We start from the raw sequence: 72089 nt of genomic DNA, 5'->3' as shown, positions 1-72089 counted from the left end.
TTATATTGGTTCTTTTGTGACAAGTATTGCCGTAATACATTTCTATTTCAGGACTATAGTCACCCAAAAGCAATATGCTTTTGTAGTCCCTTTTGTAGCATTAATGGTACCGGAATGTAATGGTATTATATACCATAGCAGCACATTAAAAGTTTTTCAATTGGATCCATTCGGCATTATTTCTCTCCCCCCCCCCCCCTCCCCCATGTCCTTGATGTCCTTGACATTAATGCTGCCACGTTTGGACTCATACGGTAAATAGTTTACGTGTTATAACGTGTTGAATAGGGAAAGTTTAATTATAACCACTCGTTAGATCGCTAAAGTAATCATTTAAAGCCGGTTCTTGAAACTTTGTTGATAGACTTTCTCGGGATAGTTTACATCTGTCTTCAAGAGTCTTCCAGTTCATTTCCTTCAGAATCTCTGTGACACTCTCCCATGGATTAAACAAACCTGTGACCATTCGTGCTGTCCTTCTCTGTATACGTTCAGTAACCCCTGTTTAGTTCTGTCTGGTACTATTCAGCATATGTTCAACACAGTTCGGGATACGGCGCTGTTTAATTCATTTCTTGTTAAAATGTATTCTAGCTTTTGTAATCAGTATTGTCTTCGTTAAATTTCAAAATTTGTAATACGCCCTCTTTGCTGTGCATGACATTTTATCAAAAACTATTTTACATTCGGGGCAACCGCGGCAGTTGAAATGCATGATATTAGGAAGAACTCCGTTTGCAGCTAGTAAAATTGTTGTTTATTAAAACACGACCAGTTTCGTGGCTTTAAGCCCCATCATCAGGTGAACCTACGCGGTAAAAAGCAAAGTACAGTGTCACCGCATTTTTCGGATATTAAAATTAGTACAGAAGTGTCTAAAGTATACGCACAACGTTAAAAGATCATAGGCGCACCCATGGCTCCTAGTCAAAATCTACTATTCAGAGAATATCGACAATTCTATGACGAACGAAAGGTAAAGTGCCCCATTCTTTAAAATTTACCTGCATCGTAAAAAGAAAAGAAAATATTTTTCAGTGAGTGTACAGTGAAATTCTTTTTTAAAAAGGAGAGGCCGGATTGGCGATAAAGAATTGTGACTTCTAACATGATTAGTCGCGGCACACGCAAATTACTATGTGGAAAGACTCAGGTGGCAGTGTGTTACCAGTATGACAGCAGGGCAGCTCAGTGCAGCTCAGGGCAAAAGCTACCCGCACGAACCACAAAGACAGAGTACTTGGATGTCGGAACAGAAACTATCCATGTGGACAGTGTGACGTCATATACTTACGACCGAGGCCCACGAGAAAGACAGGCCGCGGCGCGTACGTTACGTAGGTAGGTCTGAGCTCGCTCCCTGCCTTAAATCAGCTGGAAAAATGCGTTTCTGACCCTGTTAACTCGCAACTGGGTGTTTACGTACTAACGAGAATTGCATCTTCTACTGGAATCTGCTATTAAGAAGTCCTACTGATTTTTAGTGGTACAAAAAAAATCAAAATCAATTCTCGACGTAAATGGCATAACTGTTTGTTTATAGCATTTAGTCTCTTCTGCGTAACAGTCCCCATTTCATTGAAGGTGTGGTGCCTTATGCAACTGATAATCAGTTTGGCATGATTTTAATTGTATTGTACCCCAGTACAGCCGTAACAAATCATTAGTAGGCCTATAGACTTCCTATCGTTGTAAGACTAATACGTGGGCTATTCGGAAAGTAAGGAACGATAGGTCGCGAAATGGAAACCACAGTGAAAATCAGAACTGTTTTGTTTGCAACGCTTAGCTACACCTTCCAGCTACTTCTCTGCACAGTCGCCGCTCAGACTTAGACATCTGTCGTAGCATTGTACCAACTTTTCAGTTCCCTTATTATAGAAGACAGCCGCCAATGCTTTTCGACATTTTCTACTCTGGACTGCAGCTTATTGTCTGTGTCAAAATTTTGTCTTCATGGCCAGTGCTTCATTTGAGCAGAGATGAACCTCAGGGGTAGCCAGTTACGGCTTGTATTGTCGGTGATCAAACACTTCCCATCGAAAACGCTGCAGGAGCATCTTCATTGCCCCTGCAGAGTGCGGCCAAGAACTGTCATGTAGAACGCACCCTATGACAGTTATGTTATGTGGGTTGCATAAATTCAGGTGAAATATTTCTGCAGGCTCTCATACTTGGCGGGAGAAGCTAATTTCTAGCCATCTTTACTTTCTCACTGTGAACTCAGAACTGAAAAGAGCGACATGATACGATCGATTGACGTAATAGACACAGTGCCCAACGCATCTGCGCAAAGCTTCATCAGACTGTCAGTCTATTTTCCATTTCGCGACCGATCGTTCCTTACTTTCCGAATAACCCTCGTAACAGTAAGATCCATAATAGTGGATTCCAGTAGAATCTATTTACTAGTTAACAGATGTAGAAATGCAGTTTGCCTGCTAAGTTGAACGAGTGAGCGAGCTCAGGTCTACGTTCGTGATGTGCGTGCCCCTGGCCTGTCTTTCTCATAGGCCTCGCTTATGATTAGAAGTCCTGAGTCGCTATCTTTACAAGCGAAAACAGCACATAATTTTATTTCATACAATCACCTAATCATACAAACTATCAAAATTAGCCAGAATGCTATTGTGCTTTAATTCCAACCGATTATTCAACGTGAACTGTGCGTTTACTTTTTTACGTCTAAAAATTTCCATTTCCTCTAATATATTCAAAATACAACTTTTTTCTTTTCCGTGAAGTATTTTTAAATTTTCTGAAGGACTTGTGATGCTGCACCCCATTTCCTGTAAGTGCGCTGTTAATGCAGAGCGGGGATTGTTTAAGATAAGGTGTTACTGAAATCTTATTCGAAATGACCTATTGGTTTGTTCTATAAATTTCTTAGAGCAACCATTGCATGTAATGCAGTATACTCCCACTTCGTTATATTTATTCACCACAGCTTTCTCCTTGTGACTGAGTTTTCTACCTAGATCTGAAAATGTAAAATATGCAGGAATAATGGTTTTGGATCTCATACATCTGCCAACTTCTTTGGATTCTTGGCATATACTTACATGCTCACGGTTAACTGTTCGACGCTAAGAAGAGATTCGTAGAGCATCTAACTTGAAGAGCAACGGTTATAAAATTTTCGTCAGCAACACTGCCACAGCATCTGAATACTTCGGCTACCTCCAGGCAAAGTAATTTTTTTATTGTTGAATAGTAGTGCGATGCCACTACCCATACTTTGAACAGAAAGGTATAATGGTTTTGGATCTCATACATCTGCCAACTTCTTTGGATTCTTGGCATATACTTACATGCTCACGGTTAACTGTTCGACGCTAAGAAGAGATTCGTAGAGCATCTAACTTGAAGAGCAACGGTTATAAAATTTTCGTCAGCAACACTGCCACAGCATCTGAATACTTCGGCTACCTCCAGGCAAAGTAATTTTTTTATTGTTGAATAATAGTGCGATGCCACTACCCATACTTTGGACAGAAAGGTATAAGTCTTTAGCAGAAGTCAGGAGAAGTAGCATGGAAGTCACCGTGGAGCATTACATTAACAGCTGCGGGTCGCTGGCAGCCAGTGTGGTGGCATGTGAGTCACAGTAATCTGCACGACAGTACACTCCAAAGCAACGATAATCGAGCACAGCAGTAAATGGCATAACACAATAGTAATCGTGTAGCAAGGGGGGTGATGTCATCACGCTAGGGTGGGTCTCTCGTTATGACGACGTGACTAGATGGCGGGCTATAGCGCAACAATGGGCACCAGAGGCATATAAATGTCTGAATGACAAGGCAGACAACACTACCCCTCGCCAGAAACCAGCAGCACCACCACAACGCCAGACCTACACCAGACAGCGAGGCGACCGGACTCCGCCAACTGCAGTTATCAGTTACAGACTGGTCTGTGCCTCCCACCAGCACTAAGTCCTTCATGAGACTTGGTGCCAGAGCCCCACCGACTTGTTATCCAAACCTGCAGCAACCTAATGGAATGTGTGCAACAGTGCCAACCGTCATCCGACTCCGGTCTGAGGGCAGCGGGTTCAGCCCTGTGCCCATCAGACTCCACATACTACCACTACTGGCGCGTGCAGAGCAGGGGGCCCGTTTCCCAAGTGGAATGCCATCGCACCACAACACCTAGCTCTGCTGATGTCAGTGGCCATGTCCTGTCATCAGCAACCTAGGGCACTGTCTCAGCAGCTATGGGCAGAAGCCACCATCTAGTCATCAGTCCCAGACATGGACAAGGAAGAGAGGCTTGCCTACCTCACTACAGCATGAATTGATGAATAAAAATCATTTGTGACTGTCAACAGTGTTTCGCCTGGACCCAACAGTCTGTCACCACCGCTGACTCATCTCCAGCATGCCCACAGTATCTTCGTTTAGGGTGAGTGAGACCATTTTATGCTTGTGTGGTGACTTTCATGGGGTCGCAGTTTAGGTGGCCTAATTATATGACAGTTATCGTTGTGAAACGTACCAGTCGATTTTTCGTAGTGTAGGTATAATACCAGGGATGGGGACTGGAGCCTGAGCGTTGTACCCAGTGTAATTTACATAGGCTTTCTGTCCGTTATGCTGAATCTATTGGGGTAAATTGTTTTACTTGTAGCTGTTTGTGGCACACAGCTAGGCAATGTCGAAAGTCCAGATGTCTCATTAATAGGCAGTGGAAGTATGGTGGTAATAAGAGTAGCTACATAGTGTTCTACCAGTAGTAATTTTTGTTGCTTCCCCTTGTTTCCGGAGGCAGTAAAGAAGAGGCAATGGCAAAATCTGAGGCACAATTTGTCACCAGGGATGAGGTTATAGAATTACTGAGTGCAAACGAGGTAACTTTATGTAAGAGTTTGGCCGAAAAATGTGATGAAGTAGAGACACTGAAATCGCATAATTTAGGAGTGGATCCAGCTGTTGCTAACCTTCTTTCCCCTTCTCTGGTAGGACGTCTGAGGATGAGTTAGTGTTTGTACAGCATCTCCAGACATTGGCTGACGTAGATGATTGGTAGATAAACAATTATTCCAGATTGCAAATGGCATTTAGTTGGAGAGACGAAGTTGTTCGTGAGGTAAACAAAAGCATTATACAATGTGGAAATTTTTGATCAACTGGAATAGGGGTTGGAGCAGGAGCAGCACCATGGACGGTTTTTCTGGAGCAGTTGGGTATGTTGTCGAGAAGGCATTATCAGGCAGTGGAAGACATAGAGAATATAATTAAAAAGATGAATGTGCACACTATGAACTATCGCACAATGAGGAGGTGAACAACGTGGTACTCCAAGAGGCTGAGAAGTGGGCACTAGGTGCTTTTCTGAGTGGCTTAGCAACGGAAATGTCAAGGAGGGTGGGCAAGGTGGGACTAAAGATCTTCATATAGGGCTGAAATTACCCCTGGAGTACGACGAAATTGATAGGTCGATGGGAATGAGGGATTAAAGAGATGTGTTTGCATCAAATGTAAAGTTTTTTTGACTGTGGCCGAGCAGAGCAAGTATAAAGGCAGTGCTACCAGCCATGAATAAGTAATGGGGATATCAGAGGTTACCATAACTTTAAGGGGAATGGTAGTAGGGGAGGAGAGGTCATCGACAGCATTGGTATAGGTGGTCTGGAGTGTAGCAAGAGTCGATTAAACTTAAGGTGGGTAGAACGTCAAACGGGCCGACCTGTAGCAGGAGAGGTACCACAGGACATTGTAATTTCCATTATCTATACTTTTACAAATAAATTCATAAAACTTTGTCAGCAGGTCCAGGAAGGATTCAGGATTCACACTGATAACGGTGGAAGTTCAAAAACATAACAAAATAAATTTTTTTACATGTGAAATTTCATCATTTTTTTTCACTTACTATTGGCTGCATTTGTTGCTAAAGGTACACTTTTCTTCGTAAGTAAGCGATATTCTTTGATGAATTTTGTACAGCTTGCAAACCACACTTACATGTGTATGAAACTCTAGAATTTATTTAATTTATGAGAAAATGAATGCGCTATTACATTTTACACTTCATGTTTAGAAAAAACTCATATTTTATGGTTAATTATCTCAATTTTTACCACAGATTTTAATAGATTTGTAAAACTCTAGAGTGTTGCATTAAGTAGTTTGTGCTTAATTAGCAGTGCAAAATTCATAGAAGATTCTCTCTTGCGTATGAAGAAAAGTATACCTATAGCGCCGCCCGGGGTAGCCGAGCGGTTCTAGGTGCTTCAGTCTGGAACCGCGCGACCGCTACGGTCGCAGGTTCGAATCCTGCCTCGGGCATGGATGTGTGTGTTGTCCTTAGGTTAGTTAGGTTTAAGTAGTTCTAAGTTCTAGGGGACTATGACCTCAGATGTTAGGTCCCATAGTGCTCAGAGCCATTTGAACCATTTTTTGTGCCTATAGCTACAAATGCAGCTAACAGTAAGTGAAAAAATCATGAAATTTCACATGTAAAAAAATTTTTGTTATATTTTTGAACTTTCACTGCTATGAGTGTGACTCCTGAATCCTTCCTGGTCATGCTGACAATGTTTTATGAATTTATTTGTAAGAGTACAGACAACAGAAATTAAAATGTCCTATGGTGCCTCTCCTGCTCCAAGTCGGCCCGTTTAACGTCCTACCCCACCTTAAGTGCGAACCCCAGGGCTACTGATGGGAGGACCCGATAAAAATCAATTCAGTAAAAATTAATGCAGCGATAAATTGTGGAGTAATGGGTATAATAAATGGCAGAGAATATATAAAGTTTTGTTGAGCAGGGAAGCTGGTTCGTTGGTTTGTTAGTTGATTTATGGAAGGGGACCAAACAGTGAGGTCATTGGTGCCGTCGGATAGGAAAGAACGGGGAAGGAAGTCGGCTGTCCCCTTTCAAAGGAAGTATCCCGGCATTTGCCTGAAGAAATTTAGGAAAATCAAGGAAAATCTAAATCAGGATGCCGAACGCGGGTTTGAATCGTCGTCCTTCCGAATGTGAGTCCATTGTACTAACCACTACGCCACCTCGCCCACTGAGAGGCTGCACAAGTGTCAGTGACCTCGAGGATAATAGTACATAGGAGGTGATGCAACCACCAAAGTGCAAGTTACTTAGAGTGGTGGATAGTGGCGTAAGACCACTGGCGTCAGCAGTGATGAATTTTTCGTTTGAAACTACCCAGTTTAGGCAGTGTGTGAAGATGGTGTCTCATGTGAAGGAGTGTTAGAGCATGATCCTAGCGTTAGATTTTCTTTAACAAAAACATGCAATAATTGACCTTCGATGACATATTTTGGAACTCAGTGACAATGTATTCTGGTTAGGGGAACCTGAGGTCAGTGTTGATAGACTGTGATCTGGTACACGAGACAATCCATTTAAACAATGAGCAATGACATTAAGGCTTGACTGCATGATTGTTTGTCAGGAGGCACCGGAAAGTCGCTAAGGGTGAATGCAGAGCCTGACTTATCAGTTTAAGTGTTACGTAGAGTGGAACCCATGAAGGATAATGAAATATTGGATACAGTATGTTGTTAGTACAGGGAAGTATTCTATGCATACAGAAGAGGGATGGAGGCAAGGCAGTACCCGTCAATATTGATAATTTTGGTACCGAGGAAGTGAAGTAATGGAAAGAGACTTAGTAGGCCACATTGGAGAATCCGGATTAGGAAGATTGTCATACAGAGATGTAGGCCATTGAAGGGCACAGGATGCTGCTAGAACTGCATTACGTGAAAAATTGAAGCATTTGAATAGGATAGAGAATACAAGGAAGACCTACTGCTAGAGTTTAATGTCTGTTTTATCCACAAGTAGCGTTGCCTGCTACACTGTCACACACCGCAGGATTCCAACGGGAAATGAAGCACCGGTTTACTGAAGATCATGTAGAGTACCACGGTTACTGCAACCAGTGTTAGAGGAATTCGTGAATCAACAGTTGTCCTATGGGGTAATAGGGAAAAGATAATATACCCTAGATTTGGGATATCTGTGATAACATCAGCAGATGGAACTGCTGTCCTCATTTAAAGTGAGAAAAAATTGCTATTCCTGTTATGGAATTAACAGATTAACGAACAGAGAATATGGACTGAAAGTAAGTCCAAGAACTACGAATGCATAGAGGAAACCCAAATTGAGATTATCAATAAATTTAACTGTAAAATAGGGAACCACACAGCAGGCGAATTGAAGAAATTCTGCTACTTTGCAAGGAAAGTAAACCACGGTGGATGAAGCAACGATCAAATGAACAGATTAGCACAAGCTAAGAGGGAATAACTCGCTAAAAAAAGAGTCTTCTGGTATCTAACATAATCTTTGATTAGAAGGTGACATTTCTGAGAAAGTACGTCTGCAGCATAACATTATCGGGGAATGAATCGAGTACTGCGAACACCTGAAATGAAGGGAATCGACGTGGCTGAGAAGGAAGCTGGAAAACAAGTACACTGACAAGAAATCCAGTATATGGGGCACCTGCAAGAAAGAAATATGTGCAAACGCCGACTCTAGGAAAGGACAAGATGACAAGGCATGTGTCAAGACTTCGAGAAATAGCTTCTGCGACACTAGGGAGAACCGTAGAAAGCAAAAACTGTGAACTGTGGGCAACATATCCAAGGTACATTGGATGTAAGTGGTAGCTAGAAATGGTTTCCACAGCAGAGGTTGTGATGAAAGGGTAGGGAAGGGGGAACAAGGAGTAGGTAGGTAACCTTCCCCCCCCTCCCCCCTCCCCCCTCCCCCCTCCCCCCTCCCCCCTCCCCCCCCCCACCATCGTCTTGCAAGGCACAGCGTCAAATGGTTTAACGTAGCCTCGAAGCGTGGCAGTAGTCATCTCGGTGGTAAACAGGAAATGAAATTTTGCTGAGTTCAGTCTAACGAAGTTGTTTAGTATACTGTTTTTGCTTCATGTGTTTATAGAGGATGAACCTGAGTCGTACAGGTTGCTTAGAAATACTTTCTCACTATTTTGGTACAAGAGACACCTTCCAGGGTAGCCAAGAGAGCTAATGCGCTATTTACTGGATTCTGGTAGGCTCGTAGGCCCCAGATTGCATCCGCCCAGCGGATTAACTACGATATATATGGTTATTAGGCGGTTTTCCACATCCCACTAGATGAATACTAGGCCGGTCCCCACATTCCGCCATTTACACGACTCAAAGACATATGCAGACGTTCGCACTATTTCATGGCTTACACGATACGCAGACAGATGGGGTACACTACTTACATCCCAGGGGCTTCGGGGTGGCGGCAGGAAGGGCATCCAGCCACCCTCTGCAACTAACACTGCCAAATCCGTAATAACACGACCGACCCCGCGTTGCAAAGCGGGACCAAGGACCCAAGAAAGAAAGAAATTTTGGTACAAGAGTTCTGTGTTATCCAGGTTCTCCTTAGAGTTTAACTGAACGAGTATTTTGTTTGATTTCTTATCTTAATTTTCTTTGTATATTTATTGCACTCAAAATATGTGCATAACAATGCAAAAGCCGACTGTTTGCGCTTTGTGTTTTCTTTGGCATTAAACTCTTTTCATTCATTAGTGGTACAACTGTAATACCAGCCTCCTCGTGGCAGTACAGTTGAAGATGATTGGACATCTCTAAACAGGGCAATCACAAAAGTTGGAAAGAAAAACATAGGGACGAAGAGGGTAACTGCGAAGAAAACACGGGTAATAGAAGAAATACTTCAGTTGATTGATGAAAGAAGGAAGTACAAATATGTTCAGGGAAATTCGGGGATACAGATATACAAGCCGTTGAGGAATGAAATAATAGGAAGTGCAGGAAAGCTAAGAGGACATGGCTGCATGAAAAGTGTGAAAAAATCTAAAAACAACTGATTGTCGGAAGGACTGATTCAGCATATAAGAAAGTCAAAATAACCTTCGGTGATATTAAGAGCAAGGATGGTAACATTAAGAGTGCAAGTCCACTCTTAAATGCAGGTGAGGAGTGGATAGGGGAAAAGAGTACATTGAAGGCCCCTATGCAGAGGAAGATTTGTCTGATGTGATAGATGTAGGAACAAGAGTCGATTTAGAAGAGATTATGGATCCAGTATAAGAATCAGAATTTAAAAGAGCTTAGGAAGACTTAAGATCAAATAAAGCAGACGAGATATATAACTTTCCAACATAATTACTAAAATCATTGGGGGAGTGGCGACAAAAGACTATTTACGTTGGTGTGTAGAATGTATGAGTCTGGCGATGTATCATCTGACTTTGGAAAAAGTATCACCCACATAATTCCGAAGATGTCAAGAGCTGACAAGTGCGAGAGAGAATTATCGGACAATCAGCGTAACAGCTCATGCTTCCAAGTTTCCTGCAACAATAATACACAGAAGAATGTAAAAGAAAATTGAGGATGTGTCAGATGACGATCATTTCGGCTTTAGGAAAGGTAACGGCCAGAGAGGCGATTAATAATAGAAGAAAGACTAAAAAAAATCAAGACACGTTCATAGGACTTGTCGACCTGGAAAAAACGTTCGATAACGTTAAATGGTGCAAGGTGTGCGGAATTCTGAGAAAAACAGTGGTAAGCTATCGGGAGAGGTGGATAATATACAACATGTAGAAGAACCGAGAGGGAATAATAAGAGTGGAAGACGAAGAACAAAGTACTCGAATTGAAAAGGGTGTACGACAGGGATGTAGTCTTTCGCCTCTACTGTTCAATATAAACATCGAAGAAGCAATGACGGAAATAAAAAAAAGCCTCAAAAGTGGAATTAAAATTCTAAGTGAAAGGATATCAATGATAAGATTCACTGATTGATGACACAGCTATCCCCAGTGAAAGTGAAGAACAATTACATGGGGGGATGAAGGTTGTAATGAGAACCGAATATGGATTGAGAGTAAATCGAAGAAATACGAAAGTAATGAGAAGTAGCAGAAATGACATCAGCGAGAGATTAGCAACAGGATTGAAGGTCACGAAGAAGATGAAGTTGAGGATTTCTACTTCCTAGGCAGCAAAATAACACATGACGGACAGAACAAGGAGATCGTTAAAAGCTGACTAGCACTGGCCAAAAGAGCATTATTGATTAAGAGAGGTCTATTAGTATCAAACATAGGCCTTAATTTGAGGAAGAAACTTCAGAATTTACGTCTGGAGCACAGCACTGTATGGCAGTGAACATAGGCTGAGGAAAACGGGCAGCAGAAGAGAATCTAAGCGCTTGAGATGTGGTGCTACAGACGATTGTTGAAAATATGGTTGAGTGATAAAGTAAGGAATGTGGAGGTTCTGCACAGAATCGGAGAGAAAAGGAATATGTGGTAAACACCGACAATAAGAAGGGTCAGGACGATAGGACATCTGTTAAGACATCAGGGAATAACTTCCACGGTACTAGGTGGAATACATCCAACAAATAATTGAGGAAGTAGGTGGCATGTGCTACTCTGAGATGAAGAGGTTGTCCCAGGAGAGGAATTCGTGGTGGACCGCATCAAACCAATCAGAAGACAGATAACTCAAATGACAAAAAAAAAAAAAAAAAAAAAAAACACCTACTTGGTTCACTCTCCAGTCTATTATTCTAACAGTGTTGGTTTCACGTTAGCAGTGATGGATAGATTTGCTAGTGAAGAGGTGGCCAATATGTGCTTCGTGAATGGTTTCAGAGAATGAAATAGAAGAACGGCGCAACTATGCTTTGCTGAGATATCCCCATAGCATTGATCTTTTGTATTTGACGGTTGTTGCATTCCTCCCTTTCGAGGTTAATGTTTTGGTGATTGCATATTACGGCTTCCTTTACTGCTACGAAGGTAACTGGGGTAACGAATCGAATAAACTATAATTAAATTCTTATTTTGTAACGCAACACCGGAGACCAAAAAATTAAAAGAAGTAAAACCGGAACATCATCCGAAATTATATCGGTCGGGGTTGATTTCACCTTGTACACTTGTTGTATGGAATAATACTTTAAAATATTCTGTTAATTTCGGGGTGTGTCTCGGCGGTTGTCTTTTAAACTATATATCCATCAAAAATTATTGTGTAAACATATGTTTTATTCACTTATTTATTTCATTGGTGCCGCGTAAATGAATACTTCTTTTACATTTTAGTATCGTACTCGTTATTTTTCGAGTATGACTGCAATGAGTCTCATTAGTAAGGCATCATGGAAAGTGCATGGACTGATGATGATGTGTTGTTCAGTCCTAAGACTAGTTCCATTTAGCTCTCCATGCTACTGTACCCTATGCGAGTCTCTTCATCTCTGCATAGCTACCTCTGCAACACACATTTGTCTGAAACTGCTCACTGTATTCTGGCTTTGGCTTCCCTCTACAATCCCCCTTCCACCACCTCCCCCCCCCCCACTCCTCCCCTCCTCCCCCCCCCCCCCCGACACACACAAACACATGCATTTATCAAATTGACGACTCGTTGCTTCCTCAGCATGTGTCCTAGTAGCTGACCTCTTCTTTTAGTCAGATTATGCAATAAATTTCTTTTTTCCAGTCCCTTCGAAAGTTCTTCTTAGGCACTCGAACCATCCACGTAATCCTCAGCATTCCTCTCCAGCATCACTGATTCAAAATGTTTTCTCTCTTCTTCCGTCCAAGTTGCACTGCAGACAAGTATATCCAGGAAAACACTCGTAACCTTTACTGTTAATAAATTTCTTTTCTTTTTTAAGAAATTGTTTTCTTGCTATCGCCACTCTGCATTTTTTATCCTCCCTATTTCGGTCATTATCCGCCAGTTTGCTAGCGGAGTAGCAAAACTATCTAATACTTTCGTCACTCATTTCCTTTTCTAATGCCCTCAGTATGACAGATACTTCGACTACATTCTATTACCGCTGTTTTACGTGTGTTGATATGTATCTTACAATCTCTTCCGAAGACGCTGTCCATTCCGTTTAATTGTACTTACAAGTTCTTGGCAGTTTCAGACGGAATCGCAGCGCCATCAGCAAACGGCGAAGCTTTTACTTCTCCTCTCTAAACTAAAATCCCTTTTCAAAACTTCTTGTTGATTTCCTTTACTGTTTGCTCGCGTACAGATGGTTTAACATTGGGGATATGAAACTTCCTGGCAGATTAAAACTGTGAACCGAACCGAGACTCGAACTCAGGACCTTTTCCCTTCGCTGGCAAGTGCTGTACCATCTGAGCTATCCAATCACGACTCACGCCCCGTCCTCACAGCTTTACTTCTGCTAGTACATCGTCTCCTCCTTTCCAAATTTTCCAGAAGTACTCCTACGAACCTTGCAGAACTAGCACTCCTGAAAGAAAGGATACTGCTGTGACATGGCTTAGCCACAGCCTGGGGTATGTTTCCAGAATGAGATTTTCACTCTGCAGCGGAGTGTGCGCTGATATGAAACTTCTGGCAGATTAAAACTGAGTGCCGGACCGAGACTCGAACTCGGGACCTTTGCCTTTCACGGGTAAGTGCAAGTGGTAGAGCACTTACCAGTGAAAGGCAAAGGTCCCTAGTTCGAGTCTCGGTCCGGCACTCAGTTTTAAATTGCCAGGAATTTTCGTATCAGTGTACACTCCGCTGCAGAGTGAAAATCTCGTTCTGGATCGAGGTTACGCTACAACACCGTCTCTCTCCCTTCTCTACAGCAACTTTCTTTTCTTGTCCTTTGAGATTACAGTCTTGTTTCTGTACAAGTTGTAGAAAACAGTTCGATACCTATATTTTATCCACACTACCTTCATTATTTCAAAGAATGTAGTCCAATTAACATTCTCACAAATTTTCTCTAAGACTACAAAAGCTATGAACTTAAGGGTTGTTTGACCTCAACCAGTATTCTAAGATACTGGTGTCACCAGTGTTACATTTCTCCAGAACCCAAACACATGACCTCCAAGGTCAGTTTCTATTAGATTTTCCACTGTTGTGTTACTATAAAGCTGATAGTTCGGTAATATTTACACCTATCAGCTCCTGCCTTTTTCGTTTGAATTATAGATATTACATTCTCCTTCAAGACTGAGGTTATTTCACTTGTTTAATACATCTTCCACAATAGATGAATTAGTTTTGTCATGGCTGGTTCGCCGAAGGATCTCAATAATTCTTAGCGAATGTCGTGTAGTACAGGGGTAATGTTTCGGCATACTTTCTACCAGGCTCACTTGTAGTCGCTTGTACTTTCTTTCGCCTGCTTCATTTTCTGAAGTTTTGTATACTCTTTTTCCTTTAGTTAAATCCAATATATCGTGTGTTATCCCAGGAGCTGTATTGGGCTTTGTCTTTTTTCTTGTTTGATCGTCTGATGTCTTCAGCATTTCATCTCTCAAAGCCACCGCATTTGTCTTCTGTTCCATGTCTTATCCCTCTTTGCGTCACTCGTTGGCTAATGCTCCCTATGAAACTTTCAGTTTAACTAAATCCCATCGCCTTAAGTTCTTACCTTTTTGAAATTAGTTCAGCTTTAATCTGCCGTTCATAATCAATAAATTTTGGGCAGAGCCCACATCGAACCGTGGAAAAGTCTTATAGTTTAAAATATGGTTTCATAAATTGTTGTCTTACCATAATCTGTCAGAAATATTACGGTTGTGAAGGTCTTTTCCAGGTGTATAGGCCTAATCTTCTTTCTTGATTCTAAAAAGAAATGCTTGCAATGATTCAATTATGACCTGTGCGAACTTCTATCAGGAGGTTTTCACTTTCACTTCGTTCCCTCAATCCATGTTCTCCAATATTTTCCCTTCTCTTGATATGCTACCTCAAATTAGTTCTTTATTTGGAGATATTAACCAATATCCATCATGTTCAGAATATCGTGGTTACAATGTACTTATCATTTTGGGCCTGAAAATTTAAAATACTACATGTAGATTAATTAAGCATTACGAGTATTCGTTTTTCTACAGATCAAAAGAACCTAACAATAAATTTCATCAGTTTCACATAAAGGAGTAGAAAATAGCTTACTGAAAATTAAGATACTTAAGCAGTAACAATGAGGCACTATGCCTATAAACACAGACTTCAACGTTTATTTGCGACAAAGAGACTAGTTGAAAGCAGATCAAATACACGTAGGCATCATTATGGTTATGGGATGCCCATGTCCGAGTGATGGAGAACGGATGTTAATCTGCAAGTTCTAGAACTAACACAACTTTTATCAATAATCACGAATCATCAACACATCACTTCTGGAAAAGAATCAGTGACTTCTTGGATTCGCACGGAAACTCTGGAGAAAACTGAAGTGTTTTTCTTTTTCTGGAAGATGATATGAGATTACGTAATGGACTGGGCAAAAACTTTCACTCTTAAATGTACGTGGGTACACTTCAATAAACAACATTTAAAAAACTGTACCAAAACTTTTACCATTGTAAGGAATCCATCCCGAGGGCAACCATCGACCGGCACAAGTGGAGGTCTTGGTCTAATGCAGCTTCATTCTAGCACCTCCTACACGGCCGTTCGCGACTTGTAGCCGCAGCACGGACAACACTATAACCAGTGACCATATGACCTAGACCTAAAAATCGATTACTTTGTCTCTTTATCATTAAACTACTTTCACACCTTGCGGTATTCCTCAAGAAAGATAATTCACGATCGGATTCTAGTTTTGCAAAGACAATACGTCAGTTCCAAGCATTTCTCGCGACGTCAAGGAATATTATTCTCAGTCTCATTTCATGCTGCGGCTCATCTTTTCCTCCTGTACGAGTATTTAGCTAGTGAGATACGGATATAACGCTAGAAACAATGATATTTCAGGTGGCTTTAGAACATTTGAATGTCTTTTCAATTGTCGTGTATTTCTGATATTCTGAGGAGAGAGGTCGAGAATGAGAAGAAGTCCATGTTTATAAGAAATCACCGAAAACTGAGGCAGTTACATGCACCCCACGTCATGAATGTGAACAGGTCACATGTTGTGAATAAACGTAAGTTCGCTGGTGGGGTAGTAAAGCTAACTCATCAACTTAGTGGCGCAATTAAAATGTAGTAGCATGAAAAAAAAAATTTTTTTTTGGACAGTTACTTCTACAATACCGAAAAATGAATGTTATGAAGTTTTTGTAAGCGTTTTATTAAAACACGAACTAATGATAAATTTGGTACTGCTTAAATGGTTCAAATGGCTCTGAGCACTATGGGACTTAACATCTGTGGTCATCAGTCCCCTAGAACTTAGAACTACTTAAACCTAACTAACCTAAGGACATCACACACATCCATGCCCGAGGCAGGATTCGAACCTGCGACCGTAGCAGTCGCGCGGTTCCGGACTGAGCGCCTAGAACCGCGAGACCATCGCGGCCGGCTGGTACTGCTTATTTCAAACAACTTGTTTTTTTTCATGCGTGTGTAGGTATGAAGCCATTCTCAGTGCACCGCGATTGCTGTCTACAACTCCTTTGTAAAGAATGGTAGGTTTGAGGACAGACGCTCGTTACAAAACATGCTTCCTCTGCACCACTCCTTTCCCTGGCCACGTTCACTTCACCCATACCTTAAATCCCAAGTTAAAATCAACCACGTTAAAATTTACACTATAATCACCGTTCGTGAATCACCTGATTGCTGGGCTCATTACTTTAAACTGGTAGAAGTTGGAAGAACACAGGATGTTTACGCCTGCCACTATCGATAATTATAACAACAATAATAATAATAATACTATCAAGACCCTACAGCAACATAGCAGTCATTACCCAGTTCTACTGTCAACAGCTTCATTTATCTGTTGCAAAGTGAAGAATGAAGCCATATCTGATCCATTGCAGAAACCACCTACAACTCGCAAAAAACATTTTCATGAGATATTGAAGCCTATGTGATATACAGGGTGGTCAGAAATAGTCTGGAAAACTTGTGAAAGTGTCGTAGGGTAAACAGTGATGAGAAATTATTGTTAAGAAAAAAATACAAAACGTTGTAGCGTCTTTGAGTTCATTAGCATTGAAGTTAATTATCATTGAAGATAAGCACGCAAATTCAAGCAGCCGGACGGATACGACTAACGTCAGTTGTTCTCATACCGTAGGTTAATAGGACACTAGACTTCTCTGTCTTTGGCTTAGGTTCGATAATTACTGCCGTCCAATCTCGAATGTTTGTACCGGTCTCTTGTTCGTTTCAGGAAACCAAACGAAGAACGCGTTTAGCGGCACAGTCTTTGGCAGGCCGCTTGAATTTGTGCGCGTAACGGCGCCTGATTGACTAACTTCAATGCTAATTAACACGGAACCGGCGCAACGTATCGAATTTTTTTCTTAACAATTGTTTCTCAGCACAACCTACCCGGCAACACACTTACAAGCTTTTCGGACTGTTTCTGACCACCACGTATATGTCTGTGACATGCGAAGTATGTGTGTGGTGGGTGGACTATGTGAATAAGATATTTATCATATTTTCCTCTCACAAGCTGTAACCTTGACAACACAGTGTGACGCATTAATGTTCGTATTTAAAAAAAAAATTGTTAGTAGCTTATGTAACCAATATTTGGAAACTGTAACAACAGTAGTGATCGTTCAAAAATTATTTAATTTCCTGAGCTAAACACAGTCGAGCCGTTTTGTTTTTACGCCAAAAAATTTTATTTTACCCCTCCAGGGCAGTTACTTATATGATGGGAACCACTGGTCTACAGTTTAGTGTAGCTGCATATGTAAGTCTGCATTCAGTTACGAACATCATAGCCGAAGCAAAAAGTACTTGTGAGTGTTCAAAAGTACCTAGATTAAACAGGCTGAGGTAGTCATTGTAACAAACAAGGCGCTTCATAGTGGCCAACGGGAAAGGCAAATGTGTCCTTATAGCAGCAAAACTGTTAAAGATCTTAATATTAACATCGAAATGAATAAAGTTATCGTCACAAAGGCGGAAAAGCGCAGTATGGTCGTTGTTATTAATGACGGAGTTTACATTTGCAAAGTGGAAAAGTTCATTCCAGATAATGATATTTGAGAGGTCAGGAAAAAGTCCTTTGCAGAATTTCAATGACAATTAAAAGCAAGCCGGCCGAAGTGGCCGTGCGGTTAAAGGCGCTGCAGTCTGGAACCGCAAGACCGCTACAGTCGCAGGTTCGAATCCTGCCTCGGGCATGGATGTTTGTGATGTCCTAACTAGTTCTGAGTTCTAGGGGACTAATGACCTCAGCAGTTGAGTCTCATAGTGCTCAGAGCCATTTGAACCATTTGAACCAATTAAAAGCATAAAATCGCTCACGGCAATTTTATTTTTAAAGATGACAAAAATAAGAGAGGAATCACGTCATGAACGTACAATTACGTTAGCTTCGTGCGCAAAGGAAGCTATGTAAGCATGACAGGTCAATGAGACCGACAGTTAACAATCGCCTTAGCCCAAACTATAACCTGCACCAAATGTGTAACACTGTAATCCATTTGTAATAAGTTCATACGGGAGTTATGTTGATTTACACTTCCAAAAAACTGCTACATTGTTAATTTAATTTCTTGTTATAACATTTACAATTGTATATCATCATTGTCTATTATATCAAATACAATGGTTATCATAACGTTGCCGTAGTAAGTACTGCCATAACATTTATCCCTGCATGGCTGCCTCTTAATAATAAATTTTGTCTTCCTTTACCTTGATAAGTACGCCACAAAAAATATATTTGCGCTATATTTTTATAATGAAAAGTTTTTCTTTATTTATATGTTTTATTTATAATTATTTCTCATACAGTGTGTATTACTTATAATGAAATATTAATGCATTGCGAAGTATCTGCCGTAACCTTCTTTCACACTACTTTGTCTTCGTGAGTCGCCATTTTGAGTAAAACATCCGCGTGCCTGAAATATTTTGGTATATGTGTGGTACTCTACACTGTCTACATTTCCAAAGTTAAAATAGTGTCGAAAATTCGTTATAATTTCGCAGTAAGATAATCTTTTTCAGTACTAGCCAGTAGTGTTATAAAATGACGCCGGGCTTTCGATGTATGGAACACAACTCATTTCTTATCTTAGAAAGTTGTTTATGTAGCTTCAGTTTCTTGTTAGATCCAGTGGCAGTGAAGCAGTCATCTTTCCTATTTTTTTCCCCGTACCGCCATTCCAATGAACTTCCGCCACAACGAAAATCAGCACATATCGCATGAACAGTATAAGCTGATTTTAATTTAAAACTAAACAGTGGTCTGAGGATCAGCCCGTCGGTACGAAACCATAACGGCACTATAGGTTATTAACAAATAGGGTTATTGACATTAGATGGCTACTTGGCTAGGTTTGTGTGAGATTTAACGCGTAATTCAGTAGTGATAATGCTGCATTCAGCATACAGTATTTATATTTGGCTGCTATCTTTGGAACGTTCATAAATAAGAACAAATAATTCGTTTGCTGATGCTCTACAACTTCCCTTAACGTTTCAAGAGACACAGGCGAGAATTTTGTATAGAATGATGCCATGATTGGAAAATCAAACAAGAGCGTAGTTGACGTCTTTTTCTCAAAAATAAGTCTTCCTTGGTAAAAAAAAATGTGCGAGTACTCACCGTAATGAAGGGCAAGTCCAATACACGGATGGGTTGTCAAGCTATACGTAACATAAATGAGAAATAACTCTCACACCAACCGAAAGAAAGGCAGCCCTGTCGATGGTGTAGAGGTGGCCGGCAGTGAGCACCAGTCGCTTCTGAGCGCGGCCGATGACCAGCAGCAGAGTGCGTTTGAAGCGGGAGCCCGCGTCCACCCACGAACAGTGGTACGCCGCGTTAGATACTGCTTTAGCCTGTCAACAATACAGCATCTTGTAACGAAACTTTCTGTCACGAATTTTTAATGATGACACTACATATAAATTCACTGACGCGTAACTTTGTTGCAGTCTACATCTGCACCTACTCCGAAGTCCTGTTTCACTTGTTGACAAAGCGAGAGTAGAATTATTCCTTGAATTCTTTTCTTTGAGTTCTAATATTTCTAATATTACAAACATATAAGATTTTATCCCCAAATTGTTCACAGCTTAGATGAACTGATGTAGTAACAGCAGCCTACTCACACTGCTAGTAAAAACATTTCGATCGCAGCCCGTCATGAGACTGGACAACGTCTGGTGGCATTGCAGACACGTGGCGTCGTAAAGAAAGATTGTAAGCGGAGCACAGGCGAACGGTGAATCGTTCTAACGAGGATACGGCCAAAAATGGCGAAATTAACTGATATAAGTGAAGTTGATAAAAGGGACGATTGTTATGGTTCAGCGCCTGGGAGCGTGCAACTCTCAATCAGTGAAGCTGGTCGGCTTTTGGAGCGCTAGTGTCATGAGCATGCATGGAAAGCCACTGAAGGGTGGTGGAAGAGCGAGTAGGCGACAGGGTAATGGGACATCCACGGCTCATCACAGAACATACAGGTCGGAGGCTCTCCCATTCCGTACAGCAGGCGATCTGTGACACATCTGACGATGGATTACAACAATGGTGCAGACACAAGGGTTTTGGAGAACACCGTTCAGCGCACATTGTTGAACAACAGACGGAACTGTTCCCAGGTAGATTCAATGTCAACGTCAGTTACAAATGCAGTGAGCAGGGGATCTTCAAGAAGGTTCCGTGTACCAATGGAAACGTTTCGTATGGTCGGATGAATCACGTTTCTTGTTATGTGTCACGTCGATGGCCGTATTGGGATACCACGTCGTCCAGGTGAATAGCAGGTCAAACATGTGCCGCGCCACAGCTTAGGCCGGTTGCCGGTCGGTGGTGCAGCTGGCCAACGTTATATGTTGACGACCTGGTGCATGGTCACAGGAAACAGTATTCTCGCGACCCATACCTCACCAGCAGCGAAATCAGAGTATGGAGAGCTATTGGATGGGACTGATTTGGTAATCATTGAAGGAAGGTTGAATGCTCTATTGCATGTGATAATAATGGTACGTCCCTTTGGCACAACCTTATGACCAGTGTACCGAATGGCCTATTCTAACAAGGCAGTGCAAGACGGCAGTTCACACCACAAACTCTTTCTGGAATGTACGGAGCTTTGATTGGCCTGAAAGATCCCCTAATTTGTCATCCGCAGGGAAAGTCTGCTTCGTGTCAGTCTCCAACCAGCACATTTACTGACACACCACTGGTTCCAGGTACGGCAGGAAATTTAGAGGTTATTTGCTTCCGAGTCACAACTAATACAACGTATTCGTGCCAGTGGTTAATACACGTCATCAGTTCCAAATGGGATGAAATTTTAATCGTTTAATTCCCATAATATGATGAACATCGCCTCGAAGTTTGATTAATATCGATCTGCTGCGTTATGGTTTAATGCTTCTCGTGTCGTCGGTGTATTATTTGCATTTGATATGCATACCTAGCAGTGTCACTCTATCATTGCGTTATTTCACATTGATGTGTACCGTCCTGTTCGGATATTGTACTGAAAAGTTGGTTCCAAAAGTGTAATAGATAATAAGTGTAATGAACAATAGCGATCCCACGAAAATTCCTGTCTTACAACAAGTAGTCTGGATCGCCACCGACGAAGGTATTTCACTCCGCACTTCACTACTGCACAGCTACATGGTGCCGCATCTCAACGCCATGTCGCTCCAGCAGCCACCACGCACATCGCACAAGCAACCATCATAGATGACACTCCAGCAGAGGACTGGTGTTGCTCCAATGGAGATGGTGCTAGTGTTACCATCGTGGCGAGCGTCACTACGGACTTCGTACTCTCATACGAATCAGACTATGTTTATGTTGAATTTCAGCTTGTGTATGTGTGTGTGTGTGTGTGTGTGTGTGTGTGTGAGAGAGAGAGAGAGAGAGAGCTAATGAAATAGTGGTAAACGACGGGAGATTCATCACTGTTATTTCCGTGCAACCTTGCAACGAAGAACACAATAATTTTACCCATGCAACGGTATGCCTCTGCGTTCCTAGTATAAAATGTCTAGCTCATATCCACCTCCTACAACAGCAGCACAACAGATGTGGATGTGTATGCAGCTTCTTTCGTTATTCCCCTTACCCAGAACCCACCTGCTCAGTCATGTTGTCAGCTGCCCAGCAGTAAATGAAGACCTGTCCACACGGCACTGGAAGGAAGGCCACACACTTCAGAACTGTCGCGAAGTCTTGGCTCTGCAAATGAGAATACATTGAAAAGATTCAGTGAAAGTATCTGCCTTTTATAAACTAACAGTACCCATATAATTAGCCCACCCGGCTAGCCGCGCGGTCTGATGCGCTGTTTCCCGAGCGAGAAGGCGTGCCGGTCCTCGACACGAATCTACCCGGCAGATTAGTGTCGAGGTCTGGTATGCTGGCCAGCCTGTAGATGGTTTTGAAGGCGGTTTTCCATTTACCTCGGCAAATGCGGGCTGGTTCCCCTTATTCCCCCTCAGTTACACTATGTCGGCAATTGCTGCAGAAACACTGTCTCCACGTATGAGTACACCATAATTACTCTACCATGCAAACATTTGGGGTTACACTTGTCTGGTATGAGATGTTCCCGAGGGGGTCAACTGGGGGCCGAACTGCACAATAACCCTGGGTTCCGTGTGGGGCGGCGGTGGGGTGAGTGGACTGCTGTAACCTGTTGTGGGGTTGTGAACCTCTGAAGGCTACGGCAAGGACGAAGTCTCTCCGTCGTTTCTAGGTCCCTGGTTCAATATACACACACACCCATATAATTAATGCAGTTTCTGCACAACATCTTCCAGCTTTAATTAACAGAAGACTTTCGATATATGTGTATCATAGGAAACTGAAAAATTGGTTAAACACAGCACTACACTGCGTTTCAACGCTCAAAATAGTATGTAACATGTGGACTCGTCCAAATGTCGCTAATGTTCTTTCAACTTTGATGCAGAAGTTTCACTGGGAAGCCCTTACGCATCCTCCATACAGTACCAATTTCTACCTTGCAATTTCCATATTTCTGGTGCCCTGAAGAAAGACATTCGTGGCCGTCGATTTTCTTCAGACGAATAAGTGGAAGCCTGGGTCCAGTCATGGTTCCGTAGGCAACAGCAAACAATTTTCCATGAGGGTTTTGACCATCTTGCCTCACAGTGGATAAATATATCAACAGTTATGGTGATTATTTTTGAAATAATTCTTCCATCTTTCTCATTTTAATTTGACTGCCACTTATGCAGTAACGTGATTTGTTTGATAAGGAGGATATATTGTATTATTCCGATTAGTCACGGTTACGAAACAGTCATCACAGTTCATAAGCTGTTTTGATAAGTGCAAAAATAAATAATAACAAAGTAGAAACAAGCAGTTGCGATCAAACATCGAAGTAACATTTCTTTTAAAAAACACTGTCTGACAAAAAAAGTGAAGCACCCAGAAGGGGGAACGGAAACGAAATGAAAAATCAGGGTTTAACACGATATGTGATTTCAGTGATTTCAAAATCGTGTCAAATTTATAAATAATTATGTCGTAAAAGCCTACTTAACAGTATGACATTGCACCCACTCCGTCACATATGGTTTAGAATCCGGCCTACGGATGTTGCAACTGGGCCTTGATATCCTGGTTACTTGTAGACGGAGTGAGTTGCCATTCGAGCTGGTTACACACACGTTCCGAAGCAGTCACATATGGGGATGTTGCTGTCCACAGGAGTAGCTTAACTTCACCCAGACTGTTCATTGAGACGCGTGCCTTGCGTGGACGAGCGTTGTCCTACTGAAAAATGACACTGTTGCTTGAGAGGAAACACATGAGTCCGCAGGATGTCCGTGACGTGCCCTTCTGGCATCCCTCAAAAACTCGTGTGACCCCAAGTTACATCCGATGGCTCCCTGTACCGTGAAGCCAGGAGCAACATCATTGTGCCTCTCCAATAAACTAAAAGAGTGGGACCTCTGTCCTGGTCGCTGCCATACTTGCCGACGATGGTTGTCCAGTGTAGTGCGGAACGAGGATTAAACGCTAGAAACAATCCGACTCCATTCATCAGCAGGCCATGATTCCCGCTAACGGCACCAAGCCAAGCGCAACCGAGAAACAATCCGACTCCACTCATCAGCAGGCCATGATTCCCGCTAACGGCACCAAGCCAAGCGCAAGCGAGTCTATACATAACTAAATCTAAGGTGGAGAGGGGAGAAAAGGAAAGGGAGGGGATCACTGCTGTCACTTGCATTGAAACATTACGCACAATCAGTGGCAACGAATGAAAACGTGTACCGGAGCAGGATTCGAACCCGAGATTTCCTGTTTAGTAGGCAGGTGCGTTAACCACTTCATCATGCTGGACACAGCGTTGTCATAACTACGCGAACTATCTTGGCTCGCCTCAGGGCCAATTCACACTCCCATCGAGCGCCACCTATCTGCAGCCCCTGTCCATTTGCTCCATGTTGGCTACTCTGAGATTCTCAAGGGAAGTGTGTGCGTATGCACTGAAGAAGGTAGATCCATTGCCCAGCTAGGTGAATTAATTAAATGTATGGATGCGAGTCGGTTATTATGTTACTGGCGTCCTGCACAAGGGACCGTAATTCTCGTGTCCGACTTTGCTTGTCTCCAACCATCGGTGCGGGATACACAGAATGTTGCCGTAAGTCCGTTAATTGCTTTCGGATGGGGCACGCACATGTGAAAGGGTCACGATGGGCTTGGAGAGCAATATTGTGGTCTTTCCTTGAGTTGGTCCAACCATCGGTGCGGGATACACAGAATGTTGCCGTAAGCCCGTTAATTGCTTTCGGATGGCACATGCAGATGTGAAAGGGACACGATGGGCTTGGAGAGCAATACTGTCATATTCCCTTGAGTTGGACAGATGTTATCGACCAGAACCGTCACGTCTACTATACCTGCCCTCACGTTTCCATATAGTTCAACATCGGGAAACTGTCACTGCTGACTAATCCACATACTTTGGGTATGGTAAACCAGGCATACATTGACTGCCATTGCTATTTGATCACTTATACACCAAATGTCTTACAGCTCTCTGATACCTCCCAGTAGGATGATTAGTACATACTGTTTGGGGTCAAACTTCTATCAATATACGCTAGATGATGCCATGCAGTGCCAATTTTCTTACGCTACAGTTGACGAACCTATTGCGACTTGTAACTGTATACGAAAAAGTGTGTTACAATCTGGTTGTGCAAAATCCACCGATATTAGGCCTATTTAACTGCAAACTTATCGGTGTTTTCAGCTACATCATGTATGTTACTCGATTAATTCTCAAAAGAGAGCAGTGATTGTTTTTTGTTCATGTATGTGTGTATCTGGCAGCATAATGCAACTTCTGTTGTCAAGTGCAAAATTTCTCTGTTTCGGGTTTACTTGGAGTGTTGGTCATTCTTACCCCCAAAATTACATATACACAGTTTATTAAATAGTTTTAGAAAGTGACTATCAACAGCGGTCAAGGATTGTATAAAATGCATGTTTGACCAATAGTCGCTTTTATTTTAAACCCAAATATCAACCGGTTTCAGTCATGGGTCAGTTCCGTTGATACGGTTAAAATAGTTTAAGCCACAACATTACATTCGACATTAATTAAATAATGTACAGAGCAGGTCATGATTATGAATATACGGCAGAGGACGTTCAGAAGCAAACATTCTAATAACACGTGTACACAGAGCCAGAGCTCTATGTACACGCCTTGTTATCAGTATGTTTGCTTCTAAACGTCCTGTGTCGTATGCACACATTCGTGGCAAGCTCTATGTAAGTAATGACAAATGTAATGTTGTCGCTTAAACCATTTTAACCTCTATCCGTGAAGATGGTCCAAGATAGAAACCGGTCGATATTTGAGTTTAAAATAAAAGCTGCTGACGCTAAACATGAATTTTATACTTTATTAAATAGTGTTGATGCCAATGATAGCGTGCAGCTAAGGAACACAAACATAACCATCTATATACAGACGAAGGCTCATTTGTAACTGTTAAGGAAAGTAAACGTCAATCATAGATTGCTCACATCTCAAGCTGTTGTGGTTCAGGCAGTGATTCAGATGTGACATATAATTTCAAATAAGTCCGAAAATAATGAATGCAGTTTGTTTTGTCCCAAGTGCCAGATAATGACTCCAGCTGCACCGATCGTTTTGAAACAAGGATTTAGGTTAAAGATGGATAAAAATGGAGGTATTATGCTCAACTAAATTTGCAGCTGTGAGTGTAGTACTCCATCGTAGTAACTTTCATTACATTTATAATTTTGATTGTGGAACACACTGTATGATTAATGTACCATAATATCTTTGTTCTTTCATGAGGCGTAATAAAGCATTTAAGAAAACTTTAGATCAATGTTTTTTCTGGGTGGTAAAAGTTTCATTTAATTTTGAAATATTGACCACAATTGGAATACGTGGTGGAAGTCGGTCAATGTCTGCCCAAATCCATGGCAACTCTAGCCACCTAAAACTTTTTCCATTACTTTCTCTGCATTTTACAAAATGCCTTGTAATAGTTAGTATGTAGTCCTAATAAATACCCAGAGGTTAAAAAATAATCATGATAATCACATTTGAATCTGAAAATCAGACACAGTACCAGTATATCCGCTTTATAGCTCTGCACGAATCGATCAGCCGACGGAATGGAGACTTGCAATGAGGCGCACTTCGAAATCTGCCAGGTGCGGCTACGCAGACTGGTGTGGAGCATATCTGTGTCCTTCACAGCAATCACTAATCATCTGACACTGTTCACATCCCTTATATCCCTTTCTGACTTGGTAACAACACTAAATACGAAAGACTCTTGGGCGCTCTCGTGGTCATTCCAGTTGTCCCAGCGAACTACAGCCTCTGTCTTTGTATATAAATCGAATTTTCTGACTGACTGACTGACTAATCATCATCCAGTCCAAAACACTAAAGATAACAGTTTAAAATTTGGAGAAGTTGTGGACCTTATACTGCATGGGTCGTTTAGGAAGAAACTTTTCGAAGTTTCAACTCTACGGTTGGTGAACTAGAGGACAAAGCGTTTTTTCGAAGACGTCGCCATTAAAACAATTTTGAAGCTAGACCTATGAAAATTGGTATTTGGTTTCTCGGCCAGGAATAAAGAAATATGTATTTCAGCATTTTTGCAAATTTAACATTATGGGGATGAATGGTGGGTGAAAGCTTTTTCTGAAACTATATCATCAGTAAAGAGCTACTAAAATATTTTTAAAGCTGCATAACTGACTTTTCGGTAACAAATAAAAAAATACGTGATTCAGTATTTTTGAAAATTGAACCCCTAAAGGGGTGAAATAGGGGATGAGGATTTTTATGAAAATATTTTATTATGAAAGCATTTTTAAAGCTAAATCTATGAAAATTTATATTTGGCTTATCAGTTATAAACAAAAAATCATATTTCACTGTTTTTGTAAATCCAGTCCCTACGGAGGTGAAACCGGGGATGAAAGTTTTATGGAAATATTTCATTGTGCAAGCATTTATGAAGCTACATCTAGCAAAATTCATATTTGGCCTCTCTGTTAGAAATAAAACAAACACATGTCACTCTTTTTGGAAACTCAACGTCTAGGGCTGTGTAAGAAGGGGTGAAAAGTTTTGAGAAAATATTTCATTGCGAAACCATTTTTAAAGCTAAATCTTTGAAAACTGGTGCCTGAATTCTCGGTCGGATATGAAAAAATACGTGTTTCTTTGTTTTCGGAAATTCAACCCCTAAGGGGGTGAAACACAGTCAGACTGACTCACTGACCCATCACCCAACAGAAAACGCTGAGGATATAAACTTGTTAGGACAGGGTGTGGATCTTATACTCTAGGCATCGTTTAAGGAGGTACTGTCCGAAATTGCCCTCCTAAGAGGGTGAAATAGGGAATGAAGGGCTTTTTGAATGTATGTCGCTATTAAGGGAGTTTTGAAACTAGAACTAGGAAAACTGGTATTTGGTTTCTCAGTCAGATACTAAAAAAATACGTTTTATCATTTTCGGAAATTCAACCACTAAGGGGCTAAAATAGAGGGTGAAAGTTTTTTTTCAGAAAAAATAATTAGTAAAGAACTACTAAAAATATTTTAAGGCTACATCTATGACGAATGGTATTTGACTTCACAGTTACAAATTTTAATAAAATGTGTTTCACTGGTTCCGGAAATTCAACCGCCAAGGGAGTGCAATGGGTGTTAGTTCAAAATGGCTCTGAGTACTATGGGACTTAACTGCTGAGGTCATCAGTCCCCTAGAACTTAGAACTACTTAAACCTAACTAACCTAAGGACAGCACCCACATCCATGCCCGAAGCAGGATTCGAACCTGCGACCATAGCGGTCGCGCGGTTCCAGACTGTAGCGCCTAGAACCGCTCGGCCACTCCGGCTGGCGCAATGGGTGTTGAAAATTTTTAAGAAAATGTTTCATCACATTGGAAAAGTTTTAAAGCTAATTTTATGGAACTTTGTATTTTACTTTTGGGTTAGATATAAAAAAATGATGAAAGTTGCTATGGAAATATCTCCACAAGACGGCAAAAGGCATGATTAACAAAAACTTTGGACTCCAGCTACCAGAATCGCTTTTTGGTCAGAACAAGATTCAGAAAAGACCACGTTTATATAGCCTTAACTAGTGTGAAAAGCTTAGAAGGTGTTGCAGTTTATGTACAACACAAAAATCGATTAAATAAAAACAAAACAAAAAATCCCTGCAGGCCATACAGTCTTCGAGAGCAAAGCAGCGGAAGCTAAGCTAATCATTTACACACCCGACGATCTTTTGTACTCCTACGAACTTATAATGACAACCGACCATGTCTTCTGGGTGCTTCGCTCTCTTGGCAGGCAGAGTACTGTAACACAATTGTCTTACATACGTCGCTTGAAAGAGAACCACACAGATGACAATTACGCTGCAAATGAACTGCGTCATCGCGAGTGGGCTCATTACTTGTTGCAGGCAGCTGACAAACCTGGAACACCAAGAGGTTTGTCATTTTAGTGTGCATACGAATAATGTTTCATGCTTCATTCACAGACAAGCAAAACAAATTAGTACAGAAGTTATGTATCGTTCCCAGACAACTATGAGGAGATGCAGCGTAACGACTGGACATTCCGAGTCTCCCCCCGGCGCACAACGCCAGCGTCTTCCGCCGCCATCGCCAACGGTGAGCTTGGAAGGGCACTGGGAAGAAGCCTCACTGTCGGAAACTGAAATGAGGGAGCCAGCAGCGCCCAGTCACGTTCAGACGTCCACAATCACACAAACACATACGCTACACGCGTGCAACAAGTCATCAACTTTACTCTCTATACACACGAAGAAATACCCTTTCACCTATATTAGACTTCCATATTTGTTGTCTGTGGCAAAAAGGATATGTTCTCCAATATTAAAAACATTTAAATAATTACAACAAGCAGCTATGGTTCAAATGGTTCTAATGGCTCTGAGCACTATGGGACTTAACATCTGAGGTCATCAGTCCCCTAGAGCTTAGAACTACTTAAAACTAATTAACCTAAGGACATCACACACATCCATGCCCGAGGCAGGATTCGAACCTGCGACCGTAGCAGTCGCGCGGATTCGTACTGAAGTGCCTAGAACCGCTCTGCCACCACGGCCGGCGCACCTATGGTAATCAGACATTGCGATTACATTTCGAAAATACAAACAAATTCTTTTATTTACATAAATAATTTTTTAAACTCTTTCTTTCTCAATTTACACACTGCTAGAAAGAAATATTACTCTGTTTTAGACGTTTAAAATTGACTCAAGATTTATTGATGGAACGTGTGCATCGAGTACATGAAATGATTACAGATCAACACCACAAGTGGTTCTGAGGTACCGTGTGTCGACCTATGCTGAAACACCTATACTAATAAGTGGTGTAGCCTCCACTGGCGACAAAGCTGGCTCTGACTTTGGCATCCAATCGATAGTGCAAATGGGCATACTGTTCTGGGATGCGTTACGCTATGCCTGCTCGACCTGTTCACGTAGTTTTGTAAGAGTTGTTGGCAGACGAGTAGTACGAGTCACTTCTCGTCCCATCACATCCCACACGTGCTGGACTGGAGACAAGTTTGGAGGTCGTGCTGGCCAGGTAAGTTGCTGCACACCTTGGGGAGCACGTTGAGTTTCACGGGCAGTGTGTGGACGAGCATTATCCTGTTGGAACCGTCGTGTTACAAGAAAGGCAAAAGAACGGGCTCAACAACATTCTGCACGTACCGTTCGCTAATTAGTGTCCCCTCCAAAAACATCAAAGGTGAACGAGAGTTGCAGCTTATCGCACTCCAGACTATAAGACCTGGAGCTGGGCCATTATGTCTTGGACGAATGCGCTCTACGAGACAGCGCTCACCAGGTCTACGTTGTATGTGCAAACAACCATCACTTGCGTGCAGGCAGAATCTGAGTTCATCACTGAAGACCACATTCCATTTTTCTATCAAGTGGTCCCCTGACAGTACCAGTCGAGTCGTGCACGTTAATACTGTGGCGTGAGTGGAAAATGGGCCATGTGTGTGCATGTCTGTAGTCTCACTGCTAATAACTGATTCGCAGCTGTTCGTGTCGACACATGGGCACACATGCCCTCTTGTCTGTGCTGGTAGTGTACGATCTGCCACTATTGCCCTTGCAATAGGACGATCCTGGCTGGCATCTGTACTGTGTGGGCGTCCAGAACGTAGACTACGGGTGTGAGAATATTCAAGTGGCCACTGATACCAACAGGGTAGTCACAGATGGCCCTCTGGTAGCTGTATCAGTGCGCTATCTGTTGGCGGACAATGGTGGAACTATTATCAGTACATCTACTACCACCCTTCCACCCCCCCCCCCCCCCGACCTCCCCCAGGTGGCATATGCTTTCACCAGATCAAAATCAACGCCATCTTTCAGGTGTGCTAATTTCTTCCGGCAGTGTATTCTCATAAATGAAAAGAATAATGAGAAGTAGTAGATAGCATGAATTTGGCTCTTTTTTAAATATATTTTACTTTTTTAGGTTGATAGTATTCTGTGTTCATGAACTGTATTAAAGATAATTGCAGTATATTACTGATAACACAAAGAAATGTGTCCATTATTTGTAAGCGTCGTCTTGAAACAAAATATTCTTGCAGTTAGGTCTCCTGAGTTCTCCACTTTTTGGTCGGGCAGCGTAATTTAACAGTTTCTTTACATATAAATGGCTGCTTTCTCGGAATGTAGAACATAGTAAATTAATGCAGATGAGCGGGAAAACAACGCCGAAAAATTCGAATACAGTATCAGCAGTATACTGCTTAACACAGTCGCGTCGATTAAATATCTAGGCTTAACACTGCGATGTAAGGACGATAGTAGCTAAGGCGAATGGTCAATTTCGATTTATTGGGAGAATATTAGGAAAGTGCATTTCATCTGTAAAGGGACCCGCGTTTAGAACACTAGTTCGAGCCATCCCTGAGTACTAGCAATGCTCCTGTGAGACTGATTCACAGACCGTAACCTCCTGAGAACAGCTGTTTGTCACTGTTTCATGCTTCATTTCGTGACAATACGAACAGAAGCTCGCTCACAGACCAAGTCACAGGCAGGCAGCCCCAGTCAAAACGCGGTTCCTACCGAAGCAGTAGGCAGGGCTCACACATCAGGACACGGAGCAAAGAAACTCTTTACGAGGTTGACTAGTCTAATAGAATAGTTGTTTCGATCAGTCAGATCCGTGGATGTCCTTCTACGACCACATCTGCTATCCAGGAAATCATCCGCTTGTTCTAAGCCACCGGCAGCTTGCACAGTTTTGGCTAGTGCGTTGTTTATTGCGGCGCATTCTGCCACATCAGTGGTCAGTCACACCGGAAAGATTAGGTGCGATTGTCACAGCAGCATTATGTCCATCCGCAAAATACCAATCTATCGGTGGACATCACATGATTACACAACTGTACTGTTAGAACGTTCCTTCATACCCTGAAGTGTTCGGACAAAAGGATCTAGTGGTTATCGAACCAATGAGAAAAACAGAGTTCAGCTTCCTTTGTAAAAGATAAAAGGAACAGACAGCTATGGTGCAGATGTAATGAAATGGATACAGCAGACATGCTTTGAGAAAGATTTAGTGCTGCGTCAGACAGCCAGTGATTGTAGAGACAGAAATATAGAAAGACCAGCAAATAATTATTAGACCTTTATGATTTATTTGCTGGCTACAGGTTGCTCGCAATAACTTATTAAACAAAAACATAGTAGGCTGGAATTTGTCATTTCCACCTGCTTACTTCTGTTTTCTTCCAGACCCCCTTAAATTGCCCAGGAAATTGTATCCCACCATAATTCTTGGATACGAAACTCACAAACAGACAACAAATTAAATTAATAATTTTCTTGCTGGCAACGCTCTGGGTCAAAAGCAGATTATTTTGTGGCATATGAGACTGTGACGCAGAAGAAACGACAGTGCACCAGCTCTCGCCACGATCCGGCGAACTACAAGCGGAAGGCCATACTCCAAATATGGAGAAACAGGTGGAGTCGGAGGAGCAGAATGACTGAGCTAATTTCGAGAGTGTTAAAAACTGTTCGCTCTAACCCTATGCAAGAGTGAAGTGATATCACGTGTACGCCCCTTGATGACCTGCCTCCACAAACCTCGGCCTTGAACATGCCTACTCGCTTGCTGCAAGCTCATTCCTCTTAGGCTCTTAACCTGATTTATCCACGGCAATGAAGCGCTCCTCTTCGGCTGTCGACATTTCCCTCTGTGACTTTTCTTTCCATTACTTCTTGCCTTCTGGCAATGTGAACAAAATATTCCAATTGGAATCATAAGCCTGACTTTAATATCAGCATCTGTGCGACAGTAAACTTTGAGAGGTTGAAAAATCAGCCAACCATTTGCAAATAAAGGTTTCTTGGAATTATTGACCCAACTCTCAACAATTTTAAAATTGAGTTCTTGGGAAGGGTTATAATAGATATGATGTAACAACGTCCACTATACCTTCTGAAGAAGACAATTAAAAAATTGCGGAAACCTTGGTCAAGGGTTCCAATCAAGCTTTATTTGCAACTGGTTGGCTTACTTTTCAACCTCTCCAGTTTTATTTCCGCTGATTTTGGTTGACAAGAGTTGATAGTCTTGTTCTGATGCTGACCTGCCTCAGGATCGATTCATTAGAGCAGAGGCGATCCGCTTTCTTCATCGCCCAATTTTCTGCCGCGTTGGTCACGATGGGAAGATTAGAGTCTGAACGAGGGTGAGCTTTGTCTTGGCAGTGATGGAGGTGTCCTTCCGGATGAGAGCAAGATTTGAAGTAGAATTTCTCGCAATCGAAATGTGTTCACGGATCTCAGATCCACAATCTCCAGTATTAATGGCAATACTCGAAACAACTGACGAACTCGTAGCTAGCAATTCTTGTGATGTCAGATCTGTCGTCACTAGGGTGATATACAATAATCCCTTTGATCTTTGTGTTGTTGATTTCAAGACCTTATTCTCTGCATCGTTTGACCAACTTTCGCATGACCGAGGGAGGTGGCGCAGTGGTTAGCACACTGGACTCGCATTCGGGAGAACGACGGTTCAATCCCGTCTCCGGCCATCCTGATATAGGTTTTCTGTGATTTCCCTAAGTCGCTTCAGGCAAATGCCGAGATGGTTCCTTTGAAAGGGCACGGCCGATTTCCTTCCCCATCCTTCCCTCACCAGAGCTTGCGCTCCGTCTCTAATGACCTCGTTGTCGACGGGACGTTAAACACTAATCTACTCCTCCTCCAACTTTCGCATGGTGCTTTTCCGTTGTTATTCGTCTGTTGCAGTCATCAGTGAGTCATCTGTATGCTGAGATTGTTAATTTTGTTACCACCTAGAACAATGCCCACATACCAGTCTTTAAGAAAGTCCCTCACAATGCGCTCACTATATGCATTGAACAATAGTGGAGAGATATTGCAGCCTTGTATCATACCAGCATTAGTAAAAAAAAATGTCTGAGTTAAAAGATGTCACTTTCCCATACACTTCACCATCATCAGAAAGAGTCGCAGTTTCTGGTCACGCAGTTCGTCAGATCGTTAATGTATATTGAGAACGACATTAGCCCCATCATACTTCCTTCGAGCACTCCAAAATACATGGTATCGTAGTCACGCCTACGGTGTCCGTACATTACATGGACGGAATCTTCATCTGAGACTGCATATTAGATGATCTGCAGCACCTCACTTCGTATTTTGAGCCCACTGCAACTGTTCCTCAACTGCAATCAACTTTCGTAATATTTTAAATTTTGCTAAATGTCTCACCACCATTAATCAATTTTCAAAAATTAAAACTTTTTTACAACATAAATTAAAGAAGGTTTCACCCCATATCCATTCAAGTGTAATAAAGCTGGTGTCTGAAACTCCATTTTTGGAAAATAAGCTGTGCTCACTGTGCTGTCGGCATATTATCCAGATGCCTAATTAAAAAAATTCAAAAGTCCGTTATTATTCTAATCATTTGTTTTGTTTATTTTTTATACTTAAAACTCTAATTTTAAATTTTAAAATTATGTTTTCTGCTTTCTAGTACGTACGTGTATTTCGTTATTACAAAATAAGAAGTAACTAATTATTGTGATACATAATAGTTACAGTAATGATAATCTGAAAAGAAATGCTTAAAAAGTAACTTTTTCTTACAAAAAAGCACAATAAATGTACAAAATTTCTTGACATAATACACACTATGGACAACACAATGAAATATGATATTCAGCAGGCTTTGCAAATTGTGGCAAGTGGTCCTCTAAAAATCCTGATTTGTACTAGGTATTTTTCAGTACATCAGAAACTTTGGCGAATAGAACTGATTATGTAGTAGTAAGTGCCTTTTGATTATATTGTTCGTCAAGCGGAGATTGACATCATGCTCATTCAGCAGAACCAGATCTGCAGATTTTCTCACAAAGTTCTTCCATCATCCAAGGTCATATATGTCCGATGGCTGCGACTGTACCTGTCTCCGCGATCCTTTGGGATCGCAAAATCAACAAGTTCCTTGTCGTAAGGTGCTTTCACATTGACCACTCCAAGAATTTGACAATAATACAGGCTTTTCTCCTGCACTGGGAAAGAAAACTTCTGTAAAATGTGTTTTTGCTTGGTTGGACGTTAGTTTAGCAGATTTCGGTTCCATAACAAAAACACAAGAGTTTCTTGAATTATTGGGCGAAACTCTCCATTAATTTGTTTTAAAACGGTGATAAGGGGATTTATTGTGAAAAAAAGTTTCGAGACACTTAGCTGTCGACAAGGACGTTGCTTATCTAATGATCCCAAAAAGGCTCGATGGGACAGGTAAAACCATTGGAAGTGTATGGCATTAGATGGTGGAAGAAATATGTGAGAAGATTTTCAGATATAGTTGTCCTTGATGATTGTGAACATTTGGAGCTTCAACAAGAGTTTCTTGAATTATTGGCCCAAACTATCCATTAATTTCTTTTAAAACGATGGAAAGGAGTTTATTGTGAAAAAAAGTTTTGAGTGTCGTACCTGACGGCAATGACCTTGCTCATCTAATGATCCCAAAAGCCTCAATGGGATAGATAAAGCCATTGGAAGCATACGGCATTCGATGGTGGAAAAAATATGTGAGAAGATTATCAGATATAGTTCTGCTGGTTGATTATGATGTCGGTCTCCACCTGAAAAACAATATAATCAAGTTGCAGTCACTACTACCTAATCAGTTCTATTCGACAAGGTTTCCCAATGCACTAAAAAGCACCTGGTGCAAAGCATGATAGTTGGAGGATCCCTCTCATAATTTTCAAACCCTGCCGAATGTTGTTTTTTATTGTGTTGTCCGTCGTGCATATTATGTGAAGAAATTTCGTTCATTTTATGTGCGTGGGGTAAAAAGATGTTATGTTTTAATTATTTCATTACAGATTATCATTATTGCAATAATTTTGCATCATAATAATGAGTTACTTATTATTTTCTTTAAACAAAATACACATATATGAAACAGTATACTAGAGAGCAAAACAAATGAACTTCAAAAGTAAAGTAAGAATTTAAAATACATGAAAAAAATGAACTTTTGAACTTTTAGATATTTTAATTAGGCATTTTGAAAATACTGTGACAGCACATTGAGTAAAACTTATTTTCCAGACATAGAATTCCAGAAACCAGTTTTATTATAGAAGGATGGATATGGTGTGAAACTTCCTTTAATTTATGTTGTAAGAAAAGCTCTAATTTTTGAAAAATAGTTAAGGACAGACATAGGGCAAAATGCATTCCTGTACTTGAACATATATATCTCCAAAAATATTACAGCTAAATCAGTAAAACCTGAAACTATTATGAACAACATAATTGATATTCTGTGCAATTTTTGTTTGAAAATGCGCATCGCCAAACATTTTATAAGGATTTGTATTTTCATTATCATTGTTTCTATAATGTACCTTTTCTCGTAAACTAATCAAGCAATAAAACTGAATTTCACTGTTTACATCTGCGTAAGACGCTAATAAAACGTGTGGAACAGATTTTTGTTAAAGACCATAGTTGCTATGAAATTAATTTTTCTGTTTTGTGTTAGCGAGGACTGCTCTATTTTTCTCAAATTTTATAGGAAAACTTTTCTCAGAGAAAAGATAACCTAAAACTGCTGCACAGGATTATTCGATAAGTAATTCTTAGAAACTATGCCAAATTTCAGGATGTTAGCGTTTATAGTTTCTGAGAAAGGTACATTTCAGCTCAAAGAAGTCAGTTTACCGCAATTCGCATTTAATTATTTTTTTCAATTTTGACAATATTTTTAGTGACTAATGCTGCGCATATCCATAATCTTTATTCTCATCCTCGTCTTCCTAGAGTAATCTCTTCACCTGTTCCTTTGCCTAGCCAACTTTTGCATTTTTTTTTCTTCTACTGACTGAGCTTTGTCCAGTCTCGCTTCATTGACGTTTCTGAGAATCTTCAATGTGAATGCACCTGGGCAGAACGCTAACCTCCGCGGGCGCTTAATCCTACCTACACTTCCACTGCTGAATGCGAGGCAAACATCACATGTCGCTATCTTCACAAGAATTGACGACACAAAAACTGTTTTTGGACGATCATTGTAGCTTCATTTGTATTCTGTGTTTTCCCATGTACACATTTTTTCAGCAGTCCAGACTGGTTACATACCTGAATGTTCGTTTTATAACATCTAAAACGGCAAGTGACAAACCATGTTTATGGGTGTATGGCTTTCCACTAGTTTGTGCCTGAAGATATTTGCATCACAGAATTTCACAAAAGGGACGTTGAGGATTATTGTCTGTGTAAGGTTTGTGAAAGACTATTGCCCACATGGTTTGCTGCATTGTTTTCACACTACGAGTGTGTAAGTTATACCTGATCGATTCCGTTATATATTCGTAACGTGTGAATTTCCTTGTCGTCAGTCTTTAGTACCTCTCACTGGCTCTCCATCTTCTAATTTCTTGCATTTCATTTCTTTCTTCAGTCTGAGAAGTCTACCTCCCATTCTGTTTTGAACATGCCCCACACGTTCCAGTTTTTCAACCTTAGTTTGTGAGCCATAAGGATTACTTTCTAAAGCAGTCTTAAAAGCACTGGAATCTCCACGACGCAACACCATGTTGTTCAACTGGTCTTTCGAAGATCAGTTTCACCCCCATCTGCTTCCACCCCACCACTTGACCCATGGTAATTCTTGCTACACACTTTCTTGTGGTCCTGCTCCCACATTTCTTCTTCACTGCCATCATTGTTCCTTCTTATGTCACACTGAGAGCAACATTTGCACATTACTTGTAAGTCCAAGATTTTCCCTGTATCCACACTAACGGCAGATGACATACCAGGAAGTGATTTATGGCCCCTCTTCAGCCAGGTTCAATCACAAAAGACACACAGATCTGCCTTAACTACACGCTGTCCTTCTTCCCCTTCACTGTTAATATCTACAGCTTCCTCAACAGCTGCTTTCATGTCCTTCTTGCACTCAACTTCAAGAGCACTCAGGAGTATTCTGTTGTTATCACTGAATCTAGTCACTTATATGCACCAGCCACAAAACAAATTTGTGTCTTCTCTGCCTGCAACACAGACTTGTATTCGCCTCATACATTTTCCCATGGAGAGCAGAAGTTTTGAATTGAACATCATATTTTAAAACTTTACACTGCCAATTCTGTCACTGTAATCATACAGTCTAAAGCCCTTTGACCCACAATTACCACGTGCACATGAAACATTATCATACAGGTAAAAATTTCCAAGTCAGTTAACCAAAATCCACTGTAAAACTCGTCTTTGGCACTGTACACAGCATTTCTTCACTATTTTTAGTCTTCGATGAACTCAGTGACCTGGTCAAAAATTGTTCTTCACACTTAGGAACAGCCCACTGTAATACTGTTATTTGAATGTCGTGTACCTGTTACACATCAAAATCGATATTTCCTTCCTTTTTTGATTACGCATCCACTGTTACAATCCATTTCGAGCAAAACAGGTTGATAACTGCAAAACGAAAAATAAAATAAGTTTGTAGCACACAATATTGTTTTAAAAAAAAGAAGACCTTGTAAACAAAGGAAGAAGCAAAGATTATCTTTCTCACAGCCTTCTAGACTCATCTGCAATTCGCTTCGATTGTATGAACGAAAAATGAACGCACAAAAAATTTCTCGCATAGAGAAGGCATAGAAACAGGGGATGTGACAGGCACAGACGCCCGAACAAACTTTTTTAAAACATATTTCTAGCCAGAAGTCGGTTATGAAACTTTGCGATGTTATTCTTAAAGAAATCAATTCAACAAATTACGCAATAAAAAAATTCGAATTTTTTTTAATTTTTCTCTACATGTGCCCTTGATTGTGACAGGATATTTTGCAAATTTTCAAATCGTTACAAGCTTTTTTTACGCCTTAGAAGTGAAACTGGGCGAAAAGGAAAAAAAAATACGTATTTAATTATTTTGACCCCTCTATATACCAGTCAAGTTTTATCATGATCGTTTACTTAGAACTGGGAATGTTCCCTTGAAGTTACACACCAACAAATAGCCTAGTTGAGTCAGAGAAGTCGAAACCGTGTCTCTGTATTTGGGAGAGACAGAGTTCAGATCACTTCCCTTCCCATACTCATTAAAGCTCACTGTGGTAATCGTGTGTCTGGGCTTCCCTTTTACACATTTCTTCAACTGAGCTTGTGCTCCGTCTCAGTAGACAATAAAACTGATGTGATGACAAATCCCACGCTGCCATACTTTCTTACAGCTTATCGAAATAATTCTTGGCGAGTGTTGTGCATAAGTGAAAGAGTACACAATCTAGCAATCTATTCTAGAAACGTTTCACTAATCTGACATCCAAGGTCTGAGAGGGGTAGTATTGCTTAACATGAAGATGACCCAAATGAAAACCTTAGTCATATATTATCGTGCAAATGAGATAATACAGAAATAGCAGAGGTATATCAATTTTCAATGTAGTCCCGATGGCATTATTGTGAACATTCCGCCGCTTCGGAAGCGAGTGGAAAATTCACGAGAAGAATTCTTTTGGCTGTGAACGCAACCACTCGTGCACAGCAGTTTTCACGTGTTCATCACTTGTGAAATGCTTGCCTCCCAGTGCATCCTTAAGTCCTCTGAACAAACGACAGCCACTTGGGGCGAGGTCTGGTGAGTAAAGTGGGCATTCGAGACATTAAATTCCGTATCTTGTGTGGAGTTGACCATTGTCGTGTAACAACTAAATACCAGCAGTCAGAAGTCTTCGTCGTTTACTCCTGATTGCGGGTCCTTTTTAGATGGCGCCACGTCGGCGGCTTGCGAGTCAATAATGATGATGAAGGACACACAATACCCAGTCCTCTGCCGGGAATCGAACCCGTGCCCCCTGCGTGGTAGGCGGTAACGCTACCGCTAAGCTATGGAGGCAAAATTGGCATGGATATACTCCTACACCATACTGTCACTTCATCCTGCGTTTCACTTCTACTCGTTTAACACCTTCTCTGCTATAAAATTACCCCAGATCGCTGCTCCACTGGACAGCCACCTTCGCACTGACACAGCTTCCGTTTGTTTCACAACAACAGGCTGCCAAATTTCGGTCATTTGCGGTAACACAAGGATAATTCCCTCCAATTGCAAAATTTTTAATACAACTTTTACGCATTTTATTGCACTTTAAGGTTTTCTTTTAAATCAGCTTTGTAATTGGTAAGTTTAAAACTCAAACTGACTTTGTACTAAGGAACCAAAAAAAAGATAAAATAAGATTAAAGTTTATCTCGGTTGTTAAGTACCAACGGAAACACAAAATGTTTCACCAAGAACACCTTGACCGAACGCAACCAAAGTGGGGTGATCTCAGGTCAACAGTATGGCAAGAAGAATAGGCTGAGTCTCCTGCAGGAAGATTACACCACGAGAAGTTTGCAGGATTGTTCGACTGGCTCTGAAATAGACGGATATCAACAGCTGAAATAAGGACACAGATTACAGACAGACTTTTACCACGAAATGTCAGGAACAGATTACTAGAGGCTGGGTTGAAATCTGAAGTTGCCGTGTTTCGTTTATCACTGACGCCATACCTTAAACACCAGAGACGTGAACATTGTAGTGGGTGAGTGAACTGGAACAACTAGCGGCAATCTCAGGTCTTCAGTGACGAGTCTTGCTTTAAGCACATCAGCCTAGAAAAACCACACAATGTTCGTGGAGGCAGGTTGTAATTATCTTCGCTTCGCAAGCGGTGTAATCATTATAATGATGTACAAAATGTGTGGTTTGGGAAGGATTTAACGTCCCGTCGACCACGAGATAATTAGAGTCGGAGAACAAGTTCGGGCCGGCCGGTGTGGCCGAGCAGTTCTAGGCGCTACAGTCTGGAACCGCGTGACCGCTACGGTCGCAGGTTCGAATCCTGCCTCGGGTATGGATGTGTGTGATCTCCTTAGGTTAGTTAGGTTTAAGTAGTTCTAAGTTCTAGGGGACTGATGACCTCAGAAGTTAAGTCCCATAGAGCTCAGAGCCATTTGAACCAACAAGTTCGGATAGAGGAATATCGGATGGGGAAAGAAATTGTCCTCGCCCTTATAAATAAACGCTCATATCATTTGCCTTAAGCGATTTAGGGAAATCACACAAGACCTAAATATGGACTGAACTTGTCCCACTCCATATGGCTGTCTGGTACAGGAGTCTTGGTTGCTATAATTATTGTTTGATTTATGGCAACCAAAACTCTTTTTCTTAAAAATAAATCTGGATGGTCTGATGGTAATTTGTACTACTGTCCTACCAAATGCAACTCCATTATCTTACCACTAAGCCACATCGTTCGGTGCCATATTTCGAGTTATAGGGACAGTCGTGGCACTTTCTGATTACTAAAATATTTTCACGACTCTAGAGATCATTCTGCAGCAGCATAGCCCAAGATAAAACGTTTCGTGAAGTACTATACAGCTCGCTACATCCACGCATGCCGTTCGAGTGCTACGTCATGTATTGCTTCTCACTAACTCCACAAAGCATTCTTCCACGGCTCTACACACAACCGAAGAGTCACTTTTATCACACTGTTCGACGTCGATTCTTCATTTTTATGTTATCGGTGACATTTGGGTGGAAAGGCAGTCATAATAGCAGATTCCTACAGCCTCTTGTTATAACGTTCTGTCATTGTCCGCTACATTGGCTGACGAACATTTTGCAACAGTTGACAGCACAGTACACGTTAAACTTCGGCGATCCGTTAGGGTTATTCTTTAGTATTTCCTAAGAAACTAATATACTAATATAAGTCGTTCGCTACTCGCATCAAGACTGAATCTCGCATATCAGAGCTCAATATGAAGTACACAAATCTACAAATAATGACTGAATGGCCGGTGAGCGTTTAGGCCCAAAATGTGGTAACGTTTAAACTTATTACCAGGTTGAATAATTGGGCGAGCTACACCACGATGGTATTTGCGAGCCAGACTATTCATAGACGACAGTCTAGGTCATCCTCAACGACGCACAGAGTGCCCAATTGTATCCAATTCGAAATCCGAAAACAAGGCGAAATCCTCAACACAATACCTCCACGATGCATAATTATAAGGTTCATAGGCGTGTGCGAACAGATGTAGCTACCCTGAATTCGCAACTTCATTGGGACTCGTTCACAAAAAATCTGCCCGACACGTTGCTCTGACCTCTTTTTTAGCTGAACTTGCGTGCGGAGCGCCCGCTAACGCAAACTGTGGCCTTCACTTCTGTATCACTACCTAGCAGACGGGTAAGTGTACCTATTTATGAATCACTACCCAGCGAGGATACAAACTACATCTCCACCGATGTCTCACAACTGGATTGTGGCAAAAATATCACAAGTGAAATCCCCCTTATCTAAAATGTAAACTTTCACGGCCGGAAATATCATGTCCATTATAATTATCCGGGCTGTTATGCCGTGGTCGGTTGATGAATTCTGAGGTGATTCCCAACGTTTCGTCTCCGACTGCGGGAAACATCTTCAAGGGGGTCCGTAGCTTGATGGAAGGTCCAACACACACACTGGCTCGCTACTGACAGTAGCGAGCGGCCGGAAATATCATGTCCATTATAAATTATCCGGGCTGTTATGCCGTGGTCGGTTGATGAATTCTGAGGTGATTCCCAACGTTTCGTCTCCGACTGCGGGAGACGTCTTCATGGGGGTCCGTAGCTTGATGGAAGGTCCAACACACACACTGGCTCGCTACTGACAGTAGCGAGCGGCCGGAAATATCATGTCCATTATAAATTATCCGGGCTGTTATGCCGTGGTCGGCTGATGAATTCCGAGGTGATTCCCAACGTTTCGTCTCCGACTGCGGGAGACATCTTCAAGGGGGTCCGTAGCTTGATGGAAGGTCCAACACACACACTGGCTCGCTACTGACAGTAGCGAGCCAGTGTGTGTGTTGGACCTTCCATCAAGCTACGGACCCCCTTGAAGATGTCTCCCGCAGTCGGAGACGAAACGTTGGGAATCACCTCAGAATTCATCAACCGACCACGGCATAACAGCCCGGATAATTATAATGGACATCCCCCTTATCGCATTCACACCCCTTTCTGCTCCAGTTTGGAACCTACTCATGTCTCTCCGTTGACTTAAGCCGACAGAGCTCCGCGTTGTGGCTCCAGTTTTATACCCTTCGATACTTGACACGACACAGAGAGCATATGCAAGGAGGTCTCCAGGGTCTTTCGGCCACACACTGCACCTAAGGTGTCTCGTATTCTTCAAGCATCTCTATCCCTCCAGTACTCTACCAGCCATACTGATATCTTAATAAACTAAAATCGACGTGCTTTAGTACGATGCTTTATCTCATGTTCAGTGAGGCCTTGGAATCCTAGCATCTATATTTGCCATCACAACAGTTACTAGCCTCCGACACCGTAACTCAACAGCTCCTGGGAGTTGTCTGCTGATTGAATGTTGGGAATTCTTCGAGGCAGTGGCTTCCGATTCATTGTAACATTACGGTCTACCTTACCAACTCTTTGTGCTCCAGATTCCATAGCCGAATTTGCATCTCCTGCAACACTAAATGGAGCACAACACATTCCGTTTGCTATCTTCAGGGGATAGGATCACAGCAGGAATCCCACAACGTTCGTTGTTCGTTCCCCAGATCTGCATTCTGTACACAGCTCATCTGCCAACATGTTCATGAGTACATGTCTCCTTGGGCCAGTCTTGTCCTGCACTGGCTCATTTCACCAGTGGTGGCCTAGTGTCGTGGGAGATCAAATGAACGCTGACCAGCAATAAAAAGAAGGATCACTCCTTCTGACAAAATGCCCGATATCTGATGACTTGGCCGGCCGTAGTGGCCGAGCGGTTCTAGGCGCTACAGTCTGGAACCGGGCGACCGCTGCGGTCGCAGGTTCGAAACCTGCCTCGGGTATGGATGTGTGTGATGTCCTTAGGTTAGTTAGGTTTAAGTAGTTCTAAGTTCTAGGGGACAGATGACCTCAGGAGTTAAGTCCCATAGTGCTCAGATCCATTTGAACCATTTGATCTGATGACTTGCGTCAGATATATTTGTTGAGTGGCAGCCTCGAATGAAGAAACATTGCCAAATATCTGGGCATCAGCTTCCACAGGATGCTAACTTGGTTCAAGCATATCAGATAACTGGTAGTCTAATTACTGGTTATGCTACGCCATCTCTCATTGTGCGATACGGCTTAGCTGTCGAGAATACATTTCCGTTGGGAAAGGTTAGATGATCGATAGGTAAATCTACGAGAAGTCTAGAACGTCACAGGTCTAATTCAATTGCAACCTGGACACCTAATTGCAGTTCCACAGCACCAGTAGGTGGTCACAAAATTTGCCGTAACAATCTCGTTCTTTCCAGCACTCGAATGTTACAGTGCTTTATGTGTTTAAGATTATGGCCTGTGAGGATGGCTGAGACTAACAATATTGTTATCAATCGTCAGGCTGTCTTAAGGAATAAACCACTGTGGTCACCGCTTGAAGAAGAACGGAATTCTATTTTCATGATGAAGAATAGTCTCAGTGGCATTTGTTAGTAGTTTCCTGAATGAACTCAATAGCATTGAATGCTGAACGGTAGAGTTTTTTTATTATCTATGGTGCTGTGGCAGCGCACTGTGGTGCCCAGGTTGCAACTACAGTAGACCTGTGACGTTCTAGAGTTCTCATCGGCTTGCCTACAGATCACGTAAACCTTTCCCAGCGGGAGAGTACTCACTGACTGCATCCAAGTACGTTATACAATTGTAACTTACTGCAGAGTTTCATAAAATATTGGTTTTAAATGACACTTCAGGCTTATTTGTGTTCACGCAGAGTATATCACACGTATTTTAGGCTTTGATTCCACAAGAAACCTTCCCCCATGCAAAATCAGGAAACCGGAAAGCCTTAAGACGTGCCCAGTAATCTATCCCTTCGTCTGATCGGGAAAAAATTTTCCAAACTAATTTTCCTACTTGTTCTTCAAATCTTCGTCCATTCATCCACTCAGTTTAAGACATCGTATCAAATGTCACCTCTTTATAGTCTCAAGGCAACTGAATCAGTAAAAAGAAAGAAAAAACTCGTGCAGAATTGTTAGCTGGGGGATCCTGCGGGGTAGGTTCAGCTATCTAACTAGAAGGGGTTTTCTTTCTCTGCACGCAACGGATCCTTTCTACCTGTGAGAATGATGTCCTAAATTATACTTACTCAGAGTAATATGATGCCACGTTTGTATTGCACTCTGGTCAGAGGAGAAGGTAAAGGTCAGTGCCGGCACATAGCCTCTTCCTCTCGAAAAGCATCAAGTGGGTCACTGGGCTTAACACCTCCATCTCACGGACGGATCAACGCTGTCACACGCCTTCGCGTCTCATGACTCTCCGTAGAGGTATCGAATCTCATCCAGGGCACTGGTGCAAACTTCGGCGACCTTTACGCCACCACCTTCTCTTCCCTGGTGGTCAAATACTGGTGGTCGAAATTGCCCTCACCAACAAGATTCGGACAGGTTATCCTCTGCCAGGCACTTAAATGTGATTTGTAGAATATCCATGTAGATGTATATGTACCTCCGAGTCGAGCACTAGCACACAGGATGGCGCTTGCTATACATAGGCTACGATGGGAATAAGTAGTAACACCTACACAGCAGCCGGAGGTAATCCTGTTTCGTCCTGATGACAGCATCTCCGTGTCATGGACTGCACAAGATACCAAAACAGTTCGGGGACAATCCTCATACATGAGAATTCAGTCATCGCAAACAACCCACAGACATTGGTGAAAGATGAGCCCAAATCGCGCAGACATTTACGTCTATGCTCTGCAAGCATGAGGTGTGTGGCGGAGGGTATTTCGCGTTCCACTATCACTTCTTCCATATCCTGCTTCAGTCGCCAATAGTTCCCGGGAAGAATGATTGCTGTGAAGTCTTAGTGGGGGCTCAAATCTCTGTAATTTTGTCTTCATGGTCTTTAAGAGAGGTACACGTAGGAGAAAGCAACATATTGGCTGACTCTTCTTGGAACGTATGTCTCCGGAACTTTAACAATAAATCATTCTGTGATGCAGAACATCGCTCTCGCAGCGTCTACCACTAGGGTTGGTTGATCATCTCCGTGACGCTTTCGTGGTTACTAAATGCATCTGTAACGAAACGCGCTGCTCTTCTTTCGATCTTCTCTATTTCCTACACCAATCCTGGCTGATACAGACCCCATAATGCTGGCTTTGGTGGCCGAGCGGTTCTAGGCACTACAGTCTGGAACCGCGCGACCGCTCCGGTCGCAAGTTCGAATCCTGCCTCGGGCATGGATGTGTGTGATGTCCTTAGGTTAGTTAGGTTTAATTAGTTCTAAGTTCTAGGGGACTGATGACCTTAGAAGTTAAGTCTCATAGTGCTCAGAGCCATTTGAACCAGACCCCATAATAACGAGATATATTCAAGTATTAGTCGAATGAGTGTTTTGTAAGCTACCTCCTTCGTTGAAGGATTATATTTCCTGAAGATTCGTCCAGTGGATCCCAGTCCGGCATCTGCCTTCCTTGCTATTGGTTTTCCGTGGTCGTGCCACTTTAAATCCCTCAACACGCATATTCCTAGATATTTTATGGAAGTACCTACTTCCAGTGACTGTTCTGCAATCGTTTGATCATACAATAAAGGGCCCAAATGTCTGTGTATACGCAGTATGTCACATTTGTTTATGTTGTGCGCCAATGACCACTACCTGCATCAAAAGTCGATCCTCTGCTGGTCCTCCTACATTTCATTACAATTTTCTAGCGTTTCACATCTCTTTATAAAACGACATCGTGCGCTGAAAGCCTCATGGAAGTTCGGACGTTGTCTACTATGTTGTTTACATATATGTCGTGAAAAGTAATGTACCTACGACATTCCCTTGGGGCACACTCGAAATTACTTTTACGTCTCCATTGAGAACGATATGCTATGTTCTGTTTGCTATAAACTCTTCAATCCAGTCATACAGTTGGCCTGATATTCCGTACGTTCGCATTATATTCACTAGGTGTCAGTGCGGAAAGGTACTGAATGCCTTAAGGAGGCCAACAAACACGGCATCAACCTGAGCGCCGGTATCTACCGTCTTCTGGGTCCCGTGGACGAATAGAGGGGCCTGGGTTTCAAGTGATCGTTGTCTTAGGAAAGTATGTCGATTCTCACAGAGGGGACGTTCGGTCTCCAGAAATATAATACGCGAGCATCGTACATAAAACTTTTTCCATAATTCTACAGCAGACCGGCATCAGAGATACAGGCCTATAGTTTAACGGGTCTGTTCGAGGACCCTTCTTGAAAACTGGAATGATCTGTGCTTTTCGCCAGTGATCAGGAACACTTCGCTACCGTGGACACACTGCTGCTAGAAGATGGGCAAATTGTTTCGGATACTCTATGTAGAATCGTAACGGTATCCCGTCACTACCACTGGCATCCCTCTGTCGAGCGATTTCGGTTGCTTTTCTGTCCTATGGTCATTAAATCAATGACAGCCATTTTGTCGTTCGTGCGACGGTTCAAATGGCTCTGAGCGCTATGGGACTTAACAACTGAAGTCATCAGTCCCCTAGAACTTAGAACTACTTAAACCTAACTAACCTAAGGACATCACACACATCCATGCCCGAGGCAGGATTCGAATCTGCAACCGTAGCGGTCGCGCGGTTCCAGACTGAGGCGCCTAGAACCGCTCGGCCACCCCGGCCGTTGTTCGTGCGACGAGTAGAGTGCGATCTTCTCCTGTGAAACAGTTTTGCAAAAGGACGTTTAGTGTTCTGGCCCGTTTCAGCGAAACTATGGCCGCAGTGTGTCTGGACAGATTGCATTGAACCGATTACTGATTTAACATAAGACCAAAACTTCTTTGAATTTCACTTTCAAATTCATCGAATGCTTCACGCATGGCACTCCATATACTGATTTTGGGTTCGTTTAAATTTTCTTTGTCTGTCGGGCTTTGGCTACTTTCAATTTTTTCTGTGAAACTCTGCTGTCATAGCAGCTTTCTACCACGGCTATCGAACTTCCACCAATCATAACTTCGCTCGGCGCTGTCTAAAGCATATTTTACAATGCTCTTGAACTTTGGCCTTTGCAATGGCCGTATGACCACTGCGTGTTCTGCGCGAACTGAGTAGAAAATTTCGGGTCTCTGTCACCAGCAGATCTAAGATGTTATCTTCACGCGTCTATTCTCCAATTAACTGATCGAGGTAGCTGTCGGATTAGGTATTTAGAACAATTTCATATCGCGTTCGATGGCAGTCCAGAAGTCCTCGGTACGTTTGATGACGTGAGACCTAAGGAAATTAGCGAGGGACTACAAAAATCCATTCACATCTGTGGAATTTTCCTTAAATATTACGACACAATTTAAATGGCTGGGGAATGGACATTGTGCTGCTGAAAGTAAAGGTTACGTTATCAGTACAACAGGCGAACGAACTAATAAACATTATCGTTCAGCTGATTAATTTCTTAATTCTGCATATTTCATCAGTAATGGACTATGGCAGATGCATCGTGACCTACATGTCATCAAATGTAAACATCCTGTTCACAGCTATAGTCTAACTACGTTGTATTGCCAAGTGGGATACAGTGCACTGAGTGGTTTGTGAGGTACTTGTACCCGACCATCAGCGCTTCATTAATCCCGAAAACTTTTTCCATCCTTCAAGCGTTCACTGGCGATATTTTTGTCCGTATTATACTGCCTGAACCTCGTTTCGTTCAGTAACCCGGTGTAAATCTGACGTACGTTGTCTTCTGTGCTCCATGGTCTGGAACTGGTTTGGATGATATGAATATTCACCGTCATTTCGTCCAGCACTGAACTGTCGACTAATTTTCTGCTGCGTGACCCATCTACCCACTGTTACAACTCGTAATATTCCATGAAGTCCCCTCTCACCAACACGCTGTTGCCCATGGCAGATGACTCTGGTGCCGACGGCTTTCACCGAATAGAGGTAACCACGGAACAACTTTGACATTATAACACGTGGGAAACATTGTACCTCTACGTCCAAAGAGTATTTCATACATTGGCCATTCTCGATCAATTGCGCTGATATCACAAGTCTTGCCAATTCTCCACCAAACTACTACTCCGTCGTCCAATACGTACTGCAGGTTCAGTGACATACCAGACTATTGTATTTGCCGTGTCAACAGGTGCGTTCTTTCGCTAGCACATCAGATATCTCTGATTCCACATCAGATATCTCTCAGTTGCTGTTAAGAGGAAAAATAGATATTTGATGGTCGTATTTCAGCCTTCGTCTTCCCCTACAGTCTTACCCTCTGCTGCTCCCTCTAGTACCATGGACGTTGTTCCTTGATGTCTTAACACTTCTCCTAGTCTCCTGTTCGTTCTTCCATACGTTCCTTTCTTCGCCGGTTCTGCAGAGAACCTCTTTATTCCTTACCATACCACTCCACTTTATTTTCAACGTTTTTCTGCAGCACCACATCTCAAACGCTTTGCTCCTCTTCTGCTCCGGTCTTCCAACAGTCCACGATTCACTACCATATAATGCTGTGGTCTAAATTCACATTTTCAAAATTTTCTTCCTCAAATTAAGGCCTATATTTGATACTAGTAGACTGTTCTCGGCCAGGAATGCCGTCCTTGCCTGTACTAACCTGTACGTCTGGAGCACAGCATTGTATGGCAGTGAAACATGGACTTTGGTAAAACAGAAGAGAATCGGGGCATTGGAGATGTGGTGCTACAGATGAATGTTGAAAATTAGGTGGAGTGATAAGATAAGGAACGAGGAGGTTCTGCTCAGAATCGGGAGGAAAGGAACATGTGGAAAACACTGACACGGAGAAGGGACAAGACGGAAAGACGTCTGTTAAGACATTGCGGAATGACTTCCATAGTACAAGAGCGAGCTGTGGAGGGCAAAAACTGTAGAGGAAGACAGGGATTGAAATACATCCAGGGAAGTAATTGAGGATGTAGGTTGCAATTGCTACTCTGACATGAAAAGATGGACATGAAAATGAAGAAGAGGGATTCGTGGCGAGCCGCATCAAACCAGTCAGAAGACTCATGTCAAAAAAAAAGGGGAGTTGCACAACTCCTTACTAGGTCTATTTCGTGATCACCAAATTTAATGTTAAGTTTCCTGCTATTCTCATTTCTGCTGCTTCTTATTACATTCTAGTTTTACAGGTTTACTCTCAGTCCATATTCTGTACTCATTAGACTGTTCATTCCATTCTACGTTTGCTGGAATTCTTCTTCTCTTTCACAGAGAATAGCAATGTCCACAGCGAATCTTATTAATGATACCTTTCACCCTGAACTTTATCCTCACTCTTGAGCCTTTCTTTTATTTCCGCCATTGCTTCTTCGATGTATAGACTGAATAGTAGGAACGGAAACCTGCAACCCTGTGTCCCACCCTATTTAAACCGAGCAATTCGTTCCTGGCCATCGGTTCTTATTACTCCGTCTTGTTTTTTGTACATAATTTCTATCACCCGTCTTTCGTAGTAGTTACTCGTACTATTCTCAGAAATTCGAACATCTTGCACCGTTTTTTCTAGATCGAAAAATCTTCCTAAAGCCAAACTGATCGTCATCCGACAGATCATCAATTTTCTTTTCCGTTATTTGTATGTTATTCTTGTCAACACCTTGAATGCATGAGATGTTAAGCTGATTTTGTGATGGTTTTCGCACTCATCTACCCTTGCTGTCATCGGAATTAAGCTTATGATATTTTTCGGAAAGTCTGATGGTACATTACTAGGCTCATAGAATTTACAAACCACTCTAATAGACGTTGGTTACCGTCTCCCCAAAAGATTTTAGACATTCCGATGGAATATTATCCATTACTTCTGCTTTATTGATCTTAAATAACTCATTAAAGTCTGACTGTTACTCTGGATCCTCTATATCTTCCTTATCGAGTCCAATTTATTAATCTATCAAGTCATCAGATAAGTTATTCCCTTCATGGAGGCCTTTAGTGTACTCCCTTCACCTATCCGCTCTTTCCTCTGGGTTTAACAATGGAGCTCTCACTGCGCTTTTAATGTGCCCGTCCATGCTTTTAACTTCGCCGAATGTTGTTTTGATTTTTCTGTATGCTGAGTCAGTCCTTCGGACGATCATTTCTTTTTCAATTTCTTCGCATTTTTCCTGCCTACATTTCACCTTGGGTCCCCTGCACTTTCTACCTGTTTCGCTCCTACGTGATTTACATTTCAGTATTCCTGACTTTCCTAGAACATTTTTGTATTTCTTCCTTTCGTCGATAAAGTGAAGTATTTCTTCAGTTAGCAAGATTTATTTGGAGTTATCTTGCTTGTATCTATGTCTGACTGTCCAACGTCTGTGTCTGCCATTCTTAGGGCTGTCCACAGCTCTTCAATTGAACGGCCTACTGCGACATTCCATATCGCCTTGCCCACATCCTTAGCGAACGTCCAAGGCGCCTCATCATTCCCCACTACTTCAGTATCCCACTTCCTTCCACACTAATTCTTCCGTACGATTCTCTCAGACTTCATTCTACTTTTCACCATTGCTAAATTGTGATCGTGCGGCCCCTCCCGCCGGAGATTCGAGTCCTCCCTCGGGCATGGGTGTAAGTGTTGACCTTAGCGTTAAGTTAGTTTAAGTAGTGTGTAAGACTAGGGACCGATGACCTCAGCAGTTTGACCCCTTAGGAATCCACAAACACACATAAATTGTGATCTGAGTCTATATCTGCTTCTCTGTACGCATTACAATTCAATATCTGATTTCGGAATTTCTGTCTGAACATGATGTACCCCAGCTGGAACATTCCCGTGTCTCCTCTTGCGATCTCTTGTGATTCTTGAACAGATTATTCGATATTACGATTTGACATTTATTGCAAACTCAATAAATTACTTTCTCCTTTCTCCTTCCTACTATCTAGACCATATTCTCTTGAAATCCTTTCTTCTATCCTTTCCCCTAAAAACGCTTTCCAACCCTCTATGGTTACTTGATTTTCGTCTCCCTTTACATACTGCCTTACCCGTTCAGTTCTCTCTTATACTTTCTCCATCCCCTTATCTACTGCTTGCGAAGCGCGCATGTATACTGAACTATCGCTGACGGCGTTTGTTTATCGAATCTGATGAGAGCAATCGTTCGCAGTAGCTCATTCTCCTGCCAGGGGATGGGCCTTGTGGTTCGCCAGTACTCCTTGCCCAAGACATGCGTGAAGTGCGCAGACACCCATGCCAGCAGCAGCTGACCGTTCCCGAGGACACACACACCCAAGTGTGCGAACTGTGGCGGCCCACACGTGGCGAGTTACCGCGCCTGCGAAGTCGTCAAGGCCGCAGTTGCTCGCCAACGTGGACAACACGCACAGAAGTGACTGCCGACCGCTCTCTCCGCCGTCCACGTACAGGAGCACAGGCGGCGAGGAGTCCGGCAAACACGAGGGCGACGCCGGCAGCCGATCCTGCTACTTCCGCCCCCACTGAAGGCGGCAACAGAAAACGACATGTTCGCATCAGCAAACGTGCTTGATAGGGCACAACAACACCAGAAGATTTACGCACAAGGAAGATGCCACCTCGTTGGGAGGCGACAGGAGTGGAAACACCCCAGCCGCCGGCCGCAACCCAGCTGCACCCAGCCACGGCACAGCAACAGCTGTGCAAGAAGGAGAGTTGTCTACAGTCGTCTTCGCACTCTCTGCAGTAATCGAAAAGATCTCGCACCTGGCCGAAACGCTGCAGAGAGTTGCTGACAGCCACTCCGGCGGCTGCCCAGCAACAGTCGGAGTAAAGCGCACCCAACGCCGTCCGCGCCGGGAGCAGCTATGTCGGCCTGTCATGGGCCGCCACAGCTGACTACACCGCAGGCAGCAAACAAGATATGAATTCTGAGAATGGAAAAAAGACGACACGAAGTCCAAGGGAAGTAACGTCACACACACACACACACACACACACACACACACATACCACAGAAGACATGGAGGCAAAGAAGGAACAGCCTACTAGGACTCCGACTACCCAGTGATCGGAGAGCCCTGATGAAGCCCGCCTCATTCGTTCGTTCTGTCCTATCTTGGCACTCATAACAAATCTTCCTCTCATTATACCATTTTATGGTGCTATTAATATTACCCTATATTCGTCTGACCAGAAATCCGTATCTTCTTTCCGTTTCATTTAACTGACACCCACTGTATCTAGAGTGAGCCTTTGCCTTTTCAGATTTTCTCGCTTTCCTACTACGTTCAAACTTCTGACATTCCATGCTCGTAGAATGTGGTCGCTTCGTTGGTTAGTCAACATTTTTCTCATGATCACCTCCTCTTTGACAGTGCACTTCCAGAAATCCGAATGGGGAAGTAATCCGGAACCTTTTACCAATGGAGATATCATCAAGAAACTTTTTCATTTTCTGACTACATGTTTTGTGGGTACAAATTATGTGTCTTTATAGCAGTGGTTTCCTTGCCTTCTGCATCCTCATGTTGATGATTGCTGATTCTTCCGCCTTTCAGGGACAGTTTCTCATCCAAAGGACAACAGAGTGCCTTGAACCTCTGTCCACTTCTCCGTACCATTTGGTAAGGCCTTTTGGAGAACGAGGGTGACTTCTTATGTACGAACGTCTTCGGTCGCTATTGTTGACGACTTTTATTCAGCATTCAAGCACAGCTTCGATTCGAACCGAGAAAACACGACGTTTTGATTACTAGTCAAAGACGCTACCTGTACGTTTCGTTTACTGATCCCATAACACAAAACATACGAAAAAGTGCTTCAAAAGCTCACGTCGTTGGGTTTCTTGAGTTTCCCCTATTATTTCTTCATCTGATATGCGGGGGGTTTTGTTGCAAGATTAAAGGTCCAAAGGGCCTTGGGTATTTCCAGTCAATCTCTGGCGATGATTTCTTTACTGTGAAAACAGCACAATGCACTGTGGCACAGAGTCGACGTAAAACTGTTATTACTCAGATGAAAAGTCAGAGGAAAGCTGTAACATAACACCTCCAATATAAATTATACCTACTAAAGCACTGTGACATTCAAACCACTCTACAGGTTGAGGGCTGCTTTACCAATCTTACCTTCTCTTGTATTATGCGTGTATTTCTCACATCAATATATATACGCGTTTTTGCTTTCTGAAACACATAGTTCGTTCACTGTTCCTCTTTGTCTGTAACATTTAGGCATGTTTTGGATTCTTCTCTCTTACCAGTTATTGTCCTTTTACTTTTCCTTACTCTACACCTTATCCCATTCCTCACTGAAATTTCAATCCTCTTTCTTCTATCCTTGTAACAGCAAGCTTCCTCTCAGTCCTCACGAACCAAAAAAGGCACACTGTTTTCTTTTAATTTCTTTCCATGCCTAGGATTTATTGCAGCATGAAAGAATGTACTTGTTGCAGCCAAATAAAAATGCACTTTCCTTGGCAACGAAAGAAACAGAGGAAAGAGAGTCAGGCCGTAACAGCTGGGCGGAATTTGCGCAAGGGGAGTCCGCTGATATCGTAGCCATTACAGGCGCACCACGAGCTCGTTATCTCACACCATAGTCAAGCTGGGGCCAAATTACGGACGCAGCAAAAAGACAGAGCAGCTAAGATTCGGGTACCCTTTGATTCCCCCATGCCCATGTCGCTGCGACGTTACGAGTTGTGACTAAGAAACCAGTATGGCAGCATAATAAGCATGGGCCATCCCATATAAATACTGCTTATTTCTCAGTGGACATACCAGCCGACCAACCTGGAGGAGGAACCTATGCCGGCCTATCATCTGCTCATCCAGCTGTCTATAAGCTACTATGGAGCAGCAAAACCCTCCTAGGGGCATAGATGCTGTCACTGCAGTACTGCCATCCACACCAATGGGGAGGACTTGGGCGCCAGTGGGTCTCTTGGTGGTCTACTTTACGGCCCAGACGTGCAGGCGCTCATCCATCATCATGGGAGGCTGAAGTCTCCACTGCTCACCTCCTGCACCTGTGGGCAGACATAATCCATCTTAGGATCTCAGACACTGATATCCACAGCGCTGCCCTCTCTGGGTGCTTGCCCTACCTGTGGACATAGACGTAGCTGCAGCACTGCCATCCGCACCGACTCTGTTGTGAAGGACTTAGCTGCCAGTGGGCAATTTGATGGCCTACCTTACGCCCCAGATGTGCAGCTGCTCACACATCACCGTGGGAGCGTGCAGTCTCTGCTGCCTACCTCCTGCTCCTGTGAGCAGACTCGACACTCCCTCGGGACTTAGACGCTGGTAGCCGTTGTGCTGCCACTACACTAGTAGCCACGGTGCTGCCATCCACGCTGAGTCTGACTGAAGGACTTTGCCGCCAGTGGATAACTTTATGGCCTGCCTTATGGGCCCAGACGTACAATCGCTCGTGGGTAAACTCCACTGGTGCTGTAGTGCTACTCAGCATGGCTCCACACTCTTACCACAGGGCTGCTGGTTGCCACTGGCTGCACAGTTAACGTACGAAGTCGTCTCACCACCTTAGTACCTAATGCTATCCTTGTCACTGTAACGGCCACGCATACCGCCCCCTGGTGTCAACGCATTACTGGTGGGGCAAACACTGCTTCCGCCCTGTCGCAGCGGGCAGCCAAAAACATTATCTCAGCATTTGTGTATTGCTGAACAATAGAAGTTTGGTCTTTTAATACTGTTGTACTAACGTCTACTGGGCGCCACACATACACACACCCAACAACCAAGTGGCTATCCACCCACGTTCGAGGGGTGGTGGTTCTCAGCATCCTGACCTCGACCTGCCCTCAACCACCACCCAAAGTAATGTCCAACTGCCTGGCGTTACACAGTAAAGACATTATTTATTTTCATGTACCTGTACAGAGTTTTTGAAGTCGATGTCGTCATTAGGCAGTACAGTACATACGTGTGTAATTTCATTCAAAAATTATTTTTAGCAAAATTCAACAATAATACGTTGTGGAAAAGTACAGTAAATGACACAGTTCTCACGCATTTTGCATAGCCCCTCTCTCCTTGTGGATAGCTTCAAAAATAAGAATCTTTACCCTTGTACAGTTTCTGTATTAGGCATTAAAATCCTTATCGCACATCATCGCTTTTTTTCTCTTGTTTGTTAAGCCACAGTGAGACTATCTGATAATCCTTGAAGAGTTGTGTGTGCTATGTTTTCTAGAATCGGTTTATTCTTATTTGGCACTCTTCTGGAGAGAGATAGCTTATCTAATTTTCTTGGAACATTATATAGTTTATTTGCAGCGATTAGATGTCCAAATGGTTTGTTCTAGATTTTGGAGGTGCACTCATCACTGAGCACAGTTTCTGCAAAGTCCTCTACGTACTTAGTGCATCAACTAAAGTAGCTTAATATTTTACTCTCCAATAAGTCCAAAATCTGTACTGGCAATTTACTGTTTTCCCTTCGTCATTATAGATCTTTATGTCTTTTCTATTGAGTGTTTCAGCACCTCATCACAAAAAATACAAGCGAACACAGCGAACAGTTGAAATTGGTTAAAATTAGATAGGTCGATGAAGACCTGTTGCGTAGCAAACTACTACGCCTGATTTAACGATGCTTCATTTCATTTTTCTGTGGATACATGTCAGTAGGTTGGTACACATTACTCCAACTGACTGTCCTATTTTGCGACACATTTCATGGCATGAAAGAAACTTGCTGTGCCTGAAGGAGTTGGCTGCTCTATGCTGCGAAGGTACCAAACATGTAATGGGGATTTTTGGAATTTCCAATCTAAATTTATTCAAATACATCTTTAATTAAATAGAATTTGTATGCAACTATTGTCAAACATACTGAGAGCCTTGCAGACGTCTCATGAACAAAATTTATTACGCGAAATCAGAAATGATTACATCCTGTCATTCCTGAAAGATTGACGGTGTGATCCTGAGTACGAAAACATGTGTACAAGTTTTTCGATTGCTGTGGCAAGATATGTGGTAGAGGGCATATTACGTACAGTTACTATTCTCCACTCCCCGCCCTTTTCCTCCCCCCCCCCCTCCACATCACACCATTTTGCATTCGCGAATAGTGATGAATGGGAAGAGTATTAAACGACGACCTTGATTAGTCATTGTAATATTCGCTAAGAGTTTTATGAGTAATATGTTGCTACAATGTCTCTGCTACAATGTCTGGCACTGGAGATGTTTTAGCAATTCCCTAACGCTCCCTCGCTTCGTAAAGAAACCTATGACTACTCGAATAGCTCTTTTCTTATTCTATTGTGTTACGTTAACCGAATTCGGTAAAGTCCAAGACTGACGAAAAATATTTGCGGCCTAGATTGAACGTACTTTACCATCGTGAATAATTTACAAACCCTAAAGATTTTTTTGTTGAATCTCACCCTTTCTCTAATTGTCCATACTACAACAATGAAGTAGTTTCATATAAACTGGTAACTATGTATTCACGTTCCTGACTGCTTCCATTACTTGATTTCGATGCTGTACTAGAACGCTATGCGGCAGTTTCGCATACCAATCAAATGCACTTTACCAAACCATGAACTTTATCTTCCCTCCTCATCTATGCCGGACACATCTGTATGTCCTGCACGTACTCCAAATGTGACTCTAACAATCCTGTTCCCTCCTTCCCCTTCGGCACCCACCAATCCCGGCACGTTACCGCATGTTACGTCCCAGCGACCCCACATCTAAAAAACTTTTAGGCTTCTCCTAAAACAATTTCCGCAGCTTTTCCCTCTCAGACAAATAAATATACTCCGTTACTTATTCCTTCTGTAGGACAAATCCAATCCTTGTTGTCGTTTCTCACATCAACGTTTCCTTCTCTTTTCACATTCTCTCCTTTTCTTTCCTCTACATAAACATGGTGTGGGCTCCATCCTCACCACCCCTTTTTTTTTAACCCTACTTACTCGCGCTACACATTGCCACGTATCAACTCACCAAGCCCGTTACCACAGAACCAGGTAAGTCTGCTACTAAAAATTTATCCTTTTTCACTGCACTGAAGTGCAGTGGGTCGTTCTTATTCCGAGAATACCATTCATTTCTTTTATTTTAATTTTTAAAAGACCACAAACAATTTCGAACATCTTTATAGTACCATGTCCCTTTTCAATAATTTTGAAAACATGTACTATTTTATCATCTTTATATTTTGAAACCATATTTGAATATTTTTGAAAAACAATTTTCTGCTGAGAGCGACAGTTGTACCTCTACTAACCCAGCTTAACCCTGACAGGCAACGGAAGCAAATAACAATAAATAATCTGTTGAAGTTGTTACATTTTTATTTTCATTTTTTCTACCTGTGATGAATCGGCAATATAACTGGAGGAGGACTACAAATACATGATCAGGATCGACTAGCTTTATTAGATTGCTATTCCTTCATGAGTGTATTACGATTTTGGAGAAAGATAGAAAATATTAATTTGGATGGCAAATGGAAATTTCTCACTGCTCCTGCGCAGTATGTGAATAGCCACCGGGCGCTTTAATTTCTGAGGTGCAGTAGAGGTCACCGGATCCTTACTGCATACTTGCGGATTTTTAACGCTGCATTTTTAACATTTCGTGTCTCACAGCATAATTGTATTACAGTATCGTACGTACCTGAGGATTTCTTGATGACTTTCTATGCACCGGCGCAAATCTTTGTACATTTTACAGTCATATTCGACCTCCGGTGACTTGTCATTACAGATACGATACTCTGTTATTGATTTCGCCTCAGTTCTCAGATTCTCCATGCGTACCGCGAGAATCTTGAGCTGTGCGGTGACTAGCACCATTATGGCCACGAACTGGCAGTCGAGAATAATGCTGATCTTCCCCAGCCAGAAGGCCGAGCAGCACTGGAGAGCGTAGGACATTTCGTAGAAGCGGTAGCTGCCATTGCCCGACCAATCGTGCTGGACGAATGGTAGGCGGTGTTGGCCGGGGTAGGCTATGGCGGGCATCGGCAGCCAGAGGCACGCCTGCACCAGCATGAAGAGGAAGCCGGAGAGCGGGAAGCGCACCGCGTATCTCTTCGAGTCCTCGAGGACTTTTTCCAGCTGTGGGTCCTTACCGCTGTACTCGTCCTGCGAGGACACCAGCGCGTCCAGCCGGCGCACCAGGGCACTGTAGAGCTTTCGGTCTCGCACGAAGAGGCCCATCTTCATGACACCGCTGCCGATCGTGAACGTATTGGTCAAGACGAGCGTCGTCTCCTCCATCTGCCGCCAGATGAAATACACCGCCAGAGCACCGTCCACACAGGTCGCCAAGCCCATTGAGAAGATGATGGCGCCATATGCTCGGAAGAGCCACGAGTCGTTGAGTGGCCACACCCCTCCCAGGAACAACAATCGGATGCTCATCTTGAGTACCGATCGTCCACTATCTTTCCAGCATAGCCGCTTTTCCCAGCCGTTTGCTTCCATCTCTCCGAGCATTCCACGTTACCACCGAACACGAATGGCGCCGTCAGACCTACTGCTGTCTTTTCGACTGGAGTTGCGAAAGTGCCGAAACGAGAGGGTCCAGATCTTAGCGAGATAGGCGGCACAAGGCCACGGGATTCTCTTAAGAAATCCGTGTCTAACGTAGCGTGTAATTAAATATAAAAGTAACAGTTTAAACTTTCACCTGAAATTGTAGCTATCGTCGCGAGACGTGAATTATACAGTGGCAGCGTTAGTCAAAAGCTGACGTACTCGCATATTTACCTCTTGGTTACACAATATAAACAAACGCAAGAAGTCAATAAAATTAAATAATCAAGACTCTACAGTACCTCGATACTTCATTTAACATGGTCGCTGCATGCGATCTTTAAAAATTATGACATTTCAATTTACGTAACTGCGTAACAGATAAAGGAGAAATTTTCGGCCATCTCAAGAAATATGCACATATTTCTGCATTTCGCTACCAATAAGAAATAAGTATGGTACGGATTAACAATATTCTGTAAAGAATAAATTAAGTTTGTCATTAAAGACGGAGCAAACGCTCATACTGAACAGGGGTCGGACGACGCTTTCGGCACAGACTCTTAGTAGACACTATTCTCACACTGACCTCAAACGATTAAAGGGAACCACGAAAACTCTGGATAGGCGCACGGGGATGTGAGTTCAGTTTCTCTCTGAAACTATTCCAGGGGCTTCCCCACTGCACCACCTCGATCATTTTTTTTTCCTTTATTGAGCTTGATTCCGACCGAAGGGGGCGGGCTGGCAGCAGCTTAGTACGCTGCTCTTCAGCCTACAGAATTTTTAAAACATAAGAAGAAGATAATAATAAAAGCAGGCGATAAAAACGGTAACTTAAATTGTAAAATGGCGGAAAATTGTGGAAGTTAAAACATAAAACAAAGGGTTGGCGGTGCTATCAAAATACACAGGAAGCAGACAGGCAAAATAGTAGACAGACAATTAAAAAAACACGGTGACAGTCTGGTTTCTGTTCGCAAGAGATATAAAAATCACACCCAGCGACAGTATGATTTCCGTTCGAAACACTTAGGAATAGACGTACAACACTTAACCAACGCGCTCAGAATGCCCCAGCTTATATACTAATATACAGGTTGATATACGCAATATAACAGGACAAATGTTGTCACAAAAATCTCGAAAAGTACTTGACCTATGTACTTCAATGTTCTTGGCCGATTTACTTCAAATTTCTACATCCGGTTAAAGAAAATTAATGAAAAATCAAACGCCTAAAAAAACAATATATCGTGGTAAACTGTCTGTAATTCCTATCGCGAGAATAAATTACGGCAGCGATACCCGTCTTGAAGATAGTACTATCAGACGTCGCTATCTAGTGAGCGAAAGCTCGAGAATTTGACAGAAACATGTTTTCAGACTTTTATTTACTGGTTAGTTGCCGTTGTTAAATATGCAATGGAACATATATAGCGGCCACTATCATCAGTAGGTATGCCGCTGGTGAAAGTATATTCTATCCTCGCATTCCGTTGACATACAGTGATTAAATATTCCGTTCGATTTAATGCAGTTGCCCCCTTTTTTTATTTTTCTTCTGTGTCCTCTCCCTACATTCGGCTCTTTTCCCCCTCCTCTGTCCAGGTCCTTTCCCTCCCCCCCCCCCCCCCCATAGTCATGTGTAATCTGTAGTGTAGTGCTTTCCATGAGTGTTCAGTGTTGTGGGTCCACTTTTTAAGTGTTGCGAACAGCCACCATACTATTGCTAGGTGTGTTTTTCACTGTTGCGAACAGAAACCAGACTGTCGCGGAGTTTTCTAATTGTGCCTGTCTATTTGCTATGTGCTTTAATGAGCATCATCGACCCTTTGTTTTTATATTTTCTTCGCAACTTTTTCGCCATATTACAGTTTTTAACAGTCACCGTTTTCTCACCTGAAGTTATTGTTATGAAATCTCCTAATCCAGTTTTTTAACTTTTCTGTAGGCTGGAGAGTGGCATATTATGCTACTGCCAACCCGCCGCCCCCCCCCCCCCCCCCCCCGCCTCTGTGGTCGGGGGGGGAATCGAAATGCAATAAAGAAAAAGGAAAAAACACAGTTGCAGTTTTCCATGCGACTTGCATTCGCTATGAGTATCAAAGAGGCTCTGGGATAATCACTTCGTGTGGCATACATGAAATATCCTGGGCAACTCCGGGCATTGCAGCTACTCAGAAACAAAGTAATCCATATTCTCAGTGAAAGTATTTCCCGTCTTTGATCTTGTGGACATAATGGAGGACTGCTGTGAGTAAGCTAAATAAAATGTTATTCTTTTGTTTACCTGCTCTATCTAACTGCACAGGTTTATTTAACTAAAGATTCACTGTAGCGTTATTCACGTGTTCAGTGGAAGTCGTTTATAGCTGGAGATCTGGTCGGCTTGTACCTCAGTCCTTCATTATACCGCGCTAGATGGTGTAGCGATTAGCAGCGATTAAGCTACTGGACTACGATTCAGGAGAACGAAGGTTCAAGCCATTTATCACTTACTATTTAAGGCAAATGATCGGCTGGGCCCCATGTCAAAGGAACGGTCGATTTCGTCAGACACCCTTTCTCGATGGAATCTTGTGTTCGGTCAGTAACGTTCTCGTTATCTAAGGCATATTAAGTCTTACTCTTCTTTCCTTCTTTTTGTTCCATTACGCAGAAATTCATATCGGTGCCTTTGAAGAAGTAAATCAGACGGCAGTAATAACAGAAAGCAACGAAATATTTTCAGAAGTTCCTAGTTGCAACTTGACGATTTTTTATGTAGCTGTGAACCGGCACGTACAGAAGAGTTCATGATTTCTAGATTTTCTCATATTTCTTGTCCCTCCAAACTGCCCACTCTCTTTCTCTATCTCTCTCTCTCTCTCTCTCTCTCTCTCTCTCTCTCTCTCTCTCTCACACACACACACACACACACACACACACACATAGCCCGCCCCGCTATTCATCTCATTCCGTTTCTGTTCAACTTCTGCTTACTTCACCCACAGCATGGCAGCATGGCCATTAATCGCAATAAGATCTAGAGGCACATATGACTGTACCCTCGGCCATTCAAGATCATTTAACCCTTTGAGTACCAACATTAAGAAAATATATAATTTTAAAGTTTTTTACATAAATAACGTTTTTATCATAGTGAGCTATGAATACAAGAGGAAATTGGGAAAATGCAACGTTTCACTTTGGAACATAAACGTAAAATTTTGGCAAAATGAATCTTTGTAACCATTGTAAGCAACAAATATAAGACTAAATTGGCAAAAGGTAAATAATCAGTTATTTTAAGGAGGTGGTTTCATTTTGGAACCACAGGGACGTACAGTTTTCAACCAGCCATCTTTTCATGTGATAGATTTGAAAGCAAACTCGCCTTTTTCCTAGACAAAATCTCACACCTCGAAATGTCCATTAACTCATAACGCCTAAGGCAAATGACAATCCTAAATAAAATGCAAAAATGCGACGAAAAATTAAGAAATTTAGTATCACAATTACATGCTGTCCCAATCGTTCCATTTATATAATGCTCATATAAGTTGTTATACAAACCCAAATTTGCGTTACAGTAACTTAGAAATACTTATTTTCACTGCCAGTGGTCTCCTCAATATGCCTACTATTTAAAAAACGAGTGTCAGAATCTCATACAGCCACGCAACAGAATCTCCGGGCGGACTGTTACTTTGAACGCTATAAATGACTGCTACAATGTACTATATTCGTAGAAGTACCTCAGTGTACCACCAGAAGTCTCTGTTTTGCAATAGCGTCGGTGGATTGATACGAAAGGCATAGGTACTTCAAAAAAAATTAATAAAATTGTGGTTTCAGGCAGAAAGCACTGGGGCTCAAAGGCTTAAGAATGTTTCAGGAAGACGTGCAGAGATCTGAATTTTGTTCCTGGAGTGTCAGTTCTTAAAGTTGCTCTGTCACAGCTCAGCGACTACACAGTCTCTAGCACCAAGAATTAAATGCGTAGCGTTCGACATAGCCCGACGAAGGCTCTGCACTCTACTGTCATGTTATTTACAAAACTGTTTTGAAACGTAAAAAATATTTTAGAACATTCTATAAATTTGATTGCATGTTGAATACAGTCTATAAGGTACCTACAGAAAATTCTATAAAATACTATGTTCTTTTAAGGCAACCTGGCCTTTTGTTTTTATTTACATATTTTTATACAAATATTTTGGCCCATTTACTTCAATCATAATGCAGCAAATGTTAAATGGGTTTCCAGAAGAACTGTAAGTAATTTTGTCAGGTGAGGTGTTTTTTTTTTCAGAAATGGAACAGTGTTTAAGTTGGGTACAGCGAACTCCTAAATGCTAGAAAATTAGACTTTCACGAAATTACAACCTAGTTGTTCAATAAGAACAGCGCTGTTAACTTGGTTAATGGTCTACATCGACAGTTTTACAATTTTCTTGATCATTGGTATCAGCCATAGTCATCATAATACCTTCTTTTTCCAGTGTATGTCACAAATCTATCTCGTAACCACATTTATTCATAAAATACCAGTACAGGCAACTTCATTAACTTCGAGCTGTCTCCAGCGCCGAGGAGGGACAAGTTCAAACATCGCAGAATCACTCATGCTGTGTCACTCGTCCACGATCAACAACATCTGTCAAAATCGAGATGACATCCGAATACAAAAAATGGTTCATATGGCTCTGAGCACTATGGGACTCAACATCTGTGGTCATCAGTCCCCTAGAACCTAGAACTACTTAAACCTAACCATCCTAAGGACATCACACACATCCATGCCCGAGGCAGGATTCGAACCTGCAACCGCAGCAGTCGCGCGGTTCCGGACTGAGCGCCTAGAACCGCGAGACCACCGCGGCCGGCCATCCGAATACAGCTGGAGCACGAACTCACCAGTGAAACCATAATTTGGAACAAGTTCTTAATAGTCATGATTCCCGTTTTTAACACATACATTGTTCCTCTTTGCTGTAGGTCGTCAAAACACACGTATTCAGAATTCTCTTGAAGTCGACATCCGCCATTTTAGTTACCACTAACATTAGATTCTGGAGGAGGTGTTTTGACAAAAAATTCCAGGTTTCGTCGTTTACGAGCGTACCAGTTATTCTCATTATAATCCAAAGGACTTACATTTCATTCGTCGTTGAAGCGTCACATGCTTCTCGTCTCGGTTATTAGAAACGTATAACAAAATCGACGCGAAATGCACCGTATTACTGAATCAAAGCTGTACTTAAGACGAGGAGAACGTCCGAAGTATCTTCTTCACGCTGTGTGATTCACGAAAGCACTATAACATTTTCTGTTTCATAGAACTGACTCATTCACACGACAGAAATTAAGAACAAGAATCAATCGTCTGGTAATGTTTTGTAACATATAACATGGCGGCACCTGCTTCAAAGCAACGTACAGCCTTAGTCTGAAGCGTCATTTCCCCTTCTTATACCTCCATGTTTGAAACACACAATATAGTCATGTGACATGTGGAATAAGATCCAGTCACTGTTATTACTTTATGAGAAGTGGAGCTATCATTACAGTTCGCCTTTGTTAAAGCTGAAATTAAGCCCACACTTTAACAGTCGTGTGACTTAAAACAATGATGTTAGCTATGAAACACTGTAATTGAAATTATTTCTGCTAAATTCTCAACATAAATGCAGTACTCATCTATTTAATAATCGAGCAGATAAAACATAATAAACAAAATTTGAAACATTATTTTTGCCGCTCTTTTGTACATATTTGTCACAATAGCCAGAATTGCCTTTCCGGATTTGAATTTCCTGTCTGCCACGCTGCGCTTCATCTGGTCCAATGTTCACAAGGGACTCGAAGACATCTTATCGGTTTGGTAGGAGGCATTTCGTTTTCAGATGACTCCTCAAAAATGAAAAATATGTGTAAAATGTTTCTTTTGTGCTACTATGAAAAATGACATCCACTTTTATTCTTCAGCTCCTACTTTTACATAAAATCTATGCTGTCTTTATATTTTCCACGGTTGCCAAATCCATCACGAGACTAAAATCATACTAAAATAAGAAGTTGAGTGCGAAGGAAATCCGTTGCAGTAAAGTAGATAATATGCAGTTCGCCTGCTTAGATGACTGGTAACGTGCTTGCCTCCCTTGCAGCGAGGCCGAGTTCGATTCCCAGCCGGTTTGGAAATTTTCTCCGCTCATGGACTGGGTGTTGAGTTTTCATCGGCACGCAAGTCGCCCAATGTGGCGTCGACTGAAATAAGACTTGCACTTGGCGGCCGAACGTGAATGGGGCCTCGCGGCCAACAATGCCATACTATCATTTCATTTCAGATAATCGCTTCATCGTCGTTCTTAGAGTTTTGAAACTGAGAATCGGTGTTTATCCCAGATTTCTGGACTGATTATGCCTCAGGCTATAATTTAACGTATTGATCTCGCAAAACGTGTTAGCAATTTGATTTTTATTTTTTAAAGGTCTTGCCTGTGAAAATAAATATTAATTCCTGAGACATATTTCTGCGTGTAACCAAACAGTGCACGAGACTTTCACAAACAAAAAATCTTGACTGAGAACACTAAAACAAATTAATAATTACGTTTACAGCATAATTTATGTGCAAATAGTATTCACGTGCCAGTTTACCGTGATATCGTTTTCAGTACATTGCGCTTTGTGTCTCATGTGTGGTCTAAGCGTTTGCGTCTGACTTCCTTGCTGGATAGGGAAGAGATGTGTGGAGAAAGTTCGAACAGTTTACAGTGGCATAAAAACTGTTATTGGTTAAAGAATTCTCAGGTTGCGGAGAATGTATGTTGTAAACTGCAGTGAAGTAATTACGCAAGTGATCGTAAGTGATTAACTTGCATACGCTTGGGCTGTAGATAACTCACCAAGTCGGAAGAAGACGTGCATATTGGTCCAAAGCTGCATCACATAAATGGAGAATTTCAACTTTACCGCTATTTATTTTTATGGAAAAAATGTTTCGCTTAACATATACGCTTTCTTGTTGCTGTAAAGCGCGCTGTGGCAGATAAGTATTTACGCGTGTAGTAATGTTGTGGAACCACGTATTTGTGAGAGTGCGAAATAACATTTCCTACCGGGTGTTATCTCTGGTCTCAGTCTTTTAATATTCCAGATCGCTTACTCTGTGGACCCGTGAGTAGCTGGAACCTTCAGATAATTTTTGGACGTAATTTAAACAAATCAACGACGTCAGTCTACGCCATGTTGTGCACCGAGCTGCAAAGATTGCACTGCAGCCGGCCGCGGTGACCGTGCGGTTCTGGCGCTGCAGTCCGGAACCGCGGGACTGCTACGGTCGCAGGTTCGAATCCTGCCTCGGGCATGGGTGTGTGTGATGTCCTTAGGTTAGTTAGGTTTAAGTAGTTCTAAGTTCTAGGGGACTGATGACCTCAGATGTTGAGTCCCATAGTGCTCAGAGCCATTTGAACCATTGCACTGCACCTTAAGACATCACATGCTATTCGCATAATAACAACCATCCTTCATGACAACATCGCAAGGTAAGATCACAGTCTCTGGTACGACCAAGACGCATTTGACTTTTATCACACTTCACTATGACAGGAATTGTTTCTGTTAAATATTTAATTTACAGTAAATAATAGTGGAAGTTAATATGAATTCGAAACAGTTCTGTGACGAGATTCTATGTTTCGGAATAGAACTGAATAGCGACATCTCTCGCAGTGCATACGTAAACCAAAATCCTTAATTGTTCATTCGTTTTAAAAAATTGTCACAGGAATTTATTGAAATAGTTTGGATTCCATGTTCCGACGAGATTTCCGCTAGATTTCCCTCCATTGTCTAACATACAGCAGAAGTTGTGATTCCCTTTCAAATATCTCCAATCTGGAACGCCTTTTCCAGACTCCTAAGCTACTATGGCAGTTGGCTGACGAGAATAAAGTTCTGCATGAAGACTCGTGTTCTCATGGGTACGGAAAGCAAGATGAAAAAAGTAAATAGTATTGTACTAACAGCTAAGTCTACCTATTATATTATAAAGAAACCCATGTAACAGTGCATAAGCAAATTTATGAGAAAAAAACAGTTATCCACACTTAAAATAAGGATGGTAGATTTTTTTAAGAGATGGTTTAGCAGCATGTTAATAATCCTGTTACATGCCTTCACGTAAATGCGTGAAAAAGTACCACCATAACAAAATGTTAACACATTATCAGTATAGATTCTTCTGATTTATCTACAAACAAGTAGAAACAACATTTCATTTTTAGCGTGTTTGTATTTATTCTGTCAGAATGCGCATTTGTCGGCCGCAGTGGCCGAGCGGTTCTAGGCGATTCAATCTGGAACTACGCGATCCCGATAAAATGATCTGTACTTCTAACACGAAGCAGGTAACAAAGGGCAAATAAATATACGATATTTTAACTGTGTATCGCAGTCTGACGAGTTGCGTCAGCTACCTGGGTATAGGATTTCTTCTGGTTAAGCAGATGGGAGAACTAGTTATTAATTCAAATAGTAATTCAATACTAAATTGTAGTAGACATTAATTTCAGTGTATAATCAAAATAAGCAGAGCCAGGTTAGAATTTAAAATGCCGTCCCGGACGAAGCTATTACCGACAAAGTATATACTCTATAAGAACAAAGCTGGGGAACAAAATCGAAATCGTCCATTTCAAAGGAACCAACAACTGGTAAAATTACGAAATTTTTTTGGGTAATCGAATGAGGATTTGAAACCCACAGCACCAAAATGAGAGTCCATCGGGTTAACCGCTGTAGCGACTAGCTCTGTCAGCGCGTAATCGTGTAAATCTAAATGCTATTGTTGTAATAGTTTGTCAGTCAGATTTTTCAGTAACTTATCTGACCAGCACTAAACTCCCTGTTTTCAACTTCCACTTTCCCTTATGACTGCTTTTTACATACATATAACTGTATGACAATGAAATTAACGTTAAGTGGCTGCTAAAATCACTATTAAACAAGATTTTACAGTCTATTCCGTGCCCATGCTAAATATAGTGCGGCTGGATCCACGAAACTTATACTGGTTTGTTATATCGATCCACCGCAAACTAAAATTTCCATAAAAAGTACAAACAATTGAATCCTTTTATTCCATCATTCAAAACAAATTTAATCTTTAAATCAGAAGTTGAACTACATATGCGGAGTTACATATACAAATCTATTGCGCAAGCCATTGAGCAGTACATGGAGGAGGTGTTTCGTACCAACATAGCCCAGAACAAAAGCGAAAAATATCTGTATCCCTTTGTAGGTACCCTAATCTCTGTTATTTTTACGATTCTTACAAAGAACATACGACAGAGGCAGTAGAACTGTTACAAAGTCTTCCTTTAAAAGCAGGTTTCTAAATTTAGCGAACAAGGTTTTGTGAGATCAGCGTCTATATTCTTCCAGAGACTGAATTCCATTTCCTTTAGAGTATCTAGTACATTTTCGTATCTCCTATACTGACCTACTACCGTCCTAGAAGCGCATCTTCGTATTTGTTCGACACCTTCTTCGTAAGGCATCTAAAGGAAGAAGGAAGGAAAATTATGATTTAACTTTCCGTCGACGTCATTAGAGAAATGAAGATTAAATTTCAACGTTCCGTCTACAGCGCGGTCGTTAGTGACAGCACAAGCTCGAATTGGGAAAGGATGAGAAAGGAAATCCACCGTACCCTTTCAAACGACCAACAACGTCATTCGTCTACAGCGTTTTAGGAAAACCTGAGCCGCTGTTCTTGATAATATGAGTCCCTGTTCAACGTTAGAGGACTCTAAAACACGGTATCGGTATTGTCGACCGTTCTAGCGTCTTTCACGCTGTTTCCTCTTCATATTTAGCGCAAAGTCCAGTACTTTTCCAACAAATCTTCCATTCGTCTTTCCCGAAGCTACTATACCGAATTCGCCCTACTTCCTATCACTTCTTAGTGTTACCCCCATATAGCTGTGACTGGTTACAGAAATTTACCATTAATCTTGAAAGCAGTTAGTATGTGACTTTTTCTCTTTGTCGTGGGCATTATTCTGAATTAATTCACGTTTAAAGAGCGTTATCACTCAGTGCTCCAAGTCGAAATGCTTTCTCACTCATGCGTTTTCTCTCTATTATTGAATGACGACACTTTTGTGCAAATAATATTGTCAGGGAAGAGTCTTAGAGGGTTTCTAAGACTACGTTACAAATCGTTTACGTATATCCAAATTATTAAATATTCTATAACACTTCCTTGGGGTATACCAGATTTTATTTTGGTTTGTGTAGAACGTTCTCCGTCTAACATAACATACTGTGTAACGAAACTGTTGTTACGTGGGGAAGACAAAGAAATTTTGCTGGGGCGAAAATTTCCAACATGGAAAAGAGATTATTTGATTTAAACAAATAAACTCAAAAATTTGTTTTTATTTTAGTATTCCATAGACATCAAGAAACGTGTGATCATGGGGGTGTTTCTTAATGATCACATTGTCCTCCACCACTCAAAGAAATATTTTGAGACAAATGCAAATGTTTACTGCTAAAACAGTTTCCAAAACATTACGCTTTAGTAATTAGTTCTGCAGTGATACTTACGTAGTTCAGTTGATTTCTTATATGTGTCTTAGTTTGGTGTGACTCGGAGTAATCTGCTTCGTGCTGCTGCTGCTGCTGAAGTAGTCGTTGCCTCGGTCCATTTCATCTGCTAACTGGATGAAGGTACGTGAATTCCATGTAATAATCCAGGTACTAAGTCGCTTTATAGTGGTTTATTTATGTCAATCTGCACCATTTCTTCTTAGTGGGAGCCCACTCCACATAACAGGCTACATAGTCACAATACTGTATTACAACAATTAGATTCTTGCACCGACGTGCGACACAGCGGTTGGGCCTCAAAGCTGTCTCCAACTGACTATTCTTGAGCCTTGTGCTCCGCCTATTTATACCTTTTTTTAACAATCAAGTCACCAAAACTACAGTGCAAATTTATTAAATTAACAATTAAAAGTTTAACATTTTTATGAGTAACTACCCACAAGACCTTGCTTATTTTATGCTGAAACTGGCGTATACAATAAAAAAGACTTTTACATAGGATATAAATCATATTATATAAAATACTGAAAGATAACAATGCTAGCCTAAATTTTCTTAATCATGGCTTGATTTGTAAATGCAAAATATTGCGAATATATATTGAACAAGCATGACCTACTAGTAAACAAATGGATTCATAAATTTTATGAGATTTAATATATTACGCGAAATCACTTATTAGATACCATTGGAAATACGGAACTTTAAAAACAAAATGGTTCAAATGGCTCTGTGCACTATGGGACTTAACATCTGTGGTCATCAGTCCCCTAGAACTTAGAACTACTTAAACCTAACTAAACTAAGGACATCACACACATCCATGCCCGAGACAGGATTCGAACCTGCGACCGTAGCGGTTACGCGGTTCCAGACTGAAGCGCCTAGAACAGCACGGCCACACCGGCCGGCCTTTAAAAACAAGAATGTACTTATTAGATATCATTGGAATTACGGAACTTTCAAAACAGGAATGTAAAACAAAAGAGTTGTTTTATTTCAACTGGTCTCTATTAGTCAAAAATTCTTTGAGTTTATTCATGTGTTTGTGAACTCGAACGGGCTTATCATGCTAATGAGTTGAAAATGTTCAGCAGTGTCGATCGCGCTACGAAAATATGGGAAGACGGAATCTAGCTGTTCGCCTTTCTCTACTACTTACAAGGTATCGTCTGGCAATAAAACGAGCTATGTTTCACACGAGATTTTACTGTTTACAGTATTTTTATCCAATAATTCTTTCACGCTTAATTCAGGGACTATTTATATTTCTCTCAGCCTCACTCCTTTTTTACCGCCTTATTCTGCTTCAAACATCTAAATAGATCATGCAGATTAACATGTGTCGGTGTTTCTTTTTAGTTCATTTCTCCTCAGGACTACATGCAGAACGTTTAATTGGGCTAGTTGTATTTTATGTACTTTTGCAACATTTTCAGTTTCACTTCGCATTCCGCGGTAAATTATCCCTAATGGGACTTCATATTTTCAGGTGTGTGAGAACTCCTCGTGTAGGGGGCCGTCAATAAAGTGTGCCTCCAAAATTTTAGAGCTTCCCACCAGCGGTTTGTTAAGAAAACGCGTTTAATTGTTTCCATTAAAAATGGTTGTAGCTATTTTTGTTATGTTTTTTATTATGTTGATAATTTTAACTTTAGGACCGTTTGTATACAGCTGAGTGAAAGGCATTTTATCACACAATACGCGTTTCGCGTTTGATTTTTAGGCATTCATACTTCAGTCTGTACTTTGATGTTCGCCTATCTGTCCTTCTATAAAGACCCCTTTATTCTCAGGAACGGGTAGAGTATCATCAGCGAGCGAGGTGGCGCAGTGGTTAGCACACTGGACTCGCATTCAGGAGGACGACGGTTCAATCCCGCGTCCGGCCATACTGATTTAGGTTTCCCGT

General features: G+C 41.9%; 1 protein-coding gene across 1 annotated transcript; it reads right to left on the bottom strand.

Moving 5' to 3' along the window:
- Positions 1 to 19574: 19574 nt before the first annotated feature.
- LOC124712180 lies at positions 19575 to 59455 on the bottom strand. The gene is made up of 4 exons (XM_047242475.1): positions 58707 to 59455; positions 52486 to 52708; positions 22030 to 22131; positions 19575 to 19769 (listed from the first exon to the last, which is right to left on the bottom strand). The coding sequence occupies exons 1-4, from the start codon at positions 59453 to 59455 to the stop codon at positions 19575 to 19577; spliced, it is 1269 nt and encodes a 422-aa protein (XP_047098431.1).
- Between the last annotated feature and the right edge of the window lie 12634 nt (positions 59456 to 72089).

The sequence above is a fragment of the Schistocerca piceifrons genome, chromosome 8 (genome assembly GCF_021461385.2).
Source record: "Schistocerca piceifrons isolate TAMUIC-IGC-003096 chromosome 8, iqSchPice1.1, whole genome shotgun sequence".
NCBI lineage: Eukaryota > Metazoa > Arthropoda > Insecta > Orthoptera > Acrididae > Schistocerca > Schistocerca piceifrons.
This window is presented reverse-complemented; position numbering and strand designations above follow the sequence as displayed.

Excerpts from the sequence above, each read along its gene's own strand:
- LOC124712180 (XM_047242475.1), bottom strand. The coding sequence starts at position 59,455 with ATGAGCATCCGATTGTTGTTCCTGGGAGGGGTGTGGCCACTCAACGAC. Across the intron at positions 22,132-52,485 it reads TCCTCGCCGCCTGTGCTCCT|AGCCAAGACTTCGCGACAGT; the intron begins GTACGTGGACGG and ends TCTCATTTGCAG. Across the intron at positions 19,770-22,029 it reads CTGACAACATGACTGAGCAG|GCTAAAGCAGTATCTAACGC; the intron begins GTGGGTTCTGGG and ends TATTGTTGACAG.